The following is a 72089-nucleotide window of genomic DNA, read 5'->3' on the forward strand; positions in this document are numbered from 1 at the left end:
AATTTTTTGAATCTTTTCGCAGCATCTTCGGAGAAGAATCGTCCCCTCAGATTGTGAGAAACATCGTGTTCCTCGATTCTATGAGATTTTTTCCCCTTACGGAAAGTCATAACCAATAATATTCAAGCAACTAATAACCACGGTTAAGCAAAATCAACATTTCTAACACTCTTTATCAAAATATCACACAATTAATTATGGATTAAAGTGAGTGAATATTATTTATTTCTGTTGTGGTGGTACCTATCAATTACAATGGTGCATTTCTGGGCACTGCCTTCTATCACCAGCGAGGAAATGATGTTTGTTGCCCGACGAAGAAGGGGATATTTGAAGTGTTGGCATGCTGATGTTGTGGAAGTGGAGATCACGGCAGTGGATGAGAACCATTAGAAATTTTCACTTAGAAAATTAGAGTTTAACATGGCTATTAGAGAACAACGATAATGAACAGTGAAACTCCAATCATAAGAGCGGTAATTCACTTGTTGGTGGCCTTCATGGGTGTTTGCCGGCGGTGGTGGCTAGGATGAAATGGCAAGTAATGGTGCGAAAGATGGAATAGAGGACTTGGATAGTGTGTTGTCGACCATTGGGATCTCTTATCAGTGGTTTCGAGTGTGTATGAGGTGTCGAGATGGTGTAAAATGGTGGAGGTGATGGCAGAGGATTAATGAGAAGCCATTTGTTTAGTGTTTCGTAGGGATGCGATATCTTTTGTACCAGTCGCATCGTCCTGATGTGGTACCTTTCGACATCTCGATGTTGCAAGTCGTTTAGTTACGTAAGGGTTTCTCTTCAGCTCGTCTCGACATAGGCTACCTAGCTCATCCTGACATTAAACAAATCCCAAGACCATTTATGTCGTTTTCTATCCCGATGTTATGGTGTATCTCGTCCTAACAACTTAGCTTTCCTTACCTCAACGTGGATGGTAAGCTTTTCTTGAAATGGTACTATATTGAATTCTCTCTTGGGTTGGGTTGTATCAGCTTATCATGATGTCCCGATTTCTCACGTCACGACATGTCAACTATTTTAGCCTTTCTCCTCACGATTTTTTAGCTTTCTCTTTCACAAGCTCAGCACTCCTAAGATAAAATAAAGTAATAATAATAGATAACTATAATTAAACATGATAATAAAAATAAAATTAATAAAATTTAAAATTGAAGTCTTTTTCCGGGGTCAAGGCAATCAATATCGCCCTTGAAGAAGAACTAACAGCTGGTTTCTTGATATTTTGATTCGTTGTTTATTCTTCCATTGAGAATTATAAACCAGCATCCTCGTTTTATTCCAATGATATTGCCTTATCTTCAACTGGCACAACATCCACATTTTGAGCCACTTTATGCAGAATTCAAGCCAAACCCAAATTGTCTTCTAGGGTATTATTACCTCGAGCCACTTTGCCTCCATGTCATGCGACATTCGGTTAACCCAAGTTTTATCTTCTTGATTGAATGAGAATGAGATAAACTCGTCGATTTCTTCGACTTGCACCTCCTCAGTGATAGCAAGAAAGTGTATCAACTCGTTTAAACTTTCATTCATAAACCATTGAAGGTCCAAGTTAGTGGTTAGCTCTACCTCAACGTGTCACACCCTAAAATTTGTGAATCCAATTGAGAGTGAGATAATGCATGTTAATTCTGTTTTGGCGCACTATGATAGCATGACCCACCACTCGGCTGGTTAGTTGGCGAGATAGAGTTTTGACGTATATCAACAAACAATCTACCCATTGATAGTACTTAAGGATTTAAATTTAGGTGTTTTTCAAGTGAAGAAAGCTTTCACATGAGATCTGATACGCCTAAGGAAGAGTATGCTTGATTTGCATGAATACTGTTCAAGTGGATCTTGTATCGGGTTTAGTTTAGAGTTGTTGGGATTTTACAACAACAAAAGTAGAGGTCAGAGTAAAGAGCAAAGTAGCAAGATGTATGAAAGATTGCTTGTACACTGAAACAGGCAAACTAAAAAAATCATCACAGCAACATGGATATCCACTTCTCAACAGGAGTCAATTGGATTGATTTGACCCTCCCCATGACTAGTCAATAATATGGTAAACCAACATTGGATTTTCTTTTACCTACCCTAGATTTGGAAGGACATCAGGGGAGACCCAGAGTATATTTATAGGAGGAGGACATTTTAGATAGTTTTTCTTTTTGCTGAATGTTCAAGTTCTCTCTAACCTCAAAATTTTATTCTTCATTAAGATCGAACTAAGATCTCATTTAATCTGTGGATGATTCAACCTTCTGGTAAGTTTTACAGCTTTGTGTATTACGACTATAGAAAGGAAGGATGTTACAGGAAAGCCCTATATGTGGATTGCTTGTGATAGGGATTCTACTGGAAATTTTATGATCATTTAAGCAGTTGTTGCTATTGGATTGGGAAGGACCGTTGAAACAAAAGCTCTGGGCCGAGGTAAAAGTGAGTCTCTAGAATCGACTTATGTATATCATTTTAATTCAAATAAATGGTTGATGCTTCTGTAGATAGATATGTCTCTTTAAGAAAAATATATGTATAAAGGTAAAAGATGAGCATTGAAATTTTTTTTAATACGAGGTGGCTTGATAAGTGTCTTTGTTCTTAAAGAGTTGGTACGTCTTCTCTGGAATGTATGGGTGATAATAAAGTGTTATATGTGTATAGTCAAAGTATAGATAAAAAGACCTTTGCTGTGGTATGAATCCAGTACAGGCGAGTCTGTGGTATTTATGTGAGGAGGTGATATATTGTGTAGCCTTTGGTAGGGCAGGTATATTGCTAACCGGATGGGCAGATCACTGTGAAAATGGAGATTTATCGTGCAACGTCAGGTTAGGCAACTATAATACTAATAGAACTAGCAGATCAGGGAATAAAATTCTCGAAAGTCCATGGTCATGGCATCATATGATAATAATATGCCAAAAGGACGTGAAGGTATAAGACCATGTGGGAGTAGCCACAAGGCATCCATAGAGATGACCCGCTGAGACAGTAAACATGGATTACCTGTAAGGCCTTTGTGGCAAACTCTTTGTAAGACCTTTTTGGAAAACTCTTTATAACGTCTTTATGGTAAACTCTATGTAAAGCCTTTGTGACGAACTCTCTGAAAAACCTTTGTGGCATATTATTCAGAAAGCCTCAATGGTGGAGTAATCCAGGGAATACTTGTGGCAAGTTTTTTGGAAGGTCTATATTATGAATTTTGCAAAGCCTAAACTCGAGTTGATATTCCACCTTTGTGGTAAGACCTAGGCATGTCAATGAGGCATTATTTGAGAGAGTTATTGGTAGTATATCCATTTAACGATTCCACTATAATGATTATCCATGTTAAGGAACCTTGTGTATTTGGAATATTGGTGGTGCAAGTGTCTACCAAACTTGAAATTTCTTAGGTGTTGTATTGAATCATTTGGCATTCCATTGCTTGAATTAGAATGTTGTACTTTTCTAAGCAAGTATGTTTGTCTTGAGTGATTTAAGGATATGATGTAATTGGTGTTTTGATAATCGCTGGATCCTGTGAAGGAATCCGTCAAGAGTGGCATCCGTTGAGTATTTTTCTGGGAAGCATATTCAACTACTATCTGCAAAGAAATTGTGTGGTGGGATTCAAAATATGATGTGAAGTTTAAGGTCCATCAATCGAATGAAATGTGTATAAGATAGTTAAGTGTAAATATTGGCGTATGGTTATCCACCAACCAAAGATTAGAAAAGCATCCGCCAAGGTCTGAAAGGAAATCCGAAGCACTTGATTTGAGAAATTCTACAGCACCATTTAAAGGTAATAATGGGTTAGACTCACTAAGTACCATTGAACTTACGAGTGTTTATTTGCAATTCAGGTTGTTATGTTTGAACCAGTTCGCCAAGGAGGACTAAGCCAAGAATGCACCAAAGAAGATGATTGAGGGTAATCTTATGCATACAAAGGGACACTTTTAGAAACATGTTTTCAAATGGCGAATTGTAATATACGCTACGAATTTGTCTATTTTATGAAACCTTTATGTTGTAAGGCTTTATACTAACTTTGAGAGTCTATGAAAAATGATAAATGTTTCATTCAAACCTTTTGTCTTAGAAAGGATTAGAAAGGATTTTAAATAAATAAGAGGTAAATTTAGAATGGTTTTCACAGATTGTAAAATTTTGTTATGTAAGTATTGTGATATCTTATATTCAGATCAGGTGAATCGGGTCAAGTATAGGGTGTTACTACTACTACTTCTACTTTAATATCTATGTTAATTGGATTTGAGACTTCTTCGGCGATCTTCAATTCTTTCTCGTCTCAGATTCCAAACCCTTTTGGACTTTCAAGATTTAATTCTAAATTATTGTCAATAGTACATTGATCCGATGGATCAAAATTAGAGAAATCATGTATGACCTCTTTCACTGGAATACTTGCTTGAAATTTTTGCTGGAAAAACTCCTCTAATTGATCCAACTATTATTGATTTTGCCTTAATTTATCTTGGACTTCTTGCTCATGGCTTTTTTGTTCGGACGTATAGTCATATGAATCACAAGGAGTTCCGGCTAGATACTCAGATGTCCCTAATTGTCGCTCATCTATTTCTTCCAATGAAGTAATTATTTTGTTTCTTCATTGGTAAAGCTCTAGCATAAGCGATCTTTGGTTCCCCATAATCTCCCATTGTTTGTATACTCCCTCTTCATATATGTCTTCATCCCATAGGTTCGTCGAATCTACATCCCTCCCGTACGTATACTTGATCAGCTTGGGTTGGAGTTCGTTCGAACATTCAGGGTGCTCATCTTTGTAGTCACAACTCTATTTTTTTTTTGGAATATCCGTACAACCAACTCATTTTGGATTATTCGTACACCGACTTATAAAAATCAATATTCATAATTAAATCTCATAATTAATAAGGTAAATAAAAATATTTACTTAACTACAAAAATTCAAAATATTTTTTACACTAAAATAAATTAAATTAAATTAAATTAAATTAAATTAAATTTAGAACACTATCTAGCTCATTTTTCTTTTGAGTAATATTATTTTACAATGATCAATCTAATAAAAAATTCACCGTCGCAATCCCCAACATCGACGCCAACAACTTGACCACCTATAGTTAAATATCACATCAAAACTACATTAAATTAAACCGACGGTGTCCACAAGCATACGGACCAAATTTTAATATAGTAAAGTTTACAATTAAACACTGGTAAGTATTCCGAGGATCATACCCAAGGGATTATAGATTGGAGAAATTAATATTAAATTAATTATAGAAAATAACTTCTAATTGAGTCACGAATTAGCAGTGTGAATCCAAATTAATATTTTAATTAAACTAATTAAACTAACTAAACTAACTTAACCTAATGGACTTTCCTATTCTAAGTGTCGATGCGAGCATCTAGCCTATGATCGATTAAATCCCTAATTATCTAATTAAATAATTAATTATCCTAGATTGATTAATTTATCACCCTTAGCTAAGACTATCCTCCCGATTTATCTTCACTAAAGATTACCACCTAAGTTACCTTTCTGGTCTCTTCCTAAGCATGTGGATACGCTTCCGGTCTCACCGCTTACCACAAATTATACACCACAAGATACCTTTCTGGTCTCACCTATCTATATATATTATTAGGGGCATCACTCTCTAATATACTAAGTACCCTTGAATACAAAACCAATTTCGGATAAATAATCACTTAACAAATAAATTAGTTTAATAATCGAACCATGCGAGATATGAATGAAGCACAATAATCTATTCAAATATCTATGCAACAATCAATTAACCGAATTAACAGAAGATAAATAAAAGAAGAGAAGAGAAGAGATAAGAAAATGCTCATGAATATATATATATTGAAGCGAGGATCTAGAGTAATCTCCGCCCACAATTGTCTTCACATCGGAATAGAAAAGTTCCGGCTACACAATCCTAAAAAGAAAAGAAAACTAAAAATTGAATAGTAAAAATTTCTGTCTAAATCTGTTTACAATTCTAGTGACCCTAAGGTTGCTTATTGATAAATGCCAAATTATACATATTTTTACCCCAAATACCTAGCATATTTATGGATGTTTATTACTATATTTATGGATTTTGGTGCTCTTAACCCGGTTATTTCATGTTTTGTACTCAAGAGAGCACCAAGAGTCAAAAAGAGCCAAAAAGGGACAAAACGGACCAAATTGAGAAGATGACACGGCCTAAGCCTTGCCACACGGGCAGCTCACACGCCCATGTCTTTCGAGGGTGTCGACCAAGGCTTTCATAATTCACACGGCCTGGCCATTGACCCACATGTCCATGTTCAATTTAACAGATCGAACACGGCCTGGTAATCACGTTACACGGCCGTGGCACACGGGCATGTCCCTTTTTCAAAGAGTTGTATTTTACACGGAAAAGGATACTAGTAAGAAAGCAAATCCAAAGCCTATATAAACACCCTAAGTATGACTTAGAGAGGGGCCGCTCTCTCCAGAACTTTTCTGAAGTACAGAACCGCACGCCGGGAATTACTTGAACAAAGCCAGACGATCCATCCCAAAAGCCGGAGCTACTCCAAGACTGAAGATCTCTCTCAGAATTCCTTCAGGGGTTTTATAATTTTATTTATGTTTTGTTATTTTCATACTTTTGAGATGTACTCTTATTTTATTATGAACTAAACCCCTTAGATACCTAAGGGGGTTGAAACCTATGATGGATCTTGTTATTATTATCTGAACTATATGATAAATAGTTGATTTGTTCTTAATTATGTATTTTAATGCTTGAGTTAATATTCCGGGTATTAATTCATGATTTGATGTGCTTATGCAGAGGAGCAAAAGTCCCTGTCTAAGAGTAGATTTGGCATAATTAAGCGGAGTTGATCGAACGCCTAGAAATAGGGTTATGAGATTTTGCCAGATTAGGGTGAAACCTAATATAGGAGTCCATAGATCGATTTACTGCTTCCTTAGGGGTTTTAATTAAGAAAAAAAATTCGATTAATTCAATTGAGGGTTAGGTGTTATTAGTCTCGAAAAAGATAATAATATAGGTTAGGGAGTCTCACGGATCAAGTCAAGTGAATAAATCGTCTGGCTCAGAGTCAGATAACAAGTGAAATCTAGGTGGATTCTTCCTTGGGTGTCGTCTTTATCAATTACTGTTCTTCAAGTCTTTTTCCAAATTTTCTCTTTGCTTTAGTTTAGTTAGTTAATTAATTTAATAAACAACCCCTCTTTATTTCTAGGTTAAATAATAAAAAGATAGTTATTACTAGTACTTTTGGTTTCCTTGGGTACGATATTCCGGTCTTGCCATTACTATACTATTGTTCAATAGGTGCGCTTGCCTTTTCGTCGTGATAATAGTTAATCTAGGTTTGATCTTCATTATAAATATTTATTACTTGTTAGGAATCACGCGATCAAGTTTTTGGCGCCACTGTCGGAGAAATAAAATATTAGGAATGCTAAATTTTTATTATTTTAGCCATTTATTTTTCTTACAATTTAATTTTATTTCATTATTATTTTTATTTTTTTTTTCTTTCTCTTGGCAGGTTTTTTATAGTTTATGACTAAAAGAAACCCGTCGGGACCATTACTTTTTGACGAAGAAATCGATCGTACATTTCGCAGAAATCAAATAGAAATAAGGCGCAACTTACGATACACAGAGAATGAGCAAGAAGACGATACTCAACTCCCAACCGACGAGATGGCTGAAAACCAAGGTAATCAGCTACCTCCTACAATTGCGGCTAATCAAAATCCTACTCCACGCACTATGTATGATTATGCTAAACCTTCTTTAACAGGAACTGAGTCTAGCATAATTAGACCAGCTGTAGCTGCAAATACTTTTGAACTGAAACCTAACACAATTCAAATGATACAACAGTTTGTTCAGTTTTATGGTTTGCAGGATGAAGATCCCAAAGCTTACTTAGCAAACTTTCTAGAATTTTGTGATACATTTATAATCAATGGCGTTTCTAATGATGCCATTCGTCTTCGGTTATTTCCTTTTTCATTAAAGAAAAAAGCTAAACAGTGGTTGAACTTGTTACCACGGGGGTTAATTACTATTTGAGAACAAATGACCGAAACATTTCTACTAAAATATTTTCCGCCGGCTAAAATGGCTAAGTTACGTAATGATATTTCTTCTTTTGTGCAGATGGACTTAGAAACACTTTACGATGCATAGGAGAGATACAAGGATCTATTGCGAATGTGCCTTCACCATGGGTTACTGCATTGGCTTCAAGTACAAACATTCCACAATGGTCTGAATCCCTCGACTCGGCAAATGGTTGACGCAGCTGCTGGCGGAACCATCAACAACAAAACACCTGAAGAGGTTTATGATTTCATTGAAGAAATGTCACTGAATAACTATCAGTGGCAAGTCCTGAGGACTAAGCCAACAAAAATAGTAGGCGTTTATAACATCGACTTAGTTACTATGTTGTCAAATCAGGTAGAACTTCTCAATAAAAAGATTGATGGTTTTCTTAGTTCTACACAGGTACATCCAGTAATGAGGTGTGACTCAAGCGGAGGAGATGTGCATACAGAATATCAATTCTTCAATCCCATAACTGAAGAGGAATAAGTCAACTATATGGGTAACAATAACTTTAGATCTCAAAATAATCCATACAGTAATACTTATAATGCAGGTTGGAGGAACCACCCAAATTTCTCCTGGGGTGGTCAAGGGAATCAAAAGCCACAAAATCCTCAGGGTTTTCAACAGCCACCTTATCAACAAGAGAGGAAACCGAACCTTGAGGAGATGCTCTCAAAATTTATATCAGTGTCAGAAACCCGTTTCCAAAATACTGAGACAGCACTTAAAAATCAACAAGCATCGATCCAAGGACTTGAGACTCAGATAGGCCAGCTTTCCAAACTAATCTCTGAACGACCACAAGGTAGCTTGCAAAGTAACATTGAACCCAACCCAAGGGAATAGTTCAACGCAATTAATATCCAACATGACGAATGAGTCGTTGAGCCTGAACCAGAACCGAGGCAAGAAACAGTGGTAAGCAAAGGGAGAGATGAGGTAGATCAAAATACAAGCAAACCAATGGCTGTCAAATATAAGCCTCATATGCCATACCCTAACACGACAAGGAAAGAGCGCTCAGACGAACAATTCGGTAAATTCCTTAAACTTTTGAAAAAATTACATATTAACTTACCGTTTATTGAAGCTTTGTCAAAGATGCCAAATGTAATGAAATTTTTAAAAGAGATTTTAGTAAATAAGCGGAAGTTGGATGAAGCGTTGCATGTGGAGCTAAATGCTATCTGCTAAGCTATTCTACAGAATAAGCTACCCCACAAATTGAAAGATCCAGGGAGTTTTACAATTATTTGCTTAATTGGTAGTTTAGATATACGTCATGCATTAGCTGATTTAGGGGCTAGTATTAACGTCATGCCTTACAAAATGTTTAAGCAATTAGGTCTTGAGAAACCTAAACAAACTAGGATGAGCATTAAATTGGCAGATAAAACTATAAGATTCCCTAGGGGTATTATTGAAGATGTACTCGTAAAAGTAGATAAGTTCATATTTCCCATTGATTTTGTTGTTCTAGACATAGAGGAGGATAATAACACCCCTTTGATTTCAGGAAGGCCCTTTTTAGCAACTGCTAAAACAATTATTGATGTTGGAACAGGTGAGCTTACACTTCGTGTGGGAGACAAAACGATCACCCTTCAAGCTCGTAATTCTGGCATCACATCGAACATTGAAGGTAATAGTCCACACCAATCTACCAAAAATGACAATATGACTTCGCAGAAATTAAGCTTCAAAGAAGTTCACGAGCCATGTTCCAGAAATGATAGAGAACACATTCATGAAGAACGAAGGCTACGGATAGAGGAGCTAGACGAATGGCAAGAACACAAATCGAGATGATAAACTGAAACTACGCCAAAACAAGCCCGATACCTCTCCTAATCAACTTAAGGTTGGTGATAAAGTCTTACTAGATGCCGCAGATCCTCACATTGTCACTACCACACCGAATGAGGAAATCCCTCTTATGGTACTTAGTATTTTTCCATTCGGTACGGTGGAGGTGAGTCACCCCAAGTTCGGCACTTTTAAGGTAAACAAAACCCGTTTAAAACCTTATTTTGATGAGATTGATAGCAGAAATGAGGAGTACAAGCTCCTCGAACCACCCTGACCATTTACTAGAGAGGTAAGTCGAGCTTAGAATATAAATAAGCGCTTCTCGAAAGGCAACCCGAGCACTAACATATTTTGATTTCTTCATTTTTTATTTTTTATTTCTAACACTATAAATAATTAGATTTATCTTTAAAATTAAAAATTTTTTAAGCACACACAGCCAGGAACACGGGCGTGCCTAAGACCGTGGCCAAGCAAGGGAAGAAACACGACCATGCGATACGGCCGTGTGGAAGCAGGACATGATTTCCCCAAAACACGAGATGTGATAAATGATACGAGAACATGAGCAAGGGAATGGAAAAACATGGGCATGCCAGGGGCAATGCTCGATTCTGTTTCTTCGACACGGGCGTGAGACACGCCCGTACCGTTAGGCCGTGGACAATAATACACAGGCGTGGTACCCTAACACATGGGCGTGGGAGAAGCGAACAAAGCTAGGCACGGCCGTGAGATATGGCCATGTACCACACACGCCCTAGACACACGGGTGTGGGATAGTAGCTGGGCACGACCTAAATTGAAAAATTCGAATAACACGGGCTCACCTTCAGAGTATACGGGCGTGGCCTTAGGCCGTGTGCACCTCCCCTATATAAGCAAATCGCTGTTCATTTTCTTCTTCCTTTCAAATCCCTAGCCGAAATCTCCCCTTCCCCACTTCTAATCCCTTTTTTGGCCACCATTCCCCAGATTCTCACTTCCCCAACCCCCAAACCACCCTCAAATCCACTCCCCCTGCATCAATCCTCACTTTCCCCTCTCTTTTCCCTCTATTTTTCCTCCACACAGCTGTACACTCACGCCCCATGCCCGTGCTCACCATCAACATGCCCATGCGCCACCCCACAACACGAGGAGCCTTCTACCACGCCACCTAGGGAACGACCAGATCATGAGGCTGCTTCATTGGCACACCTTTCTGACCGATCCGCTCACTTCAAGCAGTATTGCACTATACAGTTCGAGATGATTCACGAGCAAGATCAGCAACGTGATAGACAGATGGACGACATGCAGGCCATGATGCAGCAACTGTGCCAGCACTTTCACATCGCCACTCCAGTGCCACCACCTGAGGGCCCCACTGATGAAGATCATTGAATCCTTTTATCTTTTCATTTTTATTTTTATTTTTATTTTTATTTCAATTTCAATTTTATTATTTTCTTTTGAAAGACATATCTATATTAGTAAATTTTACTTTTTTCATTTTTTTGGTATTCCTAACAAGTAATCCCACTACGCTCTCTTCCACACCAACTCTTAATAAGCTCTTCATGATTCTACAGACTTTCAAGCAAAGCTGCTAGGAATATTTTACGGAATGAGGAAACAAATGGGAAATAATACCTCACGAGTGCCATGTTCAACTACCCAATTTCTTCATCTAGCTAAGAACAATGGCAGCTACCACTTTCCCCGAACACTCCAGTCTCAGAATCAAGCTCCACATCTATATAACAGGGAGTTTCACCTCCTTCCCTCTTATGATTTTCTTTATTTTGAATAATCTATCTTTGTACATTTAGGGCAATGTACATATTAAGTGTGGGGGGGTGAACATGAACATGATGCCTAACTTTTTGCATTATTCTCAAATCCCTGAATTTGATCTTGTGCTTAAGTGATTTTCTCATAATATTGATCGAATGAATTCTGATTGATCTATAATTATTGTTGATATGTCATGAATTAGACCATGGGAATTATGCATGATTATTTGATTATAGGACATTAGAGAATCGAGCATGATAAGTTGATATTTTGAGAACTAAAATTTTAGACTATTTTCCTAAATTGAGGTATTATCTTGAAATCTTAAGTATCAGAATGACATCAAAAACCCAAATTTTTTGTGAGATTTCTGAGCCTTTTGAGCATATAGCTTTCTTTCTTGTTCACTTCTTTTGTGGTTTGAGTGTGTCAGCACTGAAATGTTATTCTAGAACTTGCTTCGATTATACATGTCGAGATCACACGTATGATTTGATATACTGAGATCATAAAGGCACTTAAGATTTAACTCACTTACTCCATAAAAAGCCTTCCCACATAATTAAACCTATAGTAAACCCCCTTGGGCCTACTAACCCTTTTTATTAGTTAACCCTCATCATTAACCCATTATTGTTGAAATCCTCTTACTCAATTTACACTTTTTTATCGGGATTATTTTTAATATTGTTACCTCACTATGTTCACCATTTTTTGTTACTGAATCAGGAAGTAAGATTTCTATATTATATTGACTTGATTTGAGTTTAAAAAAATCAGTATTATTATTGTAATTCTCAGCAAGCTAAAGTTGTCATGAGCTCATGTAATATAGTTCTAGATATTTTTTTGTGATTCAGTAATTAAGTTTTTGATAGTAGGGTAATATATTGAAATTATCTTGATTCTAACCTTTGTCTATTTAGCTTGTATCCATACCCGTAACCTAAACCCCGTTACAACCATGCAAAGACCTTTTGGTTTGTGTATTATATCATTTACAAGTGGTGGAGATTTGATTTTCATGCAAGCCTATAGTAATAACTTCTCATGTTAGATAATCGAGTGCTTAATCTTGAACCTTAAACACTTTGAGTGATTTGAGTGAATCTTTAGTGAGGATGTCATCTCTTTTATATTTAGGACTAAAGTTAATTACTTAGAGGAAGGAGATTACCTATGATTTTATTATCAAAATATTTGATTTAGATTGTTTGAGGCTTTTAATACCCCTATAGTTGAATTCTCACTGTATGACTTTCTGTGGAATAACTTGTAACATTATCAGTAATGACTATGTGATTGAGAGGAATGGATTCTCTCAGTAAATGAGAGTTTTTCTTGAGGACAAGCAAATGCTTAAGTGTGGGGGTATTTGATAAATGCCAAATTATACATATTTTTACCCCAAATACCTAGCATATTTATGGATGTTTATTACTAGATTTATGGATTTTGGTGCTCTTAATCTAGTTATTTCATGTTTTGTACTCAGGAGAGCACCAAGAGTCAAAAGGAGCCAAAAAGGGACAAAACGTACCAAATCGAGAAGATGACACGGCCTAAGCCTTGCCACACGGGCAGCTCACATGCCCGTGTTTTTTGAGGGTGTAGACCAAGGCTTTCATGATTCACATGGCCTGGCCATTGACCCACACAGCTGTGTGCAATTTAACGGATCGAACATGGCCTGGTAATCACGTCACACGGTCGTGGCACACGGGCGTGTCCCTTTTTCAAAGATTTGTATTTTACACAGAAAAGGATACTTAGGGAGGAAGAAAGCCAATCCAAAGCCTATATAAACACCCTAAGTATGACTTAGAGAGGGGCCGCTCTTTCCAGAACTTTTCTGGATTACAAAACCACGCGCCGGGAATTACTTGAAGAAAACCAGACAATCCATCCCAAAAGCCGGAGCTACTCCAAGACTGAAGATCTCTCTCAGAATTCCTTTAGGGGTTTTAGAGTTTTCTTTATGTTTTGTTATTTTCATACTTTTGAGATGTACTATTATTTTATTATGAGCTAAACCCCTTAGATACCTAAGGGGGTTGAAACCTATGATGGATCTTGTTATTATTATCTGAACTGTATGATAAATACTTGATTTGTTCTTAATTATGTATTTTAATGCTTGAGTTAATATTCCGGGTATTAATTCATGATTTGATGTGCTTATGCAGAGGAGCAAAAGTCCCTGTCTAAAAGTAGATTTGGCATAATTAAGCGGAGTTGATCGAACGCCTAGAAATAGGGTTACGAGATTTTGTCGGATTAAGGTGAAACCTAATATGGGAGTCCATAGATCGATTTACTGCTTCCCTAGGGGTTTTAATTAAGAAAGAAATTTCGATTAATTCAACTGAAGGTTAGGTGTTATTAGTCTCGAAAGAGATAATAATATAGGTTAGGGAGTCTCACGGATCAAGTCAAGTGAATAAATCGTCTGGTTCAGAGTCAGATAACAAGTGAAATCTAGGTGGATTCCTCCTTGGGTGTCATCTTTATCAATTACTGTTCTTCAAGTCTTTTTCCAAATTTTCTATTTACTTTAGTTTAGTTAATTAATTAGTTTAATAAACAACCCCTCTTTATTTCTAGGTTAAATAATAAAAAGATAGTTATTACCAGTACTTTTGGTTCCCTTGGGTACGAATCCCGGTCTTGCCATTACTATACTATTGTTTGATAGGTGCGCTTGCCTTTTCGTCGTGATAATAGTTAGTCTAGGTTTGATCTTCATTATAAATATTTATTACTTGTTACGAATCACGCGATCACTTATATAAGCAACGGCCTACTTGGTGACCACTCAACCTGAGATACATACAAATACCAATAAATAAAATATTCTGCTAAAATCTAGGGTCCATATATGGAAATTTCCCAAACATGTCGTCCAAGAAAATTAGCTTCATTTTGGTTAGTCATTGTCCCATCATCAGGATGTGGGAGTGTCCTCATCATGACGTTGTCACCGTGAAAATCTTCCCTTATTCATCGCGTCGTTGTGATGAGAGGAAGCTCCTCATCATGACGTCAATGTGTTACGGGCCTTTGGCAGCTTTGTTGGCTTATCAGGCCTGTCATCCTTCCTTGTATTATTGGACCTAAATTGGCATCCTACATACTTAAAGAACTCATTAGTCACTCACGGGGCCCGAGTCAGCCCTTGAGTCATCAAAATAGCAGAAAATGCGCAAAAACTCTTATTTTATTAAGTTTTAGTTCGTAACCTACTAATACTGAAAATGTAATAATCAATATTAAAATGCCAAGAAAACAAGCTTGTTAAGTGTATAAATTACCTAAATCGACTACTATATTTGGTGTCAAGTCACAGCCCCTCTCAACTCCAAAATAATTTCATTATTATATATCCTATTTTTTATGAGTTCACTAAGACATTTATTCATATCGCTTTTATATAACATACTTGATATATCACACTTATATCACCCTATATCATATTACTTATTCACTCTAAATCCTTAAACACATTCACTACATGTTTATTTCACATATTCACTTTATTCACAATTCATAAAATACAAAAATAACATATATTTACAACACTTTGCACTTTAGATTTCAATTCACTATCATTAAGCACTTTACTTTCTTATAACACTTCACTTAAATATTTTATTTCACTATTTTAGCACACATAGTAACTTTTGGACATTTTACACTGTAGTCTTTGAATTCATGAAAACTCAATAATTATTATATTACTTTACACTCCATTACTATCACATAACACTTCGTTTAAGTCTTTAATCACAACACTTGGTTTCATATAACACCTTTTATATACATTACAATTTAGTCCTTTCTATATTAATTTCAATATAATATATCTATTCACTAATCAATTTATGAAAAATAAATAAATGTTCACTCTTTATAATTGAATCCTTAGTTTCATGAAATTTACTAATCATTAAATTATCACTTTATCATTTCTTCTATTACTAACATACCTTTAATTACATTTTCACACTAAATTCAATATTCATATTCAATAATCTTAACCATATCTTATTTAATTATTTCATATCAAAATTTAAATACTTAAATATTCAAATTAAAATAAAATAACTTGAATTACATTAAGTACTTACCTATTTCTTCACTTGAACTCTTAACTTTTCTCTTCACTTTCCTATGCTTTTCATTGACTTTCTTCTTCATCTATGTAGTTTCCATGATAGAAAGTAGTTTCCTTAACACTCTAGGTATTGATATTAGGCTATGGTTTTAAAGAAAACTGAAGAAAAATTCATGCGAAAATTTCGTTTCTTTCCCTTTTATTTATTTATTTTTCCTTCAGCTGAGTCTTGCTGCGGTTTCACTCCCCAAAGAGTGTAGAAAATTCTACACTTTCTTTTTATTTTAATTTCATCCTTTTATTTTTAATTTCTAATCAAATTTCAACACTTTTCCACCTTAATTTCCATAAATTTCTACCAAACTTTCCACCTCATCAGTTATGGGATTTTAATCCCACGATTATGTCCCTAAATATCAATTAAAATAAAAAAAATACATTTAGATCCCTCATCCATAAAATAAGAAAATTGCACTTTAATTCCTATATTTTCTACTTTATTTAATTTAATCTCTATCCTAATTTTTCAACTCGATATCCATGCATGTTGAGCTTATAATAAATTATTTATTAAGGTTATATTTATGATGAAATGGTGAAAATAAAATAAATACAAATTTAACACCCATGGGGTAGAGCTAAGTATAAAGCATGCATTTCTTAAAGCTAGGTTTAGGATACAATTAAAATATTAAATATAAAGGAACTTAATAACCACCAGTGTCGAGGTCCTTCTATATGTATTACCGTTTGACTTTTGACAATAGAAATTAATTATATAATTAAATATTAAAAATAACTTGGCACCTACAAATGTGAATATCATTGTAAATTAATACAATTATAATATCTAAAAGGCATTATTAAATACGACATAGGTAGGTGTCAAGCATATTTAATTATTACATAATTTTACTCTAACTCTACAAGGGTGATGAAAACTTTGCAACTCTAATTTACGACAGAACTCAACATTCATGAGTATCAAGATAATCCAAAAATACGTAATTTAGAAATAAGTTTGAGAGATATTTATAATGAAAATAATATTAAAATATTTAAAAAACCCTTTGTTTGTGTTATAAGAAATTTTCTAATATAATTCAAAAAACGAAAGAATTGTTTTAATAATTTTTGGTCACGGTTGGATGAAGTTAACAAAAGAAAAGAAAAGAAATATATACATACATATATATTTCAGATAAAAGAAAATCTTTTAATGATCCTTCTGTGATTAAAGAGTGAAAAAGTGAAATAATTTATTAAAAATATATAAATTTCAATTAGCAAATAACATTCTATCTCTTTTTTAAGTAAATTTCTATCAAATAAATATAAAAATATTAATATTAATATATGAAAAAGTAATTTACCTTAAATAAACACCACTTCATTTATTAAGAAAATGTGAATTATTGTTTAATACATTAATGGGAGATTTTTTTAACTATATTAGTGGAGTTAAGAAACCGTATATATCCTTAATTGATATATTAAAAATAAAATGAAAATAAAAGGGCACAAAGTAGCTTTTTAATTATATTTGTAGGATAAAAGTATTGTGGAGATTCCTATATTAGGAGTTAGATTATATTTTATCAATTTTAATTTTATTATCATTTAAATATTTTAGTTTGAGTTAGATTTACAGTTTACATGTTAAAAAATCATTATTATTTGTTCTGATTCTATTAAAAGAGAATTTTATTTATAATGATTTTAATATTTTATAATATAAAATTAAATATTTTATATTTAAAATAGTGAAATAATTTTAAAAATTATATAATTTAAAAATAAAAATTGATTTATCAAATTGATTTGAACCATTGAAATTGGATTAGGTTCAATTATTTTAGATACATGATTTGGTTTTTGATATTTTACAACAATCAAAATTTATTTCAACTAATCTGGATCTCAGTTGGTGGGGACAAATTTCAGTTTTGTTGGGTGTTTTGTTATGGCAAGTATAGTCCATTTTCTAGCTTTGAAGAGTACTATCGCGAATGTTTGGCATCGACCGGTAATAAGAGTTTGCATCTCGATTTAGGGGATAAAAGATTTCTTTTTAGATTTTTCCATAAAATGGATATGGATTGGGTAATAAGTGGTGCGCCTTGGACTTTCACAAATCATCTTTTGGTGATCCATCAATTGGAGAGTGGGGAAGATCCGGTTAAGGTTCCATTAGTTTTCGCTAATTTTTTGGTACAAGTCCATGAGTTACCTACGGGGATATTCTTGAAGTTTATTGTGAGGCAACTGGAAGATTTTATAGGAAAATTCTTAGAATACGACTCAAAGAGTTTGAGTAGAGGTGTGAGGAATTTCTTTCGAATCAAGGTTCAGTTGGATATTAGGAGGCCTTTGAAATGGAAGAAAAATATCATGTTTGCTTCCGAGAATTGTACTTATGTTAGTTTCAAGTACGAGAGATTAACAATATTTTGCTTCTATTGTGGTTGTCTAAGGCACAACGACTCCTTCTGTCACATTAGGATGTCAAAAGGGGAGGAAGAGTCTGTTGAGTTGGGTTGGGATTTGTCCCTTCGAGTGCAGTCTAGAAGAGCTGCTGTAATGCACAGTGTATGGCTGATAGAATAAGGCAATGGGGGGATTGAGAGTAATATTCAGTACTCAAGCTTGAGAAGTGACTCTAGGGAAGGAAACCGAAGGGGTTCAAGGGGGAGATTAGATCTCATGTTAGGTATTAATCTGAAAGGGGAAAATGGGAGTGAGGCGCAATGTATGGGGCAAATAGATATGGAACATGATGTGGAGGAGACATCAATTGGAGGTGGTAATGGTAAGAAGAGGCCTCGCAAGGAGAGTGGGAATCATATTATTTATGGAGTGGAGGATTTAGTAGTAGTTAGGGAGGATAGACTGGTGGGGAGAGCTTATTGTATATCGGTGACTGCCAGGAGGCAAGCCGACCGATCGCAATGAAAATTTTATATTGGAATGTTCGTGGTTTGGGGAATCCATAGGCAATTAAGAGGCTTCGGCATTTGTTGAAGATGTATAATTCTCAGACAGTCTTCTTTATAGAGACTAAATTGAATAATAGAAAAATGGAAAACGTTCATAAGAGATGTGGTTTTTTGAGTGGTTTTGAAGTTTCAACCAAAGGGTCGAGTGGAGGTTTAAAGTTTGGCTTGGAAAGGAAACAATACAGACGTTCTTAGGAGTTATTTAGTTCATCACATTGATGTTGAAGTTTAGGTGCTTGATAAAAACAAACAGTGGAGATTTATCGGCTTTTATAAGGCTTATTATGCTCAAGGAAGGGATGCCATGTGGAGTTTACTAAAAACTTAGGCCGCTCGCAAAATCTTTCGTGGATGGTGTATGGGGATTTTAATGAGATTATGTATTCTTTTGAGAAGGTGGGTGGGTACCAAGGGATAAAAGGAAGATGTAAATGCTTCAAAGAGTATTGGGGAAGTGTCGCCTAGTAGATGTGGAATACTCTGGAATTTGGTTCACTTGGGCGAAAGGGAATCTTTCATAAACAAATATTAGAAAAAGGCTAGACAGGGGAGTGGTGAATGAAGGAATGATGAATATGTTTCCAAACTTAACAATTCTCCATCTTTCACATTCGTATTCAGATTATTGTCCCATTCTTATCTAGTCGGAGCAAGAGGGAAATAATCGAAGACTGGAAAGATTTTAGTTTGAGGCATGGTGGGTAATAGAGGAGTCCTTTAAAGGAGAGGTTAAGAGGTTGTAAGATGAGGGTGGAGGCGACATCTTTGTCAAGTTAGAGCGCATAAGGGATGGTTTGTTTGATTGAGAAAATTTGATTAGAAGGGAAATGGATGGAATTAAAAGACTATTGACTAATAAATTGGGACAGTTGTTGGGGAAGGAAAGAGAGGATAACACTCTTAAGAAGTTGATTGATATGAAAATCCAATTAAATTTGGAGATTGACAAAGATAAAATGTTCTGACAACAGCAAGCTAGAGTGAATGGGTTGTGATTAAGGGATAAGCATACAACCTTTTTCCATAATTATGCTTCACAACGCAGAAGGATGAATAGAATTGGAGGGGTTACAGTACGAGGATGGGAGAATGAAAGTGGAGGAGTCAGAAATGGAAAAGATCACTCGAAATTATTTCCAAAATCTATTCTCGATGAGCGGGACAAAAGTTACAAATGATATATTGGTAGGGATGTTGAATTACATCTTTAATGAAGCTAAATTAATGTTAACAGAGAGGTATACAGTGGATGATATTGTTACGGCTTCGAAGGGAATAGGTCCAACAAAGGCGTCAAGAGATTATGATTTTTCGACTTTATTTTTTCAAAAATGATGGCACATTATGGAGAGAGAGATTACCAATCTTTGTTTGGAGGTGTTGAATGGAGGTAAGGCGATGAATACTTTAAACATTACCAATATTGTTCTAATTCCTAAAATTCCCCATCCAAGGTATCTTAAAAATTTTAGGCCTATTAGTTTATGCATAGTCATTTATAAATTGATAGCTAAAGTGATTGCTAACCATTTTAAATGAGTTTTAGAAGATTGCATTGATAGTGCCTAAAGTGATTTAGTGTCAAAAAGGTTAATTTCTGATAATGGACTATTGGTGATAGCACTAAAAAGAACATAAGTTTTCCCCTTACTTATTGGTTAAATTGTTCCTATTTAGTTACCTTTAGAGTACATTTTAGCATGTTCAATTTAGTAAATTGCATTTTATAACTCAGTGAATCCTAGCTTATTTTATCCTTAATTATGCTATCTTATTGCATTAATGTCGCTGCATGAGTTAATTCCAGATTACGTCCGGAATTTTTGCCGCAATCGATAGATGCCCGCAATGTCACTGCATGAGTTAATTCTAAATTGCGTATTTGATAAGAGCCAACTATGAGTGAGCTGTCCAGTCTGGTGTATCTACCTTGTATGAACAAGGACAGAAGAATCTTGAGAGAAGGACATCTATACTATTGAGAAAAACATAAAAGGAGAATGTGAGGAGAATGAAGAGAGGATTTTTTGCTGAACCGCCATTCTCTTACCCTAGTTTGAAGCTTACAGCCATGGTAGCTTAAGCTTCCTTTGGGTGACCTAACATGAAGGCTAATGCAGATCCACTTCTAACAAGGAGATATAAGTGCAGAACATGGGGGGAATAGAGAGATTCAATCGAGTAGCCTAGGAATAGTATTCTCAATTAGATTATTTCTCATTTCTTTGAAAACGCTGGTGATTACTCTATGTTTTCTACCGTATAGAACTGCAATGAATGCTTTTTTGAATGTTATCTTATTAAATCTTATTTTTATTATTTAATTTTGGGGGTTTTGTAACACCCCTTACTTGTGTCTTACGCCGGGACAATGTACGAGGCATTATCGGACTTAAACACATACAATCATGCAAAATGGACCATAAAATTTCATTCATATTCTAAAACATTCAATCACATGCACATAGTCCCTTATTTGGGTTTACAAAGCCCAAAACATACTTTAAAAAGGGTTCGAGACTAAACTGAGAACTTTGGAAAGCTCTGGGAAAAACTTAGAAGTTTTTTCCCATGCAATAGGGCCACACGCCCATGTGGACACAGGGGCACGCCCGTGTCCTCAAGCTATGTAACTCTCTGTTTATGACGTTAGCAAATAAATTGAACCACACGGCCAGGCCACATGGCCGTGTCCCTAGGCCGTGTCCCTCACACGGTTGAGACACACGGTCGTGTCTTATCCCGTGTAGTTAAGTCTTAGGCTATTTTCCAAGCCTTTTTGTCACTCTTACATGCACACACATATACATGGATCCAGTGGCATTCAACATCCTCAATTATGATACAAACATATCATTTACTTATCAACATGCATGTGTTACACATTCTCACATTAAACCAAGACTAGTCATACCATAGTTATCTTAGTGCCAATTTATTTCAACTTATCATCAAACTTCATATGTTCAAAACATTATTATTTTATCTCCATATTACACATTTAATTCATGGTCATAAAACATGCATTCAACACACATGACATATTGCCAACCATGCATGACAAACAATCATAATCATATCTTCACATCATAAGTAATAAATCATAACATGACTAGGTAGACTTACAAGCCATAATCAATATGAGCCACATCTCATGGCCATATACAACAGCTCAAAATAGGGCAATACATTTGGCCAAATCATAATAACAAATGTCATAAAACTAGGTCCCTATACATGCCACTGACTTGATAATTCTAACATATGTAACAATATTCCAAAGGTATTGGCTTGATAGTGTGATGCTGCCTTCGACGATCTCAAACCCCGAGTCGACCTGACAACACTAAAAGAAATGGAAATGAGGGAGTAAGCTTTACGCCTAGTAAGCTCGCATGAAAAATAATAAGCAATGTATTAATATGCTATTTTTCAACTCCTCTCTATTTATTCAAAGTCCAGTTAAGCTATTTTCTCAAGTCATAGTCACTAAATTATTTATATCCGGAGCTACAAGACTCCAAATTGAGAATCGCTAATTTTCCCAGAAACGACACTCACATATCTTCTGACCATAAAATTTTCAAAATTTTTGGTCCAGCTAATAAGTACAGTTTATTATTAAAAGTCTCCTCTGTTTTGCTGTTTGACATCTTCGACTTTTCTTCACTAAAATTTATTTATCTTATAGTACGGGACTCTGATGATACTCTCGTCTATTTCCCTTGAAAATACACTCATTAAATATTTTAAGCATGTAATTTATAACCCATGATTATTTTCATACAATTCTTAATGATTTTTCAAAGTTAAGACAGGGGAGTCCGAGATCACTCTGACCCTGTTTCACAAACATTCAAAGATAAGCTTTAATTCCATATTTTATTCGGTCATTAATTCGACTTCCACAATTTTTGGTGGATTTTTAAAGTAGGACTACTGCTATTGTCTAAACTGTTTTAGTACAATATAATGATACCATCACAAGATTTTCATAAAATTACTCTCATAAGTATCACTCATTCATTTTAATTCTTATCACAAGTCCATGGGTTTCGAGTACTTACCTGTTCTATCATTTAGCACAACACTCGTCCAAACATGACAATTCATATGCATCATAACAGTATTATATAACATAATTCAATTTATCATGGCAGGAACCTTTTTATTTCATTTCACATATTAATCTCTTTGAATTTCTCGGGATCTCGATGGATATTCATTCACCGTCAATTCATACAAGTGATCATTTCAAGTATGCACTCTCGCGAACCTCGCTCTTACGGCGGGATTACCAGTCCAGGCTAAATTCCCCGTAATATAAACTTATAAAGTAAATGTCGGGATTACCAATCTAGGCTAAATCCCCTGTAACGAAAATTACTCTCGTGAGCTCGAATTTGAATTACCAGTCCAGGCTAAATTCAGACCCTAATCAGATTACCCATCCGGGCTAAACTCATATTGCACACATATTCTTCGGGAGGCTAGATCACTTTACAAGTTCATGTTCGTCAATTCGTATTTTCCCTTTCTAAAAAGCACACTCCCGCGAACCTCCTTTCTTACAGTAGGATCACCAGTCCAGGTTAAATCCCTCCAACGACATATACTCAAATGAGATCAGATCTGAATTACCAGTCCAGGCTAACTTCAGAACCTAATTTGGATTACCCATCCGGGCTAAATCTGTTCACACATATTCTTCGGGAGGGCTATATAGGGATTGGATCACTCGTCCCGGCTAGATCCTTTTTGCCATCAATTCCTTTTCAAGAATCCATCGAATATCCTATTTCATTCAACCGAGATTTTTCTTCCTCTTATTATCAATCATGTCAATGTTTCATAAATTTTCATACATTGAGCATTCAAATCATATTCTTATCAAGAGCATACATTTATCATATAATCATAATTTAAGCAATCAACATACCTCATACATTGTATTTACTTGCAAATGGACTTACCTTCCTTTTCACTCTTTCACAAGTTATCCAACTTAATAAAACATCTTGTTATATCAAATTCTCAATATATTTAGCGATTATATGGCAAGCCATCAATGATTGAAGCATCCAACATTTCATGTGCTACTAGCCATATATCATTGTTTTTACAAATTTTATATACCATTCTTTCATCACTTTTCAATATATTAAATCATGTCATTCGTGCAATAATAATATATAATTTTTAATTCAAATATAGCGTTGTAAATTTTATTGACACACAAACTTACCTTGGCACCAAAATAGCAAAAAGAAACCTAACCGTCGATTTTCCATTTTTCACCCAATCTAGGTCCAATCCTCGTTTTCCCTTATCTATAATATCACATTTAGTCTAATTATTAGTCACATTATTTAATGTGATCCAAATATCATATTTTTCTAAAATTATATTTTTGCCCCTAAATTGTGTCAAAATTACACTTTTGCCCTTAGGCTCGTAAAGTGATTTTTATTCAAATTTCTCACTCTGTAGGCCTAGCCAAACCATTTTCATAACTATAGAAAATTACAATTCTCATCCAAACACCCTTTTATACCATTTTTACAACTTTTGCAAAATGGTCCTTTCGGACATTTTCATCGAAAATCGCTTAGTAAAAGTCGCTTATTTAACACCCAACACTCATTTTCTACCATTAGACATCAAAATGCATGCATGTCACACATGGGTATTTTTTAAGCATGAAACCTAGCTCAAATTAATGGTAGAAATAGATAGATCTTGTTACGGAGATTAAAAAAACGTAAAAATCATTAAAAAGGGGATAAAACGGACTTACAATTGAGCTTGGAAGCTTGAAAAACCCTAGCCATGGTTTTTCCATGAAAGTTTCAGCTAAGAGGTTGAAGATGGACAAAAATTGGCTTTTAATTTTGTTTTTAATTCATTTTAATAACTAAATGACCAAAATGCCCTTAATGAAAAACTTTAGAAACATGCCTAACCATATCCATTTTTGTCCACCAACTCAGCCAATGGTCTAATTACCATATAATGACCTTCAATTTAAAATTTCATAACAATTGGACACCTCTAGCATGTAGAACTCAACTTTTGCACTTTTTACGATTTAGTCCTTTTTACTAAATTGAGTGCCCAAACGTCAAAAATTTTCAAACGAAATTTTCACGAAATCATTCCGTAAAATTTTAGACCATAAAAATATAATAAAAAATAAAATTTTCCTCATTCGAATTTGTGGTCCCGAAATCACTATTCAGACTAGGCCCAAAATCGGGATGTTACATTTCTCCCCCCTTTAGGGATTTTCGTCCCCGAAAATCTTACCAGAAAAGCGATTTTGGTTTTTCACTTATTTTCCTCAATCCTATAATCGATGTCAAAGAAATTTCACTCAAGTTGAGCTTTTACTACCTATCTTTTAAATTCCACATACAAGAATCATGAGTGGTTTTCGGTTTACAACACTTTCACTGAAACTTAATCTCTATCAGAAACTTCATGTATTCAAAAGTCTGATCCATACCATCATGTTACATATACATTCATACTTGAATCTTTTTCGAATTCGGATAGTGAAACTAGCCAGTTCATCCCGGCCTTATACTTTCTATAATTTCACACGGTTCGATTATTTGTCAATTCAACTCTCGGTTACCTTTCATTTCAAAGCCTCCTTTGGCTTTCCCAAGAAATCATGATATGAAACCCGGATCTCAATCCGATTAGTGGAGACTAGCATTCCAAGAAATTCATCAATCATAAAGACACGAAATTCCTCGAACTTGATGAGCGAAAACTCAGTACCTACCAGCATGATTTACATATCTCGTCAAATATTTAACAATAGGCTACATGACATTTTTCTCTTTCAAAGACAGGGATGATCTGATAAGGCCTTGAGGATAACCCTTTTCTCATTTTCCATCCTAATGTTAATATTGGCAAGGATAACTCTGATAGAACCTAATGCTCGGCTTTAACCCCATTAACATTTCAAATATTCTTACACAAAGATCATACAATAACCATCTCATCATCTTTTAATACCCAAGTCATTTGCACTATATCAAACTCAGGTCTTTCTATGACATCAGATACTTTAAGCTATCACTTGCCTTGTTGTCTTAAAACACATCACTATTCAAACAACAATACATCATTAAAAATCAGGAAGTCTTTGCTCAACACAAACTAGACTAGTTCAAAGGCTTCGGTTAACAATGTTGTCATCTGTCCAAACTTTGCCAATTATGAATTAAGCCATTAATTTCACAAGACAAAAAATTTACCACTTAAGCCTTTGCCAATGTTAAATCCTTATACGGAAATTTAGAGACATTCAAATACTAAGATCACCAAATTACCATGATCAAATCAAAAGCATAATCATACTTGATATATATATCACAAGCTAAAGGTCATACTTTAACCATAAGCCATGCTCGACAACTTACGAGATAAAGATGACCAAGAATTCAAGACAAGGAAATCCATAATGGAGAAATCCAGAATATAGAAATCCAACATAAAAAAATCCAAAACAAGAAAACCCAATCACGATACCGTATCAAAAGACCGAGAACAAGGTTCATAAGAAAATATGAAAGACCTTAATGGTTCTTTAGAGAAAAGAAATCTAGAAGAAAATATCATTCTGACCGCCAAAGATAGATGTAACAAGAATAATATACCTTCCTATATACATATCGGACAAATCAACTATTAGAAGAAACTGAATCATAGCATCATATGCACCTTTTTTCATCATTTCCCAACATACGGAAGGTAACAAAATACCAGAAAGAAATAGGATCATGTAGATTATGTACCAATCAGACTGATAATGCCTTTGTCTATCATTAAAATCAGGGAACATTTCCATATTACGAAATTCATCAGAGAATATACAACCACTACAACAAATTTCCAGAAATAAATGGACTCATAGAGTGCCTTAAGAGAGACTGTCATCATCTGCTCACTATAATTATCATACCTAAACATCTCACATTCGAACATTATTCCTTTAACTATTTTCTGCATCAAAAATTCCATTTTATTCCTTCACTAAAGGGAATTAGCTCATGAGAGAATTTCAACTAATACATTTCTCGACTTCATACCAGGATAGATCGTTTTACTAAAATCCACCTTTTCACTAACTGCGTTGTTGCGAAAATTAAACAATCTTTCAGTCAATCCGATATCTTTCTAGCTCTATCTGTACTTATCAATCCATTCTTAATCACTAATCCAGCTTATAACCATTCTATCACTGAACTCTTTGGTTTCTCACCTGGAAACTTATTCAACACAAATCTCAAGAAATTCCATTATAAAACACCACTTTGGTAAGAGGGAGGAGGGTCGTAGGGCCTCTGACTCGACCCTCATATACATATACATGCAACACAACTTTCATCATTATAGCAACATCATACAAGGGTCAAACAAATATGGATACTTACATCACAATTGCAACTTTTATTTCATGTATCATTATGTTACATATCATTACAATCATACAAATTAGTCCAAGCAATTTAACACATTTACTTAAACTATACGAGCTTATCAACTATAATCTTTCATATAAGCTTACGTGAATATTCATTCCATCTATATCTTTGGTAAGTTACTTAAACACAAGCATTTACTCGAGCAATTCAGCCATGTACATCATGGAGTTATCAATCAATCAAAGGTAAGCTCATTATGCCATATAATCCTTTATCTCATTTCAATAATTCATTGCAATCTATAAAATTTTAATATCCAATCAGGACTATGACATTTTATCTATAACAGGGTATTATGAATCTTATTTTTACCTTTCCAAGTTTCAACTTCTCATAACTGCGCTTTACTCAAATACCTCCTTATCACAATCAATATGGTCGGATGTAGCTCAGTTGGGGAGTTCCTTTGTTTACACAAAGTGGCTACATACGTGTCGAGAAACATCACACTATCTCAGATTGGTGGCATGTATAGTTAGACTCTCACACATATGCTAGGTTAGTCTGAGAACCGACTAAACTATAGCTCGGATACCACTAAATGTATCACCCCTTACCCGTGTCTTACTCCGGGACAGGGTACGATGCACTACCGGACTTACACAAAAATAATCATGCAAACCGAGCCATAAAATTTCATTCATATTCTAAAACATTCAATCACATGCACATTTTCCCTTATTTGGGTTTACAAAGCCCAAAACATGCTTTAGAAATGGTTCGGGACTAAACCGAGAACTTTGGAAAGCCCAAAACATGCTTTAGAAATGGTTCGGGACTAAACCGAAAACTTTGGAAAGTTCTGGGAAAAACTTATAAGTTTTTTCCCATGAAAAAGGATCACACACCCATGTGGACACAGGGGCACGCCCATGTCTTCAGGTCGTGTAACTCTCTGTTTATAACGTTAGCAAATAAATTGAACCACAAGGCCAGGCCACATGCCCGTGTCCCCAGGCCGTGTCCCTCACACGGTTGAGACACGCGGTCGTGTCTTATCCCGTGTAGTTAACTTTTAGGCTATTTTCCAAGCCTTTTTTTCACTCTTACATGCACACAATTTACATGGATCCAATGACATTCAACATCCTCAATTATGATACAAACATATCATTTACTTATCAACATGCATGTGTTACACATTCTCACATTAAACCAAGACTAATCATACCATAGTTATCTTTGTGCCAATTTATTTCAACTTATCATCAAACTTCCATGTTCAAAACATTATTATTTTATCTCTATATTACACATTTAATTCATGGTCATAAAACATGTATTCAACACACATGACATATTGCCAACCATGCATGACAAACAATCATAATCATATCTTCATATCATAAGCAATAAATCATAACATGACTAGCTAGACTTACAAGTCATAATCAATATGAGCCGCATCTCATGGCCATATACAATAGCTCAAAATAGGCCAATAAATTTGGCCAAATCATAATAACAAATGTCATAAAACTAGGTCCCTATACATGCCACTGACTTGATAATTCTAACATGTGTAACAATATTCCAAAAGTATTGGCTTGATAGTGTGATGCTGCCTCCGATGATCTCTAACCCCGAGCTGACCTGACAACACTAAAAGAAATGGAAAAGAAGGAGTAAGTTTTATGCTTAGGAAGCTCGCATGAAAAATAATAAGCAATGTATTAATATGCTATTTTTCAATTCCTCTCTATTTATTCAAAGTCTAATTAAGCTATTTTCTCGAGTCATGATCACTAAATTATTTATATCTGGAGCTACAGGACTCCAAATTGAAAATTACTAATTTTCCCAGAAACTAGACTCACATATCTTCTAACCATAAAATTTTTAGAATTTTTAGTCTAGCTAATAAGTACAGTTTATTATTCAAATTCTCCCCTATTTTGCTATTTGACATCTTCAACTTTTCTTTACTAAAATTTATTTATCTCATAGTACGGGACTCGGATGATGGTCTCGTCTATTTCTTTTGAAAATGGACTCATTAAGGATTTTAAGAATGTAATTTATAACCCATGATTATTTTCATACAATTTTTTAATGATTTTCCAAAGTTAAGACAGGGGAGTCTGAGATCACTCTGACCCCGTTTCACAAACATTTAAATATCTCATAATAAGATACTTCTTTACTTGCACCATTTCCTTTATAAGAAACTAAACTCGATAAGCTTTAATTTCATATTTTATTTAGCTTTTAATTCAACTTCCACAATTTTTGGTGGATTTCCAAAATAGGACTACTGTTGCTATCCAAACTGTTTTAGTACAATATAATGGTACCATCACAAGATTTTCATGATATTACTCTCATAAGTATCACTTATTCATTTTCATTCTTATCACAAGTCCATGGGTTTCAAGTACTTACCTGTGCTATCATTTAGCACAACACTCGTCCAAACATGAAAATTCATATACATCATAACTGTATCATATAACATAAATGAGTTTATCATGGCAGGAACCTTTTTATTTCATTTCTCATATTAATCTCATTGAATTTCTCGGAATCTCGATGGATATCCATTCACCGTCAATTCATACAAGTGATGATTTCAAGTACGCACTCCCGCGAACCTCGCTCTTACGGTGGGATTACCAGTCTAGGCTAAATCCCCCGTAATATAAACTCATAGAGTAAATGTCGGGATTACCAATCCAGGCTGAATCCTCTATAACAACAATTACTCTCATGAGCTCGGATCTCAATTACCAGTCCAGGCTAAATTCATACCCTAATCAGATTACCTGTCCGGGCTAAATCCATATTGCACACATATTCTTCGAGAGGCTAGATCACTTTACAAGTTCATGTCCGTCAATTCATATTTTCCCTTTCTAAAAAGCACACTCTTGCGAACCTCCTTTCTTACAACAGGATCACCAGTTCAGGCTAAATCCCCTATAATATAAACTCATAGAGTATTGTCGGGATTACCAGTCCAGGCTAAATCCCTTACAACGACATATACTCAAATGAAATCGAATCTGAATTACCAGTCCAAGCTAAATTCAGAACCTAATTCGGAATACCCGTCCAAGCTAAATCCATTCACACATTCTTTGGGAGGGCTATATATGGATTGGATCACCCGTCCCAACTAGATCCTTTTTACCATCAATTCCTTTTCAAGAATCCATCGAATATCCTATTTCATTCAACCAAGATTTTTCTTCCTCTTATTATCAATCATGTCAATGTTTCATAAATTTTCATACATTGAGCATTCAATTTATATTCTTACCAAGAGCATACATTTATCATATAATCATCATTTAAACAATCAACATACCTCACACATTGTATTTACTTGCAAATGGACTTACCTTCCTTTTCACTCTTTCACAAGTTATCCAACTTTAATAAAACATTATGTTATATCAAATTCTCAATATATTCAGCTATTATATAGCAAGCCATCAATGATTGAACCATCTAACATTTCATGTGCTACTAGTCATATATTATTGTTCTTACAAATTTTATATACCATTCTTTCATCACTTTTCAATATATCAAATCATGTCATTCGTTCAATAATAATATAGAATTTTCAATTCAAATATAGCCTTTCAAATTTTATTGACACACGAAATTACCTTGGCACTAAAATAGCAAAAAAAAAAAACCTAACCGTTGATTTTCCATTTTTTCACCCAATCTAGGTCCAATCCTCGTTTTTCCTTATCTATAATATCATATTTAGTCTAATTATTAGTCACATTATTTAATGTGATCCAAATATCATATTGTTCCAAAATTAAATTTTTGCCCCTAAATTATGTCAAAATTACACTTTTACCCTTAGGCTCGTAAAGTGATTTTTATTCAAATTTCTCACTCTGTAGGCCTAGCCAAACCATTTTCATAACTATAGAAAATTACAATTCTCATCAAAACACCCTTTTATACCATTTTTACAACTTTTGCAAAATGGTCATTTCGGACATTTTCATCGAAAATCGCTTAGTAAAAGTCGCTTATTTAACACCCAACACTCGTTTTCTACCATTAGACATCAAAATGCATGCATGTCACACATGGGTCATTTTTTAAACATGAAACCTAGCTCAAATTAATGGTAGAAATAGATGGATCTTGTTATGGAGATTTAAAAAACGTAAAAATCATTAAAAAGGGAATAAAATGGACTTACAATTGAGCTTGGAAGCTTGAAAAACCCTAGCCATGGTTTTTCCATGAAAGTTTCAGCTAAGAGGTTGAAGATGGACAAAAATTGACTTTTAATTTTGTTTTTAATTAATTTTAATAACTAAATAACCAAAATGCCCTTAATGAAAACCTTTGGAAACATGCCTAACCATGTCCATTTTGTTCCACCAACTTAAACAATGTCTAATTACCATATAAAGACCTCCAATTTAAAATTTCATAATAATTGGACACCTCTAGCATGTAGAACTCAACTTTTGCACTTTTTACGATTTAGTCTTTTTTACTAAATTGAGTGTCCAAACGTCAAGAATTTTCAAAATAAATTTTTACGAAATCATTCCATGAAATTGTAGACCATAAAAATATAATAAAAATAAAATTTTCCTCATCAGATTTGTGGTCCCGAAACCATTGTTCCGATTAGGCCTAAAATCGGGATGTTACATGTTTGAATGTTTTAAACATGGAAATGTTATTGCAGTCACTAACACTGGAAGGTACAGTGAGAGTTTGAGCTAATAAGCATTTCAACAAAAGTTAAATAAGGATCAAAGGAATTTAGTCCACTTGTTCTTAATAGTGTCATATTGCCATCATCGAAAAGTAAGGTTCATGTGCATGGTTAAGTCCCAGATTAAATAAAAGAGTGGCATTTGGTAAGATATACATTAAATTTTATTGCTTCGACAATCACCTATCTTTTATACTTGTGAGTACTTAGTATACTATTGAAGATTCATATTGGGGATCCCAGTTTATCCATAGCATACTTTATCTTATTATTTTCGAGTTATTGCTTCGACAACTATACTCACAATTTATCTCATTTCTATCTAGTTATTACACTTACAATAATAGACAAAAAACAACCATCCCTGTGGGATCGATATCAGACAGACTCACATCTATTTATTATACTTACGTTGACAGTGTACGCTAGCACATTTCTGTTGTGATGTTTACAGTCGATCAATTGACTTATGAGATCTTACACTCCTTTAGACAAAAAAGTGTGAGAAACAACGATTTTATAACATTAAATCTAGATATAAGCAAAGCAAATGATAGAGTTAAATGGAGTTTCCTTCGGGTCATGATGGAGGGAATGGGTTTTGCCATGTCATGGGTGGATTTAATTATGTGATGTATTACCTCTATTTCATATTCGGTAATTGTTAACGGCAACGTTGGGAAAATTTTCAAGCCGATAGAGGGCTTCGTCAAGAACACCCTTTGAGTCTGTTCCTTTTTTTTTTTCTAATCTGTAGCGAAGGTTTTTCGATTCTGATGAAGTTGGTTTTGAATGAAGGCTTGCTTAAAGGGGACAAGGTTAGTAGAAGTAGACCACAAATAACACATTTTTTATTTGCTGATAATTGCATGTTGTTTAGTGAGGCAAATAAAAGGGGGCTCACACATTGAAAAGTTAATTATGATAAGTTAATTATTTTCTTCAGTTTGAATACTATCGAAAGTGTGAGGCTCTCAATTTCAAGAATTTTGGGTGTTAGGTGTTCGAATGATCTAAAGCGTTACTTGGGACTTTCAAATATGGTGGGAAGATGAAAGAAGTGGGCATTTTAGATTTTAAAGGATATGGTCAAACAAAAAATCGGCAGTTGGAGTACAAGAATTTTTTCTCAAAGGAGAAAAGAAATTTTCATTAAAGTTGTCCTACAAGTCATTCCAACATAATCTATGATGTGTTTCTTGCTGCCTAAGTCACTTTGTGGGGAGTTGAAGAGCATAATGGCTAGATTTTGGTGGCAAAAAAGACATGGTAGGAGGGGTATACATTAGTGTGAATGGAGTAGGCTTTGTAAGTTTAAAGAAATAGGAGGCTTGGGTTTTCAAAGCCTAGCAAAAATTAAATTAGCATTGTTAGCAAAACAGGGTTGGCGTCTTATTAATAATCCAAATTCCTTGTTAACTCAAGTGTTTAAAGCTAAATATTATCTGCAATGTAATTTTTTGGAAGCTAGGTTAGGAAATCTACCTTCTTATACCTGGAAGAGTATTTGAGTAACTAAGGGTCTCCTTAAAAAGGGGCTCTGTTGAAGGGTTGGGAAAGGAGACAAATTTTTTGTTGTAAAAGCTGTATGGATCCGGGGAGCTAAAAATTATAGAATCAATGGTAGTGTTAGTGACAATGGAATAACAAGGGTATCAGAATGAATTAATAGTTTGACTAAAACTTGGAAAGTTGGTGTTGTTAAGGATACCTTTTTTGAAGTTGATGCAAGTAGAATCCTGAGGATTCCTTTGGCCACGATGGAACATGAAGATATGGTAGTATGGAGGGGAGAGTCTTTTGGTGAGTTCTCAATCCGGAGTGGGTACAAACTATTTCTCAATAGTACTTTTGATCCTAATACTACTGATTTACATAACAATATGAAACATTTTAATAGAAAACTATGGAACCTCAAAACAAAAAATTACAGTATGTAAAGTTTCATGGAATTTTCTGCCTACTCTAATAAATCTACATTATAGAAGGTTCAAATTGAGTACAACATGTCCAAGATGTGGCGATGGAGTGGAGACTATAACGCATGTGTTTAGAGAATGTCTTATATCAGAAAAAAATTGGAATTTTTTAAATCTTGTATGGGTATTATCTATGCCTAATCTGGGAAACTGGGAATGGCTCACCTGGGTGTTTAGAAGAGGATCGAGTCACCAATGTTGTATCTTTTGCTACGCACTTTGGGTTATCTGGACCGAAAGGAATAAAAATATCCATGAGGGCGAAAACAGTTCTAGAAGGGGAATATCATAAATGATTACTAGATATATTCAGAAAATTGATGCATTGGGGGATAGAAATCTTACCAAACGGTGTATTGTTTCCGAATGGAGGCCTCCAGAAAACCAAACCATTTGAATAAACTTAGACGCGGCCTATAACCCTCTACAATTTAGATCGGCCTCGGGACTAATTGCCAAAGATGATAGTGGAAAGGTCCTGATCTCAAAATCGCCATTGAAGAAGAAGGTTGCTTCTCTGTTCGCTGCGGAGGCTTGTGTATGTTCTCAAGCGGTAAGGTTGGGGATTAGCAATGGAGTGGATTCAGTAGAAATCAAATGCGATGAGTTAACAGTAATAAAAAATGTCAGTCCAACGTTTTAGACAAATCAAAGATAGGAGCATACATCAAAGATATTCAATAGTACAAAAGATGATTTCAAAGCATTTGATTCAAATATATTTCATGATTGGCGAACCAGACAACCCATATAATCGCAACATAAAGTCTTAAGAGGAGTGAAGAGGTTTACCTGGAAGGATCTGTACCTTCTTACACCATAGAATCGTTGGGATTTGGAAGGCAATGGGAACGAGAGCATAATTGAGAGGCTTTGGGGACCTTTGAATCACTGGAGAGCGTGCTAGATGGGGGTTCTGGGTAGCATTAAGGAGCTCTTCATGAAACTAAAACTGACAACAAAAAAGAGGTTTTTGGAAAGTGGAGTGGGTGACAATTCATTTCTTTGACTGGATAGGGTTTTTAGGGTTTTTTTATAAAATTAATCTAAAAATTTTAATTAATTATATAAATGATTCATTTTTTTATTAAACACATAAATGACCTAAAATTTACAGTGAAAATTAGTGGAGTCAAAGAGTTTGGCACTACCAACATGTCATGTCAGCAACTGGGATAAAAAAATTAATTTTTAGTGGAGTATGTAGAATGACACCAATTATATAAATATTAGGAAATACTATAATTTCTGAAAAATGAGGGGACTTTAATAAAAATTTTCTATTTTCTGGTGGAACCAAATAAATTGACACCACCAATTTCTAATGTGATTTTTTAAGTTTTCTAAAATTTTAAATATATTAAAAATGTTAAGTATAATTAATTTTAAAAGTTTAATATATTTAAAATTTTAATATACTTAATATATATTTTAATAGGTAAAAAATTCTTAATATATTTAAAATTTTATAAAACTTAATAAAATTTAAATATATTAAAAATGTTAAGTATAACCAATTTTAATATTTTAATATTTTTAATATATTTTAAAAAATTAAATATATTAAAAATGTTTAAGTATAACCAATTTTAAAATTTTAATATATTCAATGTATTTTTAAAATATATTTTAAACTTTTAATATATTTAATATATTTTTAATAGGTAAAGAGAATTTTTTTAATATATTTAAAATTTAAAAAATTAAAAATGTAAATATATTAAAATTTTAAATATGTTAAAGAAAATGTTGAATATAATAAATTTTGAAATTTTAATATATTTAAATATATTATAATTTTAAAACATATTTAAAAATTTGAAGTAGAGGCAAATTTAATTTTTTTAAAATTTTTTTAATATATTTAAAATTTTAGAAAATTTAAAAAAAATTAGATTGGGAACTGGTGGCGCCAATTTATTTGGCTCCGCCAGAAAATACAATTTTTTTATTAAAGTCCCATCATTTTTTAGAAATTATAGTATTTCTCTAATATTTATACAGGTGGCACAATTCTACATAGTTCCACTAAAAAATTAATTTTTTTATCTCGGTTGCTGATGTGACATGTTAGTGGCGCCAAACTCTTTGGCTCCACCAACTTTCACTATAGATTTTAGGTCATTTATGTATTTAATCAAAAAAATAAGTCATTTGTATAATTAATTAAATTTTTAGGTTAATTTTATAAAAAAAAAGACGGTTTTTAGGTTTCCTTTAGTTTTATTGTTTCATTTTTCTACTATGTAGGCCTTTATCTACTAGGCCTTGTTTCTGTTTTGGATTTAATCGACATTTGTTGGACTTTCTCTTTTGTTCCAGGATTGTTTTAGTATTTCTATAAAATTCAGTCTGTTTATTCAAAAAAAATTATTTCAACTAAATTCAACCATTAACATCCCTACCAAAAACTAAAAACTAAGTTTAATTCTAATCTAATTCACCAAATTTTAGGTAGTATTTAGAAAATTATCTAGTAATTGAATTTGGGTGTAATTATTTGTAACTACACATGAATGGTATGTTATAGTAACCTTTGTAATTAGTGGATCTCATTAAATTTCAATTGCACTTTTCAATTCTTAGAGAGAGAATGAGAATAAGATTAATTACCTAGGTAATTATATCCAAATTCAATTATCCTATGACTTTCTAAATACTTATATATTTTTAACTTTAAGAAATTATTTTTTATACAAGTTTAAGTTATAAAATTATATTATAAGTATGAACATGTACAAATGTTTAGGATAGTTATGACAAAAAAATTCTAAAATTGTATTATAAATATTAAAAGTTTGTATTATAAAAATAATTTATGTTCATTTTATAAAATTATAATAAAAATATATTATTTAAATTCTAAAACATTTCTAAAATTATGACAGAAAAAAGTATATTGTAAAATATGTTATAAAAGTGTTATAAAAAGTGTTACAAAATATATATTTAAATGTTTATTTTTCTTATTATTTTTATTAGTAAGTGTATTATCGACTATTTTATTAGACTAATATAGTACATATGGTTATTTAATTTTATTTTTTAATCATTTAATGAAAAAATTATCGTATTGATAGTTTTTATAATAATTAATATTATTTTTAATATATATAATTGTATATTATAATTTGTACTACCAAACGTGAGGTAAAAAATTACGATGTAACTGTACTCTGTAAGAAATAGAATTCAGGTGAAACTGCAAGCAACATATCCAAATATAAACTTCTAAATAAGAATTATTAAATCTTACTTGCTAAAAAATATTAGGCATTCATAATCTTTTTATTTATTTATTTATTAAGCTGGGTTTTCAAATAAAACTAAAAGTTAAGTTGCCTTCTTTCTTTATCTTCCCCATAAGATGGGCCAAAACTTGCCATTGGCGGATTAATGCTGAGAGACTGAAATGGGTTTTCTTTTTATTGTTGGGCCAGACACTAAAATGCTAAACTCCGATAAAACGGCGTCGCTCTTGTTTCCTCTCTGTGTCTGTCTGTCTTTCCGGTTTTAAAGGATTACTTAGTCGCTCGTTGCTTTGCTGAATGCTAAGCTGAATCTCTCTCTTCCTTAGCACAAAACACATATAATTCAAGGGGGCAAAGATAACACACATGTCTTCCTCTACATGTTTCAGATGCTACCCTTGGTCTTACTCTCCTTCTTTCCCTTTCTTCCAAAAACCCACTTCACCTTTCTCCTCCATCTCCTTCTCATCTACTCAACCAAACCAAACCCAATTCCCTCTCTCCCACGACTTCACTCCAACTCAACTCCTCCACACCCTCCGCCGCCAAAACGACGAGTCCTCTGCTCTTCGCTTATTCGATTGGGCCTCTAAGCAACCCAATTTCATCCCCAACTTATCCATCTACGAGGAACTCCTCACCAAGCTTGGAAAACTCGGCTCCTTCGATTCCATAAAGCTTATTTTACAACAAGTGAAGCACTCCGGTTGTGAGCTTCGTACAGGTACTTTCTTAATTCTTATCGAAAGTTATGCCGAGTTCGGTTTGTACGATGAAATTCTCCATGTTGTTGAGCTGATGGAAGGTGAGTTCGGGTTAAAACCCAATACCCATTTTTATAATTTCTTGTTGAATGTTCTGGTTGATGGGAACAAGTTAAAGTTGGTAGAAATTGCTCATGATGGGATGGTTAGTAGAGGGATTAAGCCTGATGTTTCTACTTTCAACATATTGATTAAGGCTTTGTGTAATGCGCATCAAATTAGGCCGGCCATTTTGATGATGGAAGAAATGCCTAGTTATGGTTTAGCCCCTGATGAGAAAACGTTTACCACCATAATTCAGGGGTTTATTGATGAAGGTAATATGGATGGTGCTTTGAGGTTTAGGGGACAAATGGTGGAGGCTGGTTGTCCGATTACTAATGTGACCGTGAATGTTTTGGTACACGGGTTTTGTAAGGAAGGTAGGGTTGAGGAAGCCTTGGATTTTATACAAGAGATGTCGGAGAATGATGGGTTTTACCCCGATCAGTTCACCTTCAATATGTTGGTGAATGGTTTGTGTAAGGCAGGTTTTGTTAAACATGCTTTGGAAATCATGGATGTGATGCTTCGAGAAGGGTTTGATCCAGATGCATTCACATACAATTCTTTAATTTCGGGATTGTGTAAAATTGGTGAGATTGAGGAGGCAGTGGAGGTTTTAGACCAAATGGTTTCGAGGGATTGTTCGCCTAACACTGTTACTTATAATACTTTGATTAGCACCCTTTGTAAGGAGAACCAAATTGAAGAGGCCACTGAGCTTGCACGTCTACTTACAAGTAAGGGGATTTTACCTGATGTTTGCACATTTAATTCTTTGATACAAGGTCTGTGCCTGACGAGAAATCATACTCTCGCTTTGGAATTGTTTGAGGAGATGAAGAATAAAGGGTGCCAACCCGATGAGTTTACCTACAACATGTTGATTGATAGCTTTTGTTGTAGAGGGAAACTAGAGGAAGCTTTAAGCCTGCTTAAAGAAATGGAGTCAAGTGGCTGTGCTCGGAATGTTATTACTTATAATACTTTGATTGATGGATTTTGCAAAAACAAGAGGATCCAAGAAGCAGAGGAAATCTTTGATGAGATGGAGCTTCAAGGGGTTTCAAGAAATTCCGTGACCTATAACACCCTCATCGATGGTCTCTGCAAAAACAGGAGGGTAGAAGAGGCGGCTCAGCTTATGGACCAAATGCTAATGGAAGGATTGAAGCCTGACAAGTTCACATACAATTCTTTGCTTACATACTTTTGCAGGTCTGGTGATATTAAGAAGGCAGCGGATATTGTCCAAACCATGACTTCAAATGGGTGTGAACCAGATATTGTCACATATGGGACCCTGATTGGGGGCCTTTGTAAGGCAGGTAGAGTTGAGGTTGCAAGTAAACTCCTTAGAACTATTCAGATGAAAGGGATGGTTTTAACTCCACATGCTTATAACCCTGTTATTCAAGCACTATTTAGACGAAAGAGAGCTAATGAAGCTATGAGGCTTTATCGAGAGATGTTGGAGAAGGGTGACCCTCCAGATGCCATCACATATAAGGTAATATTTCGCGGCCTTTGTAGTGGTGGAGGACCAATTGGAGAAGCTGTTGATTTTGTAGTTGAGATGACCGAGAAAGGATTTTTACCCGAATTCTCATCATTTTATATGCTGGCTGAAGGACTTTGTGCTTTATCTATGGAGGATACCTTAATTAAGCTGGTTAATATGGTGATCGATAAAGCTAACTGTTCAGACAGTGAGGTTTCCATTATAAGAGGTTTTCTTAGAATCCGTAAATTTCAAGATGCATTGGCTACCCTCGGAAACATCCTGGACAGCAGAAAGCAGAAGAAACCTTACTGGTCAGGATGAAGCTAGATAGTGCTCCTAGTAAACATGTTGCGAAGAAGAAGCTTCATTGTTCATTATGTGTGTATTTTGAGGGTAAGTTCTTATCCTACCGTTAATGGAGCAGGAATTTGTTCCCAATTTTGATGGAAGATGCAATGCTTGTACTCAGAATTTATTAGATTTTGTGTACCATTTTTCAAATTTTCAGGCACTGATGCATTGTTGTAATGAACCAGCATCTGTATTTTATCTGCAGAAACAGCAACGTTCATCTTTTTCTCTTAACCTTCTCAGACTGCAGTCATGTTGCATTATTGCAGGAATTTGCTTTTAACATCGTACACGGTCTGAATTAGTCCAGGAATTTTATTGCAAAAACAAATAAAAAAGACTTCTTTTTTAAGTTGCACATGCAGCTAGCCCAAAGCCTTGTTTTTGCAAGGATGGCCGTAAAGGAAAAGGAAAAAATTAACCCAAATATATAAACCATGAATTATATAAACCATGAATCGAACTTAGTGGATGTTGAATGTTCCTATAATCTTGTTCCGAGAGATCGATCCTTCTTCCATAGAACACGTATGGCTATGAAAAATATAAACAAAGAATCCAAGACCCAACATCCTTTCCCTCGCCCAGTACTTTAATTAAGCTATTTCCATATGTGCTTTACACGTCGAGCTTCAAGCCCGGCTGGATTTTCTCTCGAATGCTTATGATTTCAAACCGGCTGGAAAAATATTAGAACTCAATATGGCAATTGAATTGATGGGTACTCGAGAAGAGGAGGCGCCATTGGTTATTGATATTTCAGAAAGAGAAACTCCAAAAAACCGAACAAGGGATATTCATATTTTGAGTTGTGCCTTCTTGGTCTTCCTCGCTTATGGAGCTGCTCAGAATTTGGAGACTACTGTTAATGCTGTGAGTTTCTTCTACCGATTTTCCCTTCTATTCATTTGATTGAACTTCCCCAGCTGTTGGTTGCTAAGAAGACTGACTGCTGTTTGAAATTCCTGGAAAATTTGAAGATTTTATTGTTCTGCAGAATCAATAAAATTGAGAAGTTTGACTCTTTTTTCTTTGGGTTTTAGCAAGGAAACTTGGGAATGGTGACTCTTGGAAGACTGTATCTATCTTCTGCGGTTTTCTCGTTGTTTGCATCATTGGTGGTTTGAGTACTGGGGTCAAAGAATGCTCTGTTCTGGGAACTACTGGTTATTGGTTGTTTATAGCTGCAAATTTGAAGCCTACATGGTAATTACAGCTCATTTATTCACTTGGTTTCTATATATACAATAGCATGTACTAATCAAGTTATGATGAAACTTTGAGACTGAACATTTTCATCTTACTTTGGTTGATATACTATGATACCAGTTTACTTTTTCCTTGGTCTTGCAGCTTCAATAATATGGGTTGGGGAGGTATGTGTATGTTGTTAGACTTATTTAAGTTCATTTATCTTATTGAATAATGACTATTGCTTTCTTTTGGTTTATCAAGGGACATATCTTACTTCTATAGCACGCAGTCATGCTAGAGATGCCAACTTACATGAAGGAACTGTGATCAGTCAGTTCAATGGAGAATTTTAGGCAACGTTTGCTCTTCACCAGGTGACTATTGATCTCTGCTGTGACAATTAGTCGTTTTCTAATTTTTTTATTCAGAATAACTATCTTCTTTGAATATCTTTAACGGGCCATTTCGAGGTTGTAAATATTAATCTTTTACCCCAATTTTGTTTCTTCTTAAAATGCAGTTTGTTGGAAAGTGGAGCGATATGTGTTGCTTCTACTGTTAATGAAAAAACGTTTTTCCTCTTGTATTCTATGCACCCAAAGATTTATAAATACCTTATGTGGCCTAGAAGACAGTCTTTAAGTATAACTTGCAGTTGGAAAAACCATTCTGTCTTTTGATCCATGCTTCCAGATGTTAGATTTGAAGAAGTCTTATGTTTGTTGAATAAGTTCCTGATTATTAGGAGCATATCTTAGTTTGTTATTGTTTTTGAATTAGTCTTTGTTTCAGTATTTTAGTTTCCTGAGTTAGTGGGATACGTTAGCTTGTTTTTAGCTTTTTTGTTTTTGTAAGGCTATTTAAAGCCACTGCTGTTTGTTTTCACAGTCACGAGAAATACAGATTGCATTGTGTTGTATTTCTCTGTTGAGTTCATCATTTTATTTTACATTTGGTATCGGAGCCTGGTCCAAGAAGCCTAATTGAATAAAAGAATAGAGTTTTCTTTTGAGAGAAACATGAAAGAATAGCGGAAAGCAGTTCCAACAATGGTGCGTTTGTGCAACCTGCTGTTCCCATGTTTGATGGGTACTATGAATATTGGGCAAAGTTGATGGAGAATTTTCTTCGAGCAAAGGAATTTTGGAGCCTAGTAAAAGATGGAATAGATGAAATTCTAGCAGAGAGAGAACCATCTGAAGAAGAGGTAAAGCTGTTTGAAGAACTACAATTGAAAGACAAGAAAGTGAAGTATTATCTCTACCAACCAATAAGTAGAGAAATCATGGAGACCATTCTCAATGATGATACATCCAAACAGATATGGGATTCAATGAAGCAGAAATTCAAGGGATCAACAAGGGTCAGAGAGCACAACTTCAAGCCCTAAAAACTAAGTTTGAAATATTGAGAATGAAGGAAGGAGAAACTGTCGATGCTTATTTGGGAAGAACTCTCTCAATTGCCAAGAAGATGAAAGCATGCGAAGAGAATGTCAAAGAAGCTGATATTACAAGGAAGATTCTGCGATCCTTAGTTCCTAAATTTAATTATGTTGTATGCTCAATTAAGGAATCAAACAATGTTGAGACTCTAACAGTAGTTGAACTTCGGAGCAGTCTATTGATTCATGAACAAGGAATGATAGGCCCAATTGATGAAGAATAGGTCTTAAAGGTTACAAATGAAGATCGAGGTGGAAGAGGCAGAGGCTGGACTAGAGGTTGAGGAAGAGGCAGAGGTCGTGGCAAAAAAAGTGTAGATAAAGCAACTGTAGAATGCTACAAGTGTCACAATTTGGGGCATTATCAGTATGAAAGTCCCAATTGGGAAAAGAAAACTTATTATGCAGAAATTGATGATGAAGACGAGATGCTGCTGATGGCACAAGTAGATCTGAAGCAAAACAAAAGGGAAGGGATATGGTTTCTCGGTTCTGGGTGTTCAAACCACATGTTTGAAAACAAAGAATGGTTTACAAGACTTGGTGAATGATCAAGCATTCGGTAAAACTTGAGAACGATTCTAAACTGATGGTGAAATGGAAATGAGACATCAAGCTGGAAGTTGGAAGAAAAGTCCAAACAGTAAGTGATGTGTATTTTATACCTGATTTATGCAATAATTTGCTCAATATAGGTCAATTACAAGATCAAAGCATCACTATTCTGATCAAACATGGAGCTTGCAAACTATACCATCTGACTCGTGGGCTTATAATAGGAGTACAATGACTGTCAACAGAATGTTTGTGGTCACCACAAATATTCTCATGACATCAGCCTCCTGCTTCAACACATACAATGAGGATTCGAGTGATATTTGGCACAAACGATATGGACATTTGAGTTACAAACATTTGGCATTATTGCATAACAAGGAGATGGTTCAAGGGCTTCCCAAAATCAGAACACCAACAAATAGATGCACTAGCTGCATGGTAGGGAAATAACATAGAGAAGCTATTCCAAAGAAGAGTAAATAGAGAGCAGCAAAGCAACTGCAGCTCATCCACTCTGATATTTGTGGTTCCATTTCACTTGCATCATATAGCAAAAAGAGGTACATGTTAACTTTCATATATGATTTTAGTTGAAAGCTGTGGGTTTATTTTCTGAATGAGAAGAGTGAGGCATTTATAACTTTCAAAAATTTCAAAATAATGGTGGAGAAAGAGTCTGGTTTATCATTGTGCAGTTTAACAACAGACAGAGAAGGAGAATTCAACTCTGAGGAATTCTCAAATTTTTACAAGGCACAAGGCATCAAAAGGCGACTTATAACAGCTTATACGCCTCAGTAAAATGGAATAGTTGAACGTAAAAATCGTACCATTCTCAACATGGTGAAATGCACGCTTGAAGAAAAAAAGATGCCCAAAATGTTTTGGCCAGATGTTGTAAAGTGGACGTGTCATGCGTTAAACAGAAGTCCAACTGCCTGCTTGAAGAATAAAACCTCCTGAAGAATGCTGGAGTAATCTCAAACCCAATGTTGAATACTTTCGGGTGTTTGGATGCATTGGAAATGTTCATGTACCTGAGGCAAAAAGACAAAAGCTAGACGCAAGAAGCCAAAAGCAAGTTCTGATCGGTTACAGCAAAGAATCCAAAGGCTACAAAATGATTGATCCACTGACAAAGAAAATCACCATCAGCAGAGACGTGGTTTTTGAAGAAAATGAAGGCTGGGATTGGAGCAGTACAAAAGAAGAAACCATAAATGATGTATTAGATTGAGGAGAAGCCTATGAAGAAGTATACAATCAAAATGATGATGAATCAGATTTAAACGACGAAGATTCAGCTGATGGGAACTCCACCTCAAGTGACGCAGCAGATTTCTCCAATGATGAAGCAGCAGCTCCTCAAACTTGAGAAAGAAAGGCTCTAACATATCTAGATGATTACACGAGTGGAGAAGGTCTCTCAGAAGATGATGTACAAAACTTTGTGTTATTTTTATCTACTGATGATCCTTTATCTTATGAACAAGCAGTAAAATCAAAAGATTGGAGGAAGGCGATGGATCTTGAAATTGAAGTAATAGAGAAGAATCATACATGAAAGCTGGTAAAAGCTCATTCTGGTGTGAAAGTGATTGGAGTCAAATGGGTCTATCGGACAAAATTGAACAAAAATGGAGAAATTGATAAGTGCAAGGCGAGACTGGTGGCTAAGGGATATGTTAAAGAGAAGGGGATAGACTATAATGAAGTGTTCACTCCTGTAGCAAAATGGGATACTATTCGAATGGTATTAGCTCTTGTAGCAAGAAATGGCTGGAAAATATTTCAGCTCGACGTCAAAAGTGCCTTTCTACATGGTGAACTCAGTGAAGATGTATACGTTGATCAACCACAAGGTTATGAAGTGAAGGGAGAAGAAGACAAAGTGTACAAATTGAAGAAGGCTCTCTACGGCTTAAAACAAGCTCCGAGAGCATGATTCAGTAGAATTGAAGGATACTTTATCAAAGAAGGCTTTGAAAAGAGCTGCTGTGATCACACTTTATTTGTCAAGAAGCGTGAGGATAGCAAGATTCTGATTGTAAGTCTCTACGTTGATGATCTCATTTTTACAAGTAAAGATTTGTTAATGATGCAAGGTTTCAAAAACTTAATGAAAAATGAGTTTGAAATGACTGATCTGGGTGAGATGAAGTACTTTCTGGGAATAGAAGTATATCAAGGCACTAATGGGATCTTCATCAACCAAAAGAAATATGCCAATAAAGTTCTTGAAAAATTCAGAATGGATGCTTGCAACTGGCAGCAAATTGTCAAAGGAGGAAGAAGGAGCACAAGTCGAAGGAACCTTTTTCAAGCAAATCGTGGGAAGTTTGATGTACATGACAGTCACAAGACTTGATCTGATGTACAGTGTATGTCTGATCAGTAGATTCATGTCAAATCCAATAGAAGCACATATGCTGGCAGCTAAAAGAATTCTAAGATATGTTTAAGCTACCATAGATTTTGGCATTCTTTACAAGAGGAATTGCACACATGAACTGATGGCATACACAAATACTGATTATGCTAGAGATTTGAGTGATCGGAAGAGTATTTCATGCTATGTCTTTATGCTAAGTGGAGGAGTAGTAGCTTGGGCATAAAAGAAGTAACCCGTTGTTCCTCTATCGACTACAAAAGCTGAGTATGTAGCTATTACCTCATGTGTTTGTCAAAGTGTATGGATGCAGCGAATTTGGAAGTAAATTAAAGGTACCCAAAGCAATTCAATCAAAATTCTTTGCAATAACTCCTCTACCATTAAGCTTGCAAAAAAATCCAGTTTTTCATGGAAGAAGTAAGCACATTGATGTAAGGTTTCACTTTCTAAGAAATCTTATATTTGATGGATCAATTAGCATGGAGTACTACAGAACTAGTGAGCAAGTAGCTGATATTATAACCAAACCCTTGAAGCTCGATCAATTCAAAAAACTCAGAGAAGCACTTGGCATTCAAATTTGCAGTGATATAAACTAACATACAACTGGTATGTTTAGTTTAGGGGAGGGTTTTGTTAGGTTTGAAGAAGTCTTATGTTTGTTGAATAAGTTCCTAATTATTAGGAGCATATATTAGTTTGTTATTGTTTTTGAATTAGTTTTTGTTTCAGTTTTTTAGTTTCCTGAGTTAGTGAGATACATTAGCTTCTTTTTAGCTTTTTTGTTTTTGTAAGGTTATTTAAAGCCATTGCTGTTTGCTTTCAAAGTCACGAGAAATACAAATTGCATTGTGTTTCACTTCTCTGTTGAGTTCATCATTTTATTTTACACCAGATATGCTCGAGTTTATACTTAAACCTCCAAAGTTCTCTTTTAAAAACTAATTCCTTCTTTATATGATTATAGTTAATGCCATGAATCTCTTTGCTTGGGGTTTAGCTTTTCTTTCCTTTTAAAATGTTTAACAACTACTCATAAGTTATTCTTAGACTGTAGGAAAGAAGTACCAGCAGCAATAGAACTTTGTTGTTCATTGTGTTTCTTTGTAGTATGACATTAGGTACCATTCTAATGTGTTTCTTGCGTAAAGTCGTTGACAAAGAAAAGAAAGTATCAGAAGATTCTTCTATAAAATTTTGTTCTACTATGATGTCTACATTGAAGTTAGTTATCACTCCTTTGCTCAACTTACGGATGCTTTTGATCATTCTTCTTGTTTCTTATTCAGTATTACAGCAGGCTTTGGTATGGTATACTATTGCTTACTGAGGCCATTACTGCAACAACTTGTTTCAATCTTTTACTTCTTTAAAAGAGAAAAATTTTCGCCTATTTTCTTAGTTAGAGATATGCTTGGAATTTCAGGGCTGATTACACCAATGATGTTGTAAACCCGATCCTTAGAGAAGCTGGTGTTGGTGGTGCAATGGCAGTTTATGGGGCTTTTGATGCAATAGTAAGTGCCTAAAATTCAGAAATGATTACTAGTTATAAGCATCGAGCTTTACTTGAAAGTAGCTCTTTGCGAACTATATTTGTTGGAATACCCTTAAGTGAAAGATATAGAAATTTTCAAAATACTTTACATTATGGTAACCTCACTAATTTTAAGTGAGAAAGCTAGACTAGATGCAATTGGATGATTTATCATCTAATCTGGTTTTGTTTGTAAAATTTCATGTTTAGTGTTCATTAACAGCAGGTCGGCTCACATCTAGCTTGAGATCAATAACATTAATAGTTTTGGGAGGGGAGAGAGGGCTTTTCTTCAGGCAATGATATTCATCTGGCTTTTACTGAAATAGAGGGAGGACAATGCAGCCATATAAACCTTTATACCTTTTAACTTTCAGCTATTTTCATTCTCTGTTGTACTTACTGCTGGTTATATGTTATGATTTAGTGCAACTAGAGGAGTACTCGGCAAAGTATACCCACTTCTCATGGCAGCTTTACTGGGCATCGGTGATGGGGTATTGAATATGCAACTTAGTGCTTTACTTACTTTACTTTCTAATCATGACATGGTATGAACTTATTTCCCTATTTATATATGCTCGGCCTAACTTTTCGTTATGTTAATCACTTTTCTCCTATGCAAGCTACCTGTTAGGCCAAAGGTGCAGTTAGATCTGTAATCACATGAATATTTCTTTGGAGAATAGGAAAAAACATTTACACAGCCCAAAGTGTGGTAGAGTTCAGCAATTGCGATTGTGTTCTTTATGAACCCGGTCGTTACGTTGTTGACAATGGTGGTGATTATGCTTCCTACAATCTTTGTTTTATTGGTTCCATTTATGTATTTTATTGTAAAGGTAGAGAATACATTCTCTAAGGCCCTTACAAGTTGTTGGATCTAGTATCCTAAGTGTAGTATTTTCGTCTAAGTACAATTATAATTTTTCAAACAGATTGTTAATAAAATTATTCATAAATTACATTAATACTTTGTATATTATCCTTACATGATTTTTGCACGCAAAGCAAAATGGAAACAAATGTTACTCACTGGTTGTCTAATGTTTAACTAATACTAAGCGATATTAAGTGGTTGGATCATAATACAGAAAGACAACTTATATTAGTAGATGAACTTAAACATATCCTTAGTCTAATCGAAAATGAGCAAACTAATTAAAAGACTAATATGTCATCTATCAAGTCCAATTGGGGAGATGCTTTTTCTTTGACATCGGAACGGATGACTCCCAGAAGATATTGAGATAAATGTGATTGACTGGACTGACAGTACATTAGATTAGACCTAATGAGAATAGATCTTAAATATGTTTATGAATTTATTCATTTGTGATGTTCACAGTGTGGCATACCTAAATCCTGAGTGGATAACGGACTATGTATGCATTACTCTTTACAATTTGATGTATGCAAAAGCTTGAGTTTGAATAAATAAGGAACCGAAAGTTGGTGCATTAGGTGTATGACTTCTGCAGTATTTAGCGTCATTCACAACAGTGGAATTCATAACCTGAAACATATGTAAATGATATCCTCTCATTGGCATTACATGATTGATGAAAAGTAAATGTGGCTACGGATCGTTCGTCATTATGATGGATTACTTGATCACTATCTGATAGTAATTAACTTTTCACGAATGAAGATGTAATGGTTACCATGAGATAAAATAGGGTTATATTAGGAGAATAAATATTATCTCAAAAAGATTAAATGATATCTTACGAGGGTAACACACTTATTACAAAGTTATTGGACGAGTATTAATCGAATTGCTTTCGTAATGGTATGTCGTTGGGGAGAGCTCAATCACGATACTATAGTGAAATGACTTCATGACTAAATAAGTTTATAATTAATAGTCGAAAATTTTAAACTTAATTATAAATCATTTGAGCCTCAATTACATATGTCCAATCGGTCCCACCGCTAGCTTGTTGAAACAAAAATTGAATTGCTTGTTGAATCAAAAGGAACACAATGAATAGAAATGGAGAAACGAAAAATATTTAGAAAATGATTATGGTTTTCTCCAAAATGAAAATGGAGAAAATGGAATCATTCGAGAATGAATGTGGTTTTCTTAAAATGGAATTAAAAATGAAATTGAGAAATGAACAAATAATTCTAAAAAATTATCGGAAGATTGAGTTTAAATTTTTGAGTTATTTTAAGGTCCAAAAATGAAAATAAACCATATAATTATAGTGAGCAAGTTGAATGGTGAAATATTAAATATATTTTCTCGAAAATTTTATTAGGGAAAAAATCATCATAAATTTATCGGGAGTAAAATTAGGATGAGAAAATTATTTAATATAAATATTGAAATTTATTTTTGGGAAATAGAAAAACAAAATCGGGTTGGATCAGATTACAAAGTATTAGGTCGAAAAGTCTGATAAATACTTGTAATTGGACTTAATGTGAGAGAGGCCCAAAATCCCTTCATGGAATATGAAGGGGCAGCAACCCTAGTAGGAATACTAGGGGTGTGCCGACCACCGTAATCTTCCTCTAAGTAGGGAGTGTTTTTCTATTTGAAATAAACTTCTCTGATTCAATAAGAGTTCTACATTCTCTCCCTATAAATAGATGGCATCGGTAGAGCTATTTACACAATTTTTAGATACTATTATTCTACCCAAAAATAGAAAAACTTTTATTCTCTAAGAATTAAATATATTTTTCAGAATAACGATTCTATTGGTTTCTATTTAAGAATATTTTTTCGTTTTCACCCTAAAAGAAAAAAAATTATTTTTATTTTTGTGTTTGATTCGACTTGATTGAGGCTAAAAGAAAAGAAAACTATTGGTTAACTTTATTCTATTCTACCCTTTAATTTTTTAAGTATTCATGTCTAACATGTAAATATAGGAATACAATTGTTAAGGATATTTTGAATATATAAAAGAAATTAAAAAATTAAACTAACAATACTTGTATGCGACACTTGTGGATATGATGATATGACTTCTAAGGATCTTTTAAATATATTAAAATTTAAAAAATCAAATTATATCCGTAAGCGATACTCAGACTTGAATCTGAATAATAAATGGCACTGTTTTCTATAAATACAAAAATTGGATTTTTTATTTTCCACGGAAACAATTTTTTTTTTTTAAAATTAAGATGTATAAAAATGGAGTGATCACCGGCTTGCATTTTGTAACTGTCTCGTAGCTGCAAAAACTGTTGGCTGGATGAAATCTAAATAAATAGAAAAGGGCTTGATATCTACCTCATTTATGACCATTAATATAGACACAAATCATACCACCATTTAATAAAGAAATATTATTTTGTATAATACGTATGATTCTCTCTTTTTTAGTACTTTTTATTTTTTTTCACGTTCGTGCTTCATAGGCTAACCTAACGGTGGTCGTCGCTACACTATGCTCCCATGCGACTAATTTATTAGTAACGTAAGAAACCATAGTATCAACCACGATCGAAGTCTCCAACTCTTTTGGCATAAAATTACATTGTATACTTTTACTATATTAAAAATATAATTTTATTATTTTAATAGTTAATATTTTTATAATATTTTAAAAATAAATTAAATTTATATTATTTTTGGAGTTAAAATATTATTTTATTATTATTTTAAAATTTTATAAATTATAAAATGACTAAAATGAAAATTTTTCATTTTAGGCCCTCCACCCCTAGTATCAACTGAAATGTTTGTTATTATTGGAAAATAGTGATTAGAGTGGTTTACACTAATGTGCTGAGAGTCATTAAAAAAGGTTATAGAAGTTTGGAGATTTTGGTGATAAAAACCAAAAAAAATAATTACATTAATCTAACAAAATCCAACAGAGTCTCTGCGTATAGCTGTAGACTGTAATTTCTGTCAAAAGCATATTGGTGATGCGATCAACTTCTATGTTTTCTTCTCTAGGAATATATTCAAATTACCATTGACTCATTTACAATAGAAGTTGTTAAATATGTCTGATAATTGTGGAGCAAGATGTCATTGAGAATGATTCCTGAATGGCCCGAAGAACTTCCATATTATCCGTCCAAATTAGCACTCTATCACATCGCCTACTCTTTAGTAATGCCAAGCTATCTAGAATACCCCATAACTCAACATTAAAGAGAAAACACTGTCCCAACCACCTGTTAAACCCAATAATCCATCCTCCATGGTGATCCCCCAACACTCCCCCAACAACGGCAACCCTCGAGTCGACCTTGACAGTGCCATCATAATATAATTGAATCAAATTACTTGCCCTAGAGGATGTCGTCCTTGAATTTTTCCTTCTAGTATGATCTACCTTGTGAGTAGAGCTACACTGCAAAGCCCAACTATATGAACATTTGATTATTTCGTCAATGCTCCATAACTGTAACACCCTTAACCCGTTTTCTTTGCCGGATTGGGGTTATAGAGCATTACAGTACAAATCAGAACATTTATAATCAAACAAAAACAAAAATATAAAATAAATGATAACAATCAATAGCTTTTAAAAATCGGGATAAAATAAACTTACGGGCCTTAACCCAATCTTTATAGGGCCTTAAAAATAATTTGGAAACAATCCGGGACTAATTTGAATCAAAACAAAAAAATATGTAAAAAATTTGAAAATTCTGGAAATAGTGGTCACACGGTAGTATGGCCAGGCCGTATGGAATAGCCTAGGCCATGTGGCTTTCCCACACACTTGTGTGGCCAGACCGTGTAACTAACTGTGACCGTGTGAAAAATCCTACACCTAAAAATTAATAAGACACATGGTCGTGTGCACTTTAAAAAGCTTCCAAAACAAGGCAAAACTTTCATCCAACACTTAGGTTCCAATCCAAATCCAAATCAACTATTTCCATACTTCAAAAACACATTTAAACAAGCCTAAACATGCCAAAACAATCAACCTTAATGCCTAACCATTGTGTCTTCATTGACATCATAATTCAATTATCAACCTCAATTCACTTGACGCATCAACTAATTTGCATTCAAATTCATAAGTTCATATATAAAACTCATACCAAACTTATCATTTCTTCTTAATCATTCATATTCATTCATACCATGATTCAAACACTTAAATAAGGTTTATATCACATGACCAAAACAACTTTATATGAACATATTCACACTAAGATTAAAGGAACATACAAAAGTAAGCTTATACCAAGCTTAAAACATAACATTTGTAATAAGTATCTAAACATATACAAAACACCTATTACATGCCATATAACCCAAAATAAGCGTATCAAAATCTACCAAAATAAATCTGAATAGTGTGATCTTCAAGTTGATCCGATCGCTTGACTCCACAAAATGTTATCTACAAGGAACAGAAAAGAACACGAGTAAGCTTCACTAGAGCTTAGTAAGTTCAACGGTTAACATGATAAAGCTTACTGAATTAAACATGACAATTTTGATAACAATATTAAAAGTTAGAGTTTCCTGTCAACCACAATCCACAATAGGTGAGTTTATAAATAAAAAAATACGAGATCATTTATCAAGCCACAATGCTATCAGGAGATTCATGAATAATCTTTCAACAATTCAATAGCAAGACATTTAACACAAGAAACATTGCCTGATGAACGATATATGGATATGAGTACACAGTTATCCATCCGAAACACACTAAACGCTCAAACGAGCCAATACAACTGATAACACGCCTCGGCATCAAATGCCTCTCCTGTAGGCTAACATCCCTTTGAAAACACGCCTGGACACTAAGTGCCAAGCCCAAAGGCTTTACATCTGCCCTCCACAACATGCCAAAATCACTGTAATATATCGCGATAGTCTGCAACAAATGCTGGACTTTGGTATATTAAGTGTAAAATCACAGGATAGGAATCATCATCTCATCTCAAATCAATCCCCGAACCTCACGCACTATAACCTATTGGTATTCTAATCGTACTCTATCTTACGTTCGTCAGCTTAAAGTCTAACAATTTATTATTTCCATTCACACCAATTCAACATCGAAATATTTAATTTAACAATAAACAACTAAATTCTCATTCAATTCATATTGTAAAATATATATCAAAATAAACCGAATGAGCTTACTAGGGCTAAACTATAGAGTTTGCAACAGTTCAAGGACTATTTAGCAACTTTCCCTTTTTCTCAATTTTCTACTTGATCTTGATCTATAATATAATTTATTTCAATTATTAGCCTCAATTTCATATACCATTCAATTTAATACATATAACTTCCTATTTATAATTTTTTACACATTTACCCCAAACTTTTACACTTTAATCAATTTGGTCCTTAATACCAAAACAAGCTTATTTCTCATAATTAAACTTTAAACCCATTTAACCTAAGTTTTAACCATTCTAAAATAGCCCTAAAATTCTGGATTTATCAAGAAAAACCATGTCTATTTTAGTTTATTTTCTATTTAGTCACTAAACATGAAAATTACTAAAAATCACTTTACAAATTAGATCAAAATTATTATCAAGCTTCTTGATCAAGAACAAACATAAAAAATACTTCAAGAACATTAATAGTATTTTTTTATAAACTTTGGAAACTTCACAAATTAGTCCCTAAACTAGTTAAATATGAACAAACCGATATCAAAAACGTAAAATTTATGAAAAATGGACCAAAAAAACACTAACATGCAAGTGTCATGGGCTGCAGTTTAAAGCCCGTTGTAACGCCCCAATTTTTGGGAATTCTGTGAATGTTGGCATAGGTTTAATTATGTTAGTGGGCCTCTAGAAGGCCCAAGCTTAAGATAGAACCCGACAATTTTAGTTAATTTTTGTTCCATAAGAAAAAGGGGGTGAAATTATGAAATAGGATCTATGTGAAAATGTTTGAAAATGCTATAGGCTAAATTGAAGTGGCCAAATAAATAGGAGTGCAAAATAGGAGGATTTGCATGACAAACCTCCCATTTTACATGAAGTGGCCAGCCATCATGTTGTTGTAGACAATATGAGCACTTGATATCCATAATTCATGGTACAAATTGATAATGGGTTAGGTAAATGTTCCATGATAATGGATTAGGTAAATATTCCATGATAATGGGTTAGGTAAATGTTCCATGATAATGGTTTAGGTAAATGTTCCATGATGGGCATTTCATATCTTTTGTATTAAAGAATTAAACGGATGAAATATGAAATTTTATTAAAAGAAAAGGGGTGAAAAGAACAAAGTTTTGTCCATCTTTGTTCATCATAGCGAAAGTTAGAGAAGAGAAAGGAAAGGAGAAAGCTCTTGAATGTTCGGTCACTTGGGGAAGAAAATTGAAGGTAAGTTCATGGTAGTTTGCTTCTATCTTGATGTTCATGAGTTCTTCTTGATTCTACCTTAACTCTTGAAGCATATTTTGGTTTTAGTTGTGTTGTGAGCATTTAGTCATGAATTAAAATGAAGGAAATGGTTGTTGTTTCATGTTCTTTTGATGAAAAATGGAAGATAGGTGAAGTTGAGCCAAACAAATGAGCATGCATGTGCCTTAGATGCTAAGGGGAAAAATCGGCTAACATGTTGTGCTTTAAAATGATGAAATGGAGATTATACTTAAGTAAAATCATAGATATGTGATGATTGATTGGTGATATACATGTTTAAATAACAAGCATGCAAGTTAGGTGTGAAAGAGTGATTTGGTAATAAATCTGCTTGGGACAGCAGCAGTAACGTGACTTTGGAAAATCACCATAAATTGTGGGAGATGAGTTAGAAGCTGAATAAATTATGTAATTAAATCTTAATGAGTCTAGTTTTAAATGGAATAAACGCGAACATATTTTGAATTCTGTACAATGAAAAATTTGATTCGTAATGAAGAGTGGTCAGATTAGTCAAACAGTGAAACATGGGAAACTTTGAGAAAAATCTGGTATTGATTGGCTAAACCAAAAATTCTGAAAATTTTATGGATAGAAGATATATGAGTCTATTTTCAGGGAAAATTAACGGCACTTGATTTGGAGTTTCGTAGCTCCAGTTATAAATTATTTAGTGACTGTTGCTTAGGAAGACAGCTTGCAGTGAAATTATGATTATGTGGTAAACATTGACAAAAATTTGTTAATGAGTTGTTTATTGATTTCTTATAAGCTTACTATGACCTGTAGGTGTGGTTGGCCGAATATTGTAAGGGGTTAATACGTAGTTTGTATATGAATAGTTAGATTAACGTGTTAGTAATCCAATTGTAGGCGATTCGTGTGTGGATCTCGTCAGCATATCATCGCAAACAGGTGTGTAACTAACACCCTCTTTCTTAATCTAGATCGGCAAAAGCCAAAAAGCCGAAATGCTGAAAACTGGTATTTTGTAGATTTGTGAGTGTGCGAATGCTCGTGAGGTAAATCGATTAATGTTTTTGGTAAGCTGCAATGTTTGGACTGCAAAGTGCATGATTTCTGTGCCTTCGATATTTTTGGGCTTAATGGGCCAAAATTAGAATGATGGGCAAACGGGCCCAATTCGGTAAGAACCCTCGGTAGTGATTCTGTTAGTACGTGAAAGGTAGGAATATGCATGAAAAACCCTAAAATAGATAAATTACTGAAATACCTTTAAAAGTGGAAAATTTACAGTTTTACCCCTAAGAGATAAATTAAGAAATACCTCTAGGGTTAAATTGACCTAAATGCATGTTTGCTGTTGTTATTTCTTGCATGCCATGTTGTTATTATCGATGCATGGGATGGGATATTGATGGAGGAAGTCTGAAAGTGGCTTGTCCACGTCTTGGAGGCTTTGCCTCAATTTACTATTAACTGAGCGACAATCTTTGCAAGCTGTGGAGTGTTGGGTGGGTGGGTGAGCTATTCCCACATGGAGCATATGGTGGTACGGTGGAGTGTAGTGGTTGGTGGGTTGAGTAGCCTCCCAAATGGGCTTGCATATGTTTCTTGATGTTGCATGTATTTTGAAATGGGCCTATGGGCCATACTGATTATCTGAATAAGGGCTAAGGCCCGGTTTATTGTAATCTGAAAAGGGCTCGGCCCATACCATCATTACTGAATGGGCTTAGGCCCAATAGGCTTGAGTGACTTGGGCTTTGAATGGGTTTTCCTTACACACTGAGTTGCCCCAAACTCACCCCTTCTTTAACCTTACAGGTGAGCCTTGATGTGTGTGACTTGGAGCCGGAGGGGATTCAAAGTGGCCATGGTGAACACTTTTGGGTTTGAAAAAGAGACTGGTTTTCTTAAGTTATTTTTAATTATTATTTAATTTTTGGGTTGTAATAAGGCCATTTTAATTTTATTTTCTTCTTTGATTTTCTGGGATTATATTATTTTAAACAACTTTAAATTGATGGATAATAATTCAAATGGGCTAGAATTAGGGCACGATTTCAAAATGATACTTGTTTTTTTTTAAAATAACACGATGTCATGAATATTCAATTTACCAAAGATAACCACTCAAAGAAATTTCAACTTGTTATAACCAAGTGTGGCAATGGATGTGGACATGTCTAGGATTGGATCCAATCAGAGAGCTTGGTACTTAAGCAGCCTTCATGGCTCACCTCCTCTGTTATGGATACCTACCTGGTGCCCAACTTCCATTCACTTGGTTAGTTTGACAAAAGTCGACTTTTTAAAACACTAAAAAGGAAACACGAGTTTTTGACTTCAAAGTGGTACATCGGATTTGGCCTTAACGTCTGGGCCGGGTTTGGGGTGCTACATTTAGTGGTATCAGAGCCCAGTTGCAACAACTCGGCTATGGATTGGGTCCAAAAAGGGTTTTCAAAACTTTATGCCAAAAAAAAGGGTATTTTTGGAAAAATCTGACTTTTGAAAATTTCCTGTTTAAAGGAGATAATCTCCGAACTTTTTTTTTTAACACAAATGTTTGGAAAATGGATTTCAAAAAGTCTAAATCTTTTGAGTTTATCTGAAAACTGATGAGGTGGCACACTGAATCCTCGGCACCAAGGCTGTAAGTACTATTCTGTTTTATATACTGAACTGTACTGTAGTTAGTACTAAACCTTAGAGATAGTACTATAGATAATATAGCGTAAAGGCTACGAAACTGAGACTGTAGGGTAAACTAAGCCCTAGGAAACTGAGACAGTAGCTAAACTGTGGTTACGCGAGAACAACTCTGAAACCTTATCTGTTCATAAGATATTCTGTAATAAACAGTGGAAATAGTAAACTAACTGCATAAAATTCGTAATCAGATAAATTGATATGAGTACGAGAGCTACTCGGGGAAGAGGTCGTGGTCGAGGCAGTGGTCGAGGCCGAGGTAGTACTCAAACTGGATCTTCGTCTTCTGAACACATACCCGCTGGAGTAGCACGACCACCACCAGTGGATGAGAATGGGCCGTATGATTGGGCCGCGGGGGATGACGCTCTGTCCCAGGCCATGTTAAGAGTTTTGGAAAGGGTGGCTGGAGCTAATATCGAGCCTATGAATAGGGGGTCCATTTCTGAGCGACTCCGGGCCAACGGAGTGGAAGTTTTTAGGGGTGTATCTGGAGTAGCCCTAAATGTGGCTGAGTACTGGCTGGAAGCCACGGAGCGGATTATGGATGACTTGGACTACTCAGTAGAGCAAAAGTTAAAAGGAGCAGTATCCTTACTATGGGACGAGGCGTATCAGTGGTGGATCACTATGAGAGAGGGTACCCCAACTGAGAGGGTAACTTGGGAGTTGTTTAAGCAGTCCTTCAAGGCGAAGTATGTCAGAGCTAGCTATGTGGATGCGCGAAGGAAGAAATTCCTGAACCTGACCCAGGGTGGTAAGACCGTTACTGAATATGAGGCAGAGTTTCTGCGATTGAGCCGGTATGCTAATGGTATTGTCTCTACCGAATACGAGCGCAGTGTTCACTTTGAGGATGGCCTCAGGGATAAGCTAAGGGTGCTCACAGCTCCGCAAAGAGAGCGTGATTTTGCTGCACTGGTAGAAAAGGATATGATAGCCGAAGAGGTGAAGCAAGCTGAACAAAAGAACTGCGAAAGGGATCGAAATCAATTCAGGAGAGATGCTAGACCAACTGGTGCTGCAAACCGGAATGTTAAGAGAGCTAGGATGGAGGAACCAGTTCGAGCGGTTCCGGTGAATATTGTTAGACCACAAGCTTGTGGAGATTGTGGTAGAATGCATCTGGGGGATGTTGGAAACGTTCTGGGGCTTGTCTTCATTGTGGATCAAAGGAACATAAGATTAGGGATTGTCCTAAGAGGCCAGCTCAGGCTCAAGTGGTTGAACAAAGGGCTGTGCAACCCGTGCAAACAACGCGAGGTGGACCGACGCTGTCGAGAGGTCATGGCCTAGGTCGCGGTGGCAATGGCCATGGACGTGGGGCACCTGGCAAGGGTACTGTTAACACTGAGACTCGTCAGCCAGCTTTGGTATATGCCGCTCGTCGCCGCAAGGAGGGTGACGCACCTGACGTCATAACTGGTACGTTTTTTATTTCTAGCATGCCGTATACTGCCCTGGTGGATGTTGGATCTACTCATTCTTGTGTTGCATGTGCCATATCTGGGTCGTTGGGTGTGCACTCTGAGGAGATTGTGAGTGGGGTATCTGTACTAAGTCCTTTGGGTCACTCGGTTAGGGTAGACAAACTGTATAGGGATGTACCCTTAGAAACTCAAGGTAAGATTTTCCCTGGAGATCTGATGAAGTTACCGTTCGGAGAGTTTGATCTCATTTTGGGAATGGACTGGCTTGTTAAGCATAAAGCGACTTTGGATTGTGCTGCTAAACGAATGGTGTTAAGGACCACAAAGGATGAAGAGGTTATGGAGATAGGTAAGCAAAGGGATTATTTGTCCAATGTGGTGTCGGCATTAAGAGCCGAAAGTGGATTCGGAAAGGTTGTGAGGTCTATTTGGCATTTGTAAGTCAGTCAGAAGAGGAGGGACTGACAGTGGATAAGGTTAGGACCGTAAAAGAGTTCCAAGATGTTTTTCTGAAGGAGCTTCCAGGATTGCCTCCGAACCGAGAAGTTGAGTTTGGAATAGATTTATTGCCTGGAACGACGCCTGTGTCCATCGCACCGTATAGGATGGCATCGAAGGAGTTAGTGGAGTTAAAGGCTCAAATTCAAGAGTTGTTAGGTTGGGGCTTCATTAGGCCAAGCGTGTCTCCGTGGGGAGCACCGGTGCTATTTGTGAATAAAAAGGACGGGACAATGCGCATGTGCATCGATTACCGCCAGTTGAACAAACTGACGATAAAGAACAAATACCCTCTGCCAAGGATTGATGATTTATTTGACCAACTTAGAGGAGCTTCGGTATTTTCCAAGATTAACCTTCGATCTGGATACCATCAGTTAAGGGTAAAGGAAGTGGATATTCATAAGACAGCATTCAGGACTCGATATGGTCATTACGAGTTCTTGGTTATGCCGTTTGGGTTGACGAACGCACCTACCGCTTTCATAGATCTGATGAATCGAGTGTTCCAACCTTACTTGGACCGATTTGTAGTAGTTTTCATCGATGATATTCTGGTATACTCGAAAACCGAGGAGAAACATGAGGAGCATCTACGTATTGTGCTGCAAGTGCTGAGAGAGAAGGAACTGTATGCAAAGTTTAGTAAGTGTGAATTTTGGTTGCAAGAAGTGGCTTTTTTAGGTCATGTGGTTTCTGCTGAAGGAATTAGAGTGGATCCTCGAAAAGTTGAGGCAGTTCTGGGATGGAAGCCACCAAAATCAGTATCGGAAATTCATAGTTTTCTGGGTTTGGCAGGCTATTACCGAAGGTTTGTAGAAGGATTTTCTCTGATTGCTGCACCATTGACGAAATTGTTAAGGAAAGGGGTAGCATTTGTCTGGACTGAGAGTCAGCAAAAAGCTTTTGACCATTTGAAAAATGTATTGACTGAAGCACCAGTGTTGATTCAACTGGAGTCTGGGAAGGACTTCACTGTGTACAGCGATGCGTCACATGTGGGGTTAGGATGTGTACTGATGCAAGAGGGTAAGGTGGTCGCTTATGTTTCGCGGCAGCTTAAGTCTCATGAAGCGAACTACCCTACGCACGACTTAGAGCTAGCAGCAGTGATCTTCGCGTTGAAAATCTGGAGACATTACTTATATGGAGAAAAGTGTATTATATAAACGGACCATAAGAGCCTAAAGTATCTGTTAACTCAGAAGGAGTTAAACCTTAGGCAACGAAGATGGGCAGAGTTGCTTAAGGATTACGACTGTTCGATTGAGTACCACTCAGGTAAGGCTAACGTGGTGGCTGATGCGTTGAGTCAAAGGGTTGTTTCTGATTTGAGAGCCTTGTTTGCACGTTTGAGTCTGTTTGATGATGGAAGTCTGTTAGCAGAATTGCAAGTGGGGCCTATTTGGACTGAGCAGATTAAAGAAAAACAGTTGAAGGATAACTCATTGGTTCTTCGGTTTCAGCAAGTTGAGAAGGGTGAGAATGAGGATTTTGGACTGAGTACTGAAGGAGTTTTATGCTTCCGAGGAAGAGTTTGTTTTCGAAGGACTCTGACTTGAGACAGTCAACATTGAAGGAAGCTCATGGGGGACTTTGTGCCATGCATCCTGGAGGGAATAAGTTGTATCACGACTTGCAAGAACTGCATCTTGGTGGCTGGCTTAAACGAGAAGTATGTGAGTTCGTGGGGAAATGTCTGACATGCCAGCAAGTGAAAGCTGAACATCAATTTCCTTCTGGATTACTGCAACCGGTGAAAATTCCATTGTGGGAGTGGGAGAGAGTCACTATGGACTTTGTGAGTGGGCTACCTTTGACATCCACCAAGAAAGATTCTGTGTGGGTAGTGGTGGATAGGTTAACAAAATCTGCCCATTTCATACCAGTTCGTACTGATTACTCCTTGCAAAAGTTGGCTAGGTTGTATGTGGCAGAGATAGTGCGACTACATGGAGTGCCAGTGTCGATTATTTCTGACCGAGACCCTAGGTTTACATCTAGGTTCTGGAAGAAGTTGCAGGAGGCATTGGGTATACGTTTGGATTTCAGTACTGCCTTTCACCCACAGACAGATGGACAGTCAGAGAGGGTTATTCAAATTTTGGAGGATATGTTAAGGGGTTGTATCATCGATTTTCGTGGGAGTTGGGAGGACTACTTGCCATTGGCGGAGTTTGCATACAATAACAACTACCAAGCAAGTATTCAGATGGCTCCATATGAGGCACTTTATGGGCAGAGATGTCGTACGCCTACGTGTTGGACAGAGTTGGGTGAACGACAAGTGCTTGGACCAGAGTTGGTGGCAGATACTGAAAGTAAGGTTAAGTTGATAAGAGATCGATTAAAGGAGGCATCTGATAGACATAAGTCGTATGCGGACCTAAAGTGCAAAGAGATAGAGTTCGCGGTTGGGGATATGGTTTTCTTAAAGGTTTCACCTTGGAAGAAGATCTTGAGATTCGGCAAGAAAGGCAAATTGAGTCTACGGTTTATAGGGCCTTATCGAGTTCTTAAGCGGGTAGGGCCAGTAGTGTATCAGTTAGAGTTACCACCAGAGTTAGATAGAATCCATGACGTTTTTCATATGTCTATGTTAAGACGATATCGATCGGATCCCTCACATGTTGTGCCAGCGGATGAGATTGAAGTAAGGACTGATTTGACCTTTGAGGAAGAACCCATACAAATTTTAGATCGAGAGGTTAAAGTTCTAAGAAGGAAGTCGGTTCCGTTGGTAAAAGTGGCATAATCATGGAAAGGAAGAAGCTACTTGGGAATCAGAAGAGACTATGCGTCAACAATACCCTCAACTATTTGGATCAGGTAAATTTCGAGGCCGAAATTTCTTTAAGGGGGGTAGAGTTGTAACGCCCCAATTTTCGGGAATTCTGTGAATGTTGGCATAGGTTTAATTATGTTAGTGGGCCTCTAGAAGGCCCAAGCTTAAGATAGAACTCGACAATTTTAGTTAATTTTTGTTCCATAAGAAAAAGGGGGTGAAATTATGAAATAGGACCTATGTGAAAATGTTTGAAAATGCTATAGGCTAAATTGAAGTGGCCAAATAAATAGGAGTGCAAAATAGGAGGATTTGCATGACAAACCTCCCATTTTACATGAAGTGGCCAGCCATCATGTTGTTGTAGACAATATGAGCACTTGATATCCATAATTCATGGTACAAATTGATAATGGGTTAGGTAAATGTTTCATGATAATGGATTAGGTAAATATTCCATGATAATGGGTTAGGTAAATGTTCCATGATAATGGTTTAGGTAAATGTTCCATGATGGGCATTTCATGTCTTTTGTATTAAAGAATTAAATGGATGAAATATGAAATTTTATTAAAAGAAAAAGGCGAAAAGAACAAAGTTTTGTCCATCTTTGTTCATCATAGCCGAAAGTTAGAGAAGAGAAAGGAGAGGAGAAAGCTCTTGAATGTTCGGTCACTTGGGGAAGAAAATTGAAGGTAAGTTCATGGTAGTTTGCTTCTATCTTGATGTTCATGAGTTCTTCTTGATTCTACCTTAACTCTTGAAGCATATTTTGGTTTTTAGCTGTGTCGTGAGCATTTAGTCATGAATTAAAATGAAGGAAACGGTTGTTGTTTCATGTTCTTTTAATGAAAAATGGAAGATAGGTGAAGTTGAGCCAAACAAATGAACATGCATGTGCCTTAGATGCTAAGGGGAAAAATCGGCTAACATGTTGTACTTTAAAATGATGAAATGGAGATTATACTTAAGTAAAATCATAGATATGTGATGATTGATTGGTGATATACATGTTTAAATAACAAGCATGCAAGTTAGATGTGAAAGAGTGATTTGGTAATAAATCTGCTTGGGACAGCAGCAGTAACGTGATTTTGGAAAATCACCATAAATTGTGGGAGATGAGTTAGAATCTGCATAAATTATGTAATTAAAGCTTAATGAGTCTAGTTTCAAATGGAATAAACGAGAAAATATTTTTAATTCTTTACAATGAGAAATTTGATTCGTAATGAAGAGTGGTCAATTAGTCAAACAGTGAAACATGGGAAACTTTGAGAAAAATCTGGTATTGATTGGCTAAACCAAAAATTCTGAAAATTTTATGGATAGAATATATATGAGTCTATTTTCAGGGAAAATTAACGGCACTTGATTTGGAGTTTCGTAGCTCCATCTATAAATGATTTAATGACTGTTGCTCAGGAAGATAGTTTGCAGTGAAATTATGATTATGTGGTAAACATTGACAAAAATTTGTTAATGAGTTGCTTATTGATTTCTTATAAGCTTACTATGACCTGTAGGTGTGGTTGGCCGAATATTGTAAGGGGTTAATACGTAGTTTGTAATATCCCGAATTAGGGCCTAATCGGAATAGTGGTTTCGTGACCACAAATCCGAGATAGAAATAATTATTTTATAATCATTTTGATGATTATGATATGATTGCATGATTGTGTGAAAATTTCATGATGAAATTCTATGCCTAAAGTGCTTAAATTGAAAGTAGGGACTAAATCGAATAAGTTGCAAAACTTGCATTCTAGAAGTTTTTAGTATGAAATTATTTTGGAATATTAATGAGGAGGTCTTAAATAGCAATTTGACCAATTTTAAGTTCGTGGACAAAATTAGGACATGGAAGGAATTTTTGGAAAGTTTAGTAGTAAGGGTATTTTGGTCATTTAGTTATTAAAATGAATTAAAAACAAAATTAAAAGCCAATTTTTGTCCATCTTCTTCATTAGGCCGAAATTTCAAGGGTTCTCCATAGCTAGGGTTTGTTTCAATCTTCCAAGCTCCATAGTAAGTGATTCCAAGCCCCGTTTTTAATGTTCTTTACGTTTTTGGAATCCCGATAGCTCGATTAAGCTTATGTTAGCAATAATTCAACCTAGGGTTTATATTTGGAAAAATACCCATAGGTGAAATTTGTGTATTTTGATGTTTTGTGATAGAATATGGGGTTTTAAATTATGTTAGACAACTTGTACTACTCGATTTTAAGCAAAAACGAGTAAAAGGGCTTAATCGGTAAAAATACCTAATAGTCACAAGTATATGTTAGAGTGAGAATTTGATGTTGCCATAGAAGAGAAAAGTGATCAGCATGTTGTAAAACATAAGAATATGGAATAAAGTTTAATCCCGAGCCTAGGGGCAAAAATGTAAATATGCAAAAGTTTAGGGGCAAAGTTGTAATTTTGCCAAAATTTGAGTAAAGGCTTAATTTGATAATGTGAGTATTAAATGAGCTAAATGTGTTATTTTAGATCAAGAAAGACGTGGAATCGACCTCAATCGAGGAAAAGAAAAGATTGTGGACTAAATTGCAAAATCTTTGTATTTTGGTACCAAGGTAAGTTCATGTGTAAATAATGTAGCATAATTGTTATTTTAAGTTATTGATATTAATTATGTGTTATGCTGAATTTCATTATGAAATGTATGCTTTGTGGTTAATTTCAAATAATATGTAAATTATGTGAGCTACTTGTTAAATATAATTGTTACCGAGTATTGATTTCGGCATTCTACGGAAGACGGCAGGGATAAGTGTTCGAGAAAAATCCCGTTTGAACCTTAGGAATAGATTAGGATACAAGTGACATGTCACTAGGATGGTTGAGCATCCGAACTCGTTGAGTTGAGTCCGAGTTCACTTATGGATGCGAATGTCCGAACTCATTGAGTTGAGTACGAGTTCGTGAGATGTAACTAGGCATCCGAACTTGTTGAGTTGAGTCCGAGTTCGCTTATGGGCGGGTTACATGATTGCTTGATTGAATATGTGGCACTTATATGCAAATTATCCATGTATCCGAATTATATTCCGATGTGTTCAACGGGTAAAGTTTTACTCAAATGGAGGAATACTCGAGATGAAAAGAGACGTATTGGTAAGTGATGAGAAATGGATATTTTGGACAGGTATGTATTTAACCCTCGGGTTGAGTGTTGATTACAACCACGATAAGGTAATAAGATGATGAAAATGATTAAAAATGTGATAAGTGTGTTGATGATATATGCTAATGTTGATTAGTTTGATTGTTTGTTATGTTATTTATTATTTACATATGAACTTACTAAGAATTTATGCTTACTCCTCCTTCTTACTCATTGTAGTTTTGGACAAGCCAGTTCAGAGTCGGGATAGGTCAAGGCTCACCACACTATCGGAAGATTTTTGGTAAATGGCTTGTAAATTTAAGTATGGCATGTATAGCAATATACTTATTTTGTGTAAATGATCTTATGATATGGTGACAGAATGGTTGAGAAAATAGTTGATAATGATAAATTATGAAAATGGTAAGTTTAGATTATGTTTGATGTTAAGGAAAATTATTAAGATACTTAGTGCATAAAAACTCATAAGAGGGATGAAATTTGCCATAAACAGAATACTACAGCAACACTGGTGTGAGTTTGAAAATTTACTAAAAATCATAGAAATTGAATTTGGTGATGGACTACATAAAAAATTGAAGCTTATTATGTCTAGTTTCACATGAAACAAATGAAACAGGTAAAGGAATTATATGTTATAAGATATTTGAATTTTAGTGAAATAGGTTCATAGCAGTTTCTGAATCCCCTGTACCTAATTTATAAATTCACCATAAATTGTAAAGATATAATTATGTGGTTTATTTCATATCCTCACAATCCTTATTGAGTCTAGTTTTATGAGAAACAAACCTCATAGTCATATGAATTTTGTACAGAGAGAAATGTGGTTCGTAGTAAACAGAGGTCAGACCAGTCAAGTCCTGAAACAGGGGTAACTTTAACTAATAAACTGTACTAATTGGCCCAACCAAAAATTTTATAAAAAAATTAGTAGATAGGTATATGAGTCTAGATTCAGCGAAAATTTACGGATCTTGATTTTGAGTTTCGTAACTCGAGATATGATTTTTCTTGTGACTGTGACGCAAGTTGCTTAAAAGCTGTGAATGTAGAAACAAATAATCCAAAGTTCTAAAAATGTTAAATTAAGCTTAGGAACACCTCATACTCGACTCCGGCGACGGTCTCGGGCGTGGGGGCATTACATTTAGTGGTATCAGAGCAGGTTTAGTCGATTCTCGGACTACGTGTTGTATGTACGGATTTTGCTATACATGCCATATGTATAAATTGTGATAGTGTGACGACTTCTGACCTTTTTAAATGATTTTTTTTATAGTAAATGGATCCCGATCCAGTTGTGGCAGATGAAGTAGAGAGTAATGCGCCAGCTCCGGCTGAAGGAGCAGCGCCGACTGAAAATCCACCTCCTACTGTTTGTCAGGGAGGAGGAGAAAGGGGTCGGGAAGCCTTTCTCCAAATGATGAGTGCATGGTACACTGAGTTCGTTCGTATGAACCCAAATGTACAACCTCCCCCACCTCCCCCAATTCCTCAACTTGTACCCCCGATGCCTCAAGGTATGGATCTGATGAAATTTCACAGAACTCCAGTTGATAGAATTCGCAAGCAAGGGGCCGAAGAATTTAAAGCAAATATTGATGATGATGCCGAGAGAGCAGAGTTCTGGCTTGAAAATTCAATCCGGGTATTTGACGAATTATCTTGTACACCTGAAGAATGTTTGAAATGCGCTATATCTTTGTTGAGGATTCACTTATAATTGGTGGAAGACTTTGATTTGGTGGTACCGAAGAGAAAATAACTTGGGAATTCTTTCAAGAAGAGTTTCGGAAGAAATATATTAGTGAAAGATTTATTGATCAGAAGCGTAAAGAATTTCTTGAGTTGAAGCAAGGTAATATGATAGTTACAGAATATGAAAGAGAGTTTGTTCGATTAAGTAAGTATGCCAGAGAGTATGTTCCTACAGAGGCCAAGATGTGCCGACGATTTGAAGACGGGCTCAACGAAGACATCAAGGTATTTGTTGGAATTCTTGAATTAAAAGAAATGGTAGTATTGGTTGATCGAGCTTGTAAGGCCGAAGAATTACTTAAAGAAAAGAAAAGGTAGAGGTGAGACTAGAAATTGGAAGAAAAGATCGATGAGTGGTTCATTTTCACAAGAACTGGAAAGTCAAGGAATATGAATCCTCGTTCCCAAGCTTCATTTGGGCAATCATATAGAATTATAAGAAGCAAAATGTGGGTCCTAAATCCCTGACTACTTGGCTGACCAAATGTAGGGAACTCGAGATTTGTTAAACCTGAGTGCTAGCGGTGTGGTAGAAATCATTTTGGTCCGTGTAGAGCAAATGAATGTTTTCGATGTGCTTCTTCAGATCATTTTATTAGAGACTGGCCAGAGAGAGCTGAAAAAGAAAAATTTCAGAATACAAAAACAAGTGGGGCAGATTCGAGAGGAAGATATCCAAGAAAAGTGGAGCGAAGCAAAGAAGAATGAAGCCGAGGATGCACCAGTTAGACCTGAAGGAAGGGCTCCGGCTAGAACTTATGCTATTAAAGCGCGTGAAGATGCTTCCTCACTTGATGTGATTACCGGTACATTTTCCCTTTATAATGTTAATGTTATTGGTTTGATTGATCCGGTTCTACTCATTCATATGTGTGCATGAAATTGGTGTCTAGTATGAATATACTGTTGAGAACACGAATTTATGATTAGAGTGTCGAATCCGTTAGGCAAATGTGTATTGTCGATAAAGTATGTAAGAAATGTCCTTTAATGATTCGGGATCATTACTTTCCTACCGACTTGATGTTGTTGCCGTTTGATGAGTTTGATGTTATTTTGGGTATGGATTGGTTGACATTGCATGATGCTAAAATAAATTGCAAAGAAAAGATTATAGAATTAAAGTGTGGAAATGGTGAAACTCTGCGGGTTGAATCAGATAAATCAGAGGCATTGCCTAGTGTAATTTCTTCAATGTCGGCTCAAAGATATCTGAGAAAGGGTTATGAAGCTTATTTGGCGTATGTAATTAATACAAAAGAAGTTGAAAAGAAAGTTGAATCAGTGCCGGTTGTGTGTGAATTTGCGGATGTATTTTCAGAAGAATTGTCGGGTTTGCCTCCAGTCAGGAAAGTAGAATTTGGTATTGATTTGATACAGGGAACAGCTCCGATTTCGATTGCTCCGTATAGAATGGCACCAGCAGAGTTGAAGGAATTAAAGTCGCCGTTGCAAGAGTTGGTGATAAAGGTTTTGTGAGACCGAGTTTTTCACCTTGGGTGCTCCGTGTTATTTGTGAAAAGAAGGATGGTTCTATGAGGTTGTGTGTTGATTATCGGCGGTTAAACAAGGTGACAATAAAAACAAGTATCCGTTGCCAAGAATTGATGATTTGTTTGATCAGCTAAAAGGAGCGACATGGTTTTCAAAGATTGACTTGAGATCTGGGTATTACCAACTGCGGGGTAAAAGAGTCGGATGTGCCTCAAACTGCTTTCGAACAAGGTATGGTCATTATGAATTTTTAGTTATGCCATTCGGATTGACAAATGCTCCTGCTGTGTTTATGGATTTAATGAATCGCATATTTCAGCCATACTTGGACAAATTTGTTGTAGTGTTTATAGATGATATTTTAATTTATTCAAAAGATGATACAGAGCATGCTGAGCATTTGAGGATAGTTTTGCAAACTTTGAGAAATAAGCAGCTGTATGCTAAGTTTAGTAAAAGTGAATTTTGGCTTCGAGAAGTTGGATTTTTGGGTCATATTGTTTTAGGTGATGGTATACGGGTTGATCCTAGTAAAATTTCAGCCATTGTTGATTGGAAACCACCGAAAAACGTAACCGAAGTTAGAAGTTTCTTGGGGCTAGCTGGGTATTATCGGTGATTTGTAAATGGATTTTCTATAATTGCTGCTCCTATAACTAGATTACTCCGAAAGGATGTTAAATTTGAATGGACGGAGGAATGTCAACAGAGTTTTGAAGAATTGAAAAAGTTATTAACAGAGGCACCAGTGTTAGTACAGCCCGAATCAGGTAAAGAATTTGTGGTGTATAGTGATGCTTCTCTAAATGGTTTGGGGTGTGTGCTCATGCAAGAAGGAAAAGTGGTGGCATATGCTTTGAGGCAGTTAAAACCTCATGAGAGGAATTATCCTACTCACGATTTGGAATTGGCTGCGGTGGTGTTTGCTTTGAAAATTTGGCGACATTATTTGTATGGTGAAAAGTGCCGAGTATATACCGACCATAAAAGTCTTAAGTGCTTGATGTCACAAAAAGACTTGAATTTAAGACAGCGAAGATGGTTGGAATTATTGAAAGATTACGAGCTTGTTATTGATTATCATCTGGGAAAAGCGAATGTGGTTGCTGATGCTTTGAGCAGAAAGTTGTTGTTTGCTTTGAGAGTTATGAACACTCAGTTGAAAGTGTCAGATGATGGTTCGATTCTAGCAGAGTTAAGAGCAAAACCAATGTTTTTGCAAGAGATTTCTGAAGCTCAGAAAGATGATCAAGATTTGCAAGCCAAGAGAAAACAGTGTGAAGTTGATACAGAGTCAGATTTCAAAATTGGTTCTGATGGGTGCTTAATGTTTAAAGATCGGATTTGTGTACCGAAGAATGAGGAATTGATTCAAAAGATCCTACAGGAAGCACATAGTGGTTATTTCTCGATTCATCCGGGTAGTACGAAAATGTATAATGACTTGAAGAAAATGTATTGGTGGAATGGAATGAAAAGAGATATATCAGAGTTTGTGTCCAAATGCTTAATTTGTCAACAGGTGAAAGCTGAACACCAAGTGCCTTCGGGATTACTTCAGCCTATTATGGTTCCTGAATGGAAATGGGATCGGATTACTATGGATTTTGTTTCAGGATTGCCATTGACTCCAGGAAAGAAAGATGCCATCTGGGTAATAGTTGACAAATTAACTAAGTCGGCTCATTTTATCCCGGTACGTACGGATTATTCTCTTAACAAGTTGGCTTAACTGTATATTAGAGAAATTGTTAGATTACACGGAATACCATTGTAACACCCCTTACCCGTTACCGTTGCCGGAACAGGGTACAAGGTATTACCAGAACATAACACATACCATTAAACATAACCGAGATAGAAATATGTCTTGAACAATATTAGCCAACTTTAATGGCTTGTACGAAGTAGCTGGTCGAGTACTGTAACCAATATTTTAAACCTAGGCAGTTATGACACGTAACAAAATAATTAAGCCTACTATACATGCCATAATTCAAAACATTTAGTTCAAATACCCTAAAGTATTGATAGTGCGGTTAGATCTTCACGATCCTTAACTCCTGAGCAAGCTGGAGGACACTATAAGAAAAAAGAGAGAAAACAAAGTAAGCTTATAGCTTAGTAAGTAAGTATGTAAATAATAATTAAAGAATTTAATATGTTTACACAACAATTCAAGTATATCTACTTTAACTTCACTATTCATTCCACTTTGATTAAGCTGTCTCTGCTGCGTCATATTCACTAAATAAATCATAACTCGAGTTACAAAACTCAAAATTAAAATCTGTAAAATTTCCCTGAATCTAGACTCATAAAGCTTCTTGCTAATTTTTTTCTATAATTTTTGGTTCAGCCGATTAGTACAGTTTATTAGTTAAAGTTTCCCCTGTTACACAGCTCGACTGATCTGACCTCTGTTCACTACGAATTGAATTTCTCTCAATACACAATTCAAACAACCCTGAAGTCTGTTTTATTTAAAACTAGTCTCAATAAGGAATTTAGGAATGTAAACTATATTTCATAATTTGCTTTTTACAATTTTTAATGATTTTTCAAAGTTGGAACAGGGGATCACATATTCATCCTAAGCAAGTCACGTACAATTGTAAATATCTAAAAATATAGAATTCCTTTGCTTGCTCTGTTTCTTTTATATGAAAGTAGACTCAGTAAGCTTTAATTTCACATCTTATTCAAACTCTAATTATATTCCTCCTATTTTTGGTGATTTTTCAAAATCACGTCACTGCTACCGTCCAAAACAGTTTTAATGCTAATTTCACTATTTCACACATTCTTTATGCTAACCTCATTTTATCTTATATATGTATATACCACAAGTCATTTTCACCACATTTCATTCATCATAAGTGTAGGTCCAAACCACAATGTCACCACAAAACCATCCCGTTGAACAATTCGGATCAATCCTCGATATTTAATGGTTTCAAAGACACACCCCACCATCATACTTCATTTAGTTCGGCTCTCTTGTACACATGGTGAACATTTAGTACCACTCATGCGACCTAGCGGTTTGTCTCGTAGCTCTCTTGTCTACATGGTGTCCTTCACTTGGAATCACGCATGCGACCTAGCTACATTTATCTTTCACGTAGCTCTCTTGTCTACATGGGATACATCCCGTATCACACATGTGACCTAGCTACTACATGGTGTCTCATGACTTTCTTGTACACATGATGTGCACTCAGCATCATACATGTGACCTAGCTACGCCCTCTATTTTATTCGATCTCCAAGAATGTTCAACCGGGATCTCTCTCTCTCTATATTTATTTCCATTCTTCTAATAGTCGATTTATATTTTAACATCAGCTAGTATATTTATATAATAGGCTAAAATATAAGAATGTATATGAAATTATTATAATATTTACATACAAACTTACCTTGGTGCAAAATGTGGAAATTTTGCAATTTAGTCTAAAACTTTTTCCTTCCCTCGTTCGAGGTCAATTCCACACCTGTCTTGATCTATAATAACACATTTAGCTTATTTAATACTCATACTATTTATTTCAATCCAAAAATCACATCATGGTAAAATTACATTTTTGCCCCCTAACTTTTACAAAATTACAATTTTGCCCCTAGGCTCGGAATTTAATTTCAGCCCTTATTCTTATGTTTTATGATATGCTGAACATTTTCTCTTCTACGACAACATCAAATTCTCACTCTAATATATAGTTATGAACAATAGGTATTTTACCGATTATCTTGCTTTTACTCGTTTTCACTTAAAACCGAGTAGCACAAGTTATTTAACATAATTTAAAACCTCATATTCTATCATAAAACATCAAAATACACAAATTTCACCTATGGGTATTTTTCCAAATATGAACCCTAGG

At 35.2% G+C, this 72089-nt stretch overlaps 2 protein-coding genes, 1 long non-coding RNA gene and 1 other non-coding gene across 4 annotated transcripts; 2 read left to right on the plus strand and 2 right to left on the minus strand.

The window, feature by feature from the left end:
- Positions 1-8171: 8171 nt before the first annotated feature.
- On the minus strand, positions 8172-8278 carry LOC128292057 (small nucleolar RNA R71). The gene has a single exon (XR_008282042.1). It is a non-coding gene; the product is annotated as a small nucleolar RNA R71 (small nucleolar RNA).
- A 20394-nt stretch (positions 8279-28672) lies between these two features.
- LOC108457996 (uncharacterized) lies at positions 28673-35048 on the minus strand. Its single transcript, XR_001867219.2, has 3 exons — positions 34385-35048; positions 34205-34267; positions 28673-28960 (listed from the first exon to the last, which is right to left on the minus strand). It is a non-coding gene; the product is annotated as an uncharacterized LOC108457996 (long non-coding RNA).
- Positions 35049-37518: 2470 nt separating this feature from the next.
- Positions 37519-40185, plus strand: LOC108460728 (pentatricopeptide repeat-containing protein At3g53700, chloroplastic). The gene has a single exon (XM_017760339.2). The coding sequence runs from the start codon at positions 37657-37659 to the stop codon at positions 39919-39921; it is 2265 nt and encodes a 754-aa protein (XP_017615828.1). The 5' UTR covers positions 37519-37656; the 3' UTR covers positions 39922-40185.
- A 136-nt stretch (positions 40186-40321) lies between these two features.
- Positions 40322-46402, plus strand: LOC128291404 (UNC93-like protein 3). The gene is given in 6 exon segments (XM_053026446.1): positions 40322-40824; positions 40995-41100; positions 41103-41157; positions 41281-41327; positions 41407-41519; positions 41666-46402. Coding segments are annotated over 5 exon segments (471 nt in total). The 5' UTR covers positions 40322-40653; the 3' UTR covers positions 41499-41519; positions 41666-46402.
- Positions 46403-72089: the final 25687 nt, after the last annotated feature.

Source organism: Gossypium arboreum, chromosome 4 (assembly GCF_025698485.1).
Source record: "Gossypium arboreum isolate Shixiya-1 chromosome 4, ASM2569848v2, whole genome shotgun sequence".
Taxonomy (NCBI): domain Eukaryota; kingdom Viridiplantae; phylum Streptophyta; class Magnoliopsida; order Malvales; family Malvaceae; genus Gossypium; species Gossypium arboreum.

Excerpts from the sequence above, each read along its gene's own strand:
- LOC108460728 (XM_017760339.2), top strand. The coding sequence starts at position 37,657 with ATGTCTTCCTCTACATGTTTCAGATGCTACCCTTGGTCTTACTCTCCT.